Source organism: Marmota flaviventris, chromosome 3 (genome assembly GCF_047511675.1).
Source record: "Marmota flaviventris isolate mMarFla1 chromosome 3, mMarFla1.hap1, whole genome shotgun sequence".
Classification (NCBI taxonomy): Eukaryota; Metazoa; Chordata; class Mammalia; order Rodentia; family Sciuridae; genus Marmota; species Marmota flaviventris.
Window position 1 is genome coordinate 48,990,436 of NC_092500.1, and position 72,089 is coordinate 49,062,524.

Here is a 72,089-nt window from a genome sequence, read left to right on the forward strand (position 1 = left end):
ACAAGGTTAAAGCTGAAGGACATATTGCTCTCTGGAGTTCAGCACCTAGCAACGAGCCTCTGCTTGAAAATAAGCCTCTGTTTTCAGTAAGGAAGGTCATTGCTTAGCACCTCGGGGAGACTCACTGCTGATAGATGAGGATGCTCGATGTTTCTGCCACATGGACTACAGACCCTACTCACCAGCTAGATGGTGAGATCCGGAAATCTCCTCCATGACCAAATTCATTTAGCAATGCATTTTAATAGTTTATCACTGTGGCATGTGGACTGATAGACTGCACAGCTGTTATGATGTGCTTACAAAGGAAACTAGGAGTAATTAATAGATCAATAATGGTACTATACTGAAGTGCACGGTTTAATTTTCTTTCTAAATGAACAGGTAAGGGCAAAGATCTTATATAGTTAAAAGTAGATGGATCAGCATTACAAATATGAGCAAATCACTCAATTTCTTATTTTAGATAAAATTTACAATTTTAGATTCTATTTACTTTTTGAAAGGGTAATGAATGTACATAATAATTCAAACAGTTCAAAATACCAAAACAATGGTTGCTTCCCAGAGGGAAACACTATTATCAGTGTTCAGGGTATTCTTCTAGAGAAGTCCTATGTATCTACGTGTGCGTGTGTGTGCGTGTGTGTGTGTGTGTGTGTGTGTCCCCTAGTCAGAAAACTAGGGGACACACACACACACTAATCTAAAAGAAAACTTTCTATCCATCTGCTTTGTCTATTGGGTTCATCCCTATATCTCTGATGGCCAGCCCAGCCCAGCCCATGTAGTCCAAAATTCAGGGCCAATAGTTGTTTGATTCACTAAGTAGATCTATTTTAGTCAGTGACTGACTAGATCTATTTTAGCAGTTTTGAAATGCTTTGCACGAGGTTGATATATCTTATTATAAATTAACAAAAGACATAAATTTGGCATGTCTAGAGAATAGAACATCTTAATTAATTTTAACATATTGGTACAATAATTTAAAACCATTGATGCAGAAACTATCTGTTTGAACATCCCCACTGACTGGAGGAGCTCTTTGGAAAATATATGCCACCTGAGCTTAAATAAATGTTGGCTGATAAGCAACAAAGATTTAAAACTGTTGTCAGAACATATATGAAAATTAGTGAAATATGTTACTTTTAGGAGGTTATACACTTATTTTTATCTATATTGGGAATTGAACCCAGGGACAATTTACCAATGAGCTACATTACAGTTCTTTTAATTTTTATTTTAAGGCAGGATATCTCTTAGTTGCTTAGGGCTTTTCTAAATTGCTGAGGTTGACTTCAAACTTGTCATCTTCCTGTCTCCATCTCCCTAGTCACTGGAATTATAGGTGTGCCCCACCATACTCAGGAGCTATATGCTTTTTAAAATTGCCTCTTTCTATTCCTAAGTCACATATTACTGAGGCTGTTGTGACTTCTGCTATTATTGCTATTGATGCTACTATCATTATTTTATTTATTTATTTATTTATTTTGGTACCAGGGATTGAACTCAGAGGCACTTGACCACATCCCCAGACCTATTAAAAGCAGATGGATCAGCATTACAAATATGAGCAAATCACTCAATTTCTTATTTTAGATAAAATTTACAATTGTTCTAACTACCTATTTTGTAGTTTACTTAGAGACAGGATCTCACTGAGTTGCTTAGCACTTCACTTTTGCTGAGGCTGAATTTGAACTCGAGATCTTCCTACCTCAGCCTCCCAAACTGCTGGGATTACAGATGTGCATCATTGCACGTGGCACCACTCCTACCACTATTAGTATTTATTTAGCACATAGTATGTTTCAGTCATCATGTACTATTTTACATGCATTATACCATTTAATCTCATAGAAATATTATTGTAGGTACTATTTATCATCTGCATCTTATAGATGAATAAACTGAGGCATAGAATGCTATCATAACTCATTTATGTTCACAAAACTAATAAAATGATGCAATGGCATTGAGGCCCAGCATGACACCAGAGCATAGTCTCCTAATTGAAACTTCAAAGTCCATCTCATTTTTATCAGAAATGGGACATTATTATTGATCATCCTTCCTCTATATTCACTAAATTTAGCTCCAAAATGACTTTTGGTTCTAAGAAGAAATGAAATCTTTCATTTCAAAAAGAATGATGTTTTGTAAGAAGAATGATGTTGTGTCTTTTCAAAAGATATGTGTCAGGTGCTAAAATCAATTTAAAAAAGGGAATTTCCCCATGTAATTTATATTATCAGAATGAATGATCACCTTCCTAAGTTGACTTCTTTGGAAGGGATAATACCCTTTTGTATATACATACATGTGTGATTACTTTAAAATATCTGCCCTTGTATTTATTGTCACATCTCATATAATTAATTTATTTAAATAAAGGAGGATCTGGGGAGTTTCTGATAGACTATTTGTCAGAAATACCAAATTGCCGATATTTCTTCACATTTCATCATTAGGGCTATAGATTCAGATAGTCTGAAACAAATGGGTAAATTATGTAAAATGTGTCTTGCCACATCCCTTTATTTCGGTACTTCCTTTAAATTATTTCTCCATATACTATATCCTCTCTGCATGCAAAAATGTCATGAATTTAGTGAGCCTCAGTGGCAATTCACATATGCAAAGGCCTTAAGTCCAAGGCCACATTCTTTCCTATTCTTTCACGTGCTTCAAAATTATCCCTTTCTTTAGCCATCTGAACAAAAGAACCAATAGTATGTACGTTTTAGAGACAGTGGAGAAAGTGAGACCACATTAAGGTATAAATGACTGACAGCTCTAGCTTAATACTGAGGTCCCAGATCTGGGGTTGTAGCTCAGTGGTAGAGTGCTTGCCTAGCACTTGTGAGGCATTGGGTTCGATCCTCAACACCATATAAAAATAAATAAATAAAATAAAGGTATTGTGTCCATCTACAACTAAAAAAATATTAAAAAATAAAAATATTAATATAGAGGTCCCGTCAGTAGCATTTATACTTAGAAAGAGAAGCTTATTAGGTCAGAAGGAGCATATTCTTTCTGGCCTGGATAGCTTTTCTGTTTTTCTTCAACTCTAATAGATCCTACATGAGGACTCTTCACATCCTGACTCAGCCATAGATATAAGATTAACATTAATTTATGGCTGAGACAGAATGTGAAGGGTCCTCATTAATCTTAATGCTAATCTTATATCTATGGTTGGATGTTACTTTGTCATGAAGCCAAAGACCTACTTGGGCTTTTGGAGCTTTATAGGGGCACATATTTATTTTGGTGGACAAGAGAGGGTGTTGGTTATAAGCACTGATGAGGGTGGGCAAGTCTCCCAAGAGAATGAGGATGTGTCCAAGAGAACCACACTGAATGCATTATTATGGAGAGGAGTGTTGGATGTGGGGATGGTGGTTTTGCTTGATTGACTTGTTCATCTTTAATGGCGAGGAATTGAAACCCTTCAGTGGTCTTCATATTCTTACCTCTAACAATACTTTTTTTTGGCTAACAGTGTTTTTGACTTACAAAGTGTCTGAGGTGCCCTGAAACACCAACTTTTCTGCCAGTTTCAAAGTTGAACAGTATTTGGGGCATGCCACCTAGTGGTGATAGTTTTTGATTTACTGCTTACTGGAAGAGAGTAAATCAAACCCAAGTAAATCAAACTCTTCTAGGCTGGAAAGCCTTTAGGTTTTATGTAAGCAGGCAAGTAAATCACCTTTTCTGTGGATCTGAGACAGAAACGAGAGGGCGGTTCAAAGCTTCCTGTGCTCAGAAGCCCTCTGGCTCCAATGAACTTTGAATGTGTGCAGCCTCCCTGACAGAGGCAAGGCCCTGTATCCCCATGGGGCTTTTTGGTAATCCTGGCAATAAAGGCTTGGAAGAAGACAAGGCTCTTTTTGAGTCTTAGCTTTGGCTTCTCACTCTCGCATCCTCTCTGTCTGCTTCCCTTCCTTCCCCTGAATCTCCACAGTCCCTGCTGTGTGTAGTGTGGCTGCTCCACAGTCAGTCCTATGCACATAAGAATCACCAGATTATCATTCTTATTACCATAGTTGCCTTTCAAAAATTTATATTTACTTCCTTTCCCTAAATAGGAAAAGACTCATGCTCAGTGCAGAACCCAGAAAACACACACACACACACACACACACACACACACACACACACAAGCTCATAAGATCAGAAACCAGAGATAATTATGGTATCATGATTAACATTTTGGCAAAAATCCTTGTAGCCCGTTCCCTTTTGGTATGTGTATAATTTTAAGAAACAAACATGATGCAAATTACTTTTCAATTAGCAATAGATCATGAACATTTTTTTCATGTCAGTAAATGTTCTTGTACTCTTTGATCTTCGTAACTGCATCATTAGCTCTATCAGTAATTTAAATACTGTTAAATTCTAGGAAAGAGAGAATGCTAGGGAATATTTCTAATTCATAGTCACATTCAGTTGATATGTAATTGAGCATCTATTCTGTATGAGGTAATTTCATATCCATAATCAACTTTAACATTTATAAGGTTTCTATGAAGCAAGTATTTATGATGTCATTTTAGAGAAGAGAAAATTGAGGGTCTGTAGCTCGCCCAAGATCCCATGGTTTTTTGTGGGGAAACAATAACTGAACACTTCAGTCTCTGAATCTACAGACCCTCAGCCACCTCTGGAGATCCTAACAGATGTACATGTAGCTTTCCTGAGCATTTTTTCTCTTGTCCTAAGAACAGGAACAGAGAGAAACTCCCCAGGGAGATTACTATCAAAAGGCTTCAAAGCCAGGGTGGGGATTGTCAAGTAGGGTATGAGAAAGTGGGAGACAAGCTGCCTGGGGAGGGACTCTTGGGTTGTTTGTCACAACCCCCGGAATAATTCTTGCTGGATGTTTTATATACATTACCCAATTTTATCCTCACACGAACCCTGGAACCCTGAGAAGTATACACTAATAAAATCTCATATTACAGATGAGAGAACTGAGGGTCTGTAGCTCGGTAGTTGATCCCAGGTTACCCTGCTTGGAGGTGGCGGAGGCAGGACTAAAACCCAGTTTGTCTGATTCCAAAGCCTTCTCCTCTGCAACACAGACTTCCTCTCCATGGTACTTAGTGTCCTACTAAGAAATCCGCAGCAATATATTCACAGTTCCCACCCCGGATTTGGGGGGTGTGTTTGAAGGGGGATTATGGAGCAGATGGATGAAAGAGGGGGAGGGTGAAGAAAACCAACATGAAACCAAGCCTGGAAAACAAAACAACTCTAACAACAAAACCCGGAGAGAATGCCAGTTGCAATACAAGTCACCCATGGGAAGATGGTCCAGCAGTCTTTGATGCAAAAAGTTTGGAAAGCAGAGCTGAGCTCTTGAAAAGTTGGAAACTTTTGTTTTCCTTGTTTCATAAACAAAGAAGAAACACAAGAGACTTGTTAGAAAGTTGTGTGTGTGTGTGTGTGTTTTAAATCCAGTGCTTCAGTGTATGGTGCTATTACATTTTCCCAGAATGATTATCTCAAAGTACTCATCATGAGACTTATTGGGAGCACCAATAAAACAGTCTTTATATTAATTATTCTACGAGTTTATATTGTAGAATGAAATCTATCTTTTCAGGCACTGTGCCCATGTAGACTGTTCCCATTTTTGTTGTGTAATCTCTAAAATAAAATGGATAATACTCCACTTTAATAATACCACTTCTTAGGTAATAGGAAAATTAATGAATAAATACCAAGATCCTGGGAGGGATTTAAAAGGGAAATGTTAAGATATGCTGCCGTTATATCCTCAGTCCTGTTCTCAAGTCATAATGTTCTGATGGTGATGCTCTGATGCTCTACTCATCACCATGGAAACCAATGATATATGCCACCTCTTTCTCCAGGGCCTCTCTCCATCCTGTTGACAGATTCCACAGGCTGGCACAAAATTGATTTGCTCCCTCTACTTACTGTCTTTAAGTTCCTTCACTGGTTTGCAGATGCTCTTCACGGCTAAGCTGTCCTTGAATGTGTCCCTCTACCTCCCCCTACATCTTTCCTCTCTGTACCATCCTCCCCTCATACCCTCAGCTGAGGTTCTGCAAGGTATTGCTTTCCATCTGTCTCTCCTACCTTCTTCTTCCTTCCATCCTTGCACGTGGGAACAATCTTTGTTGTTTCAACAAATTGTTCCTTATCCCCATTGATGTCTGCATGGAGAAGCCAAGAAAACTTGATGCTATCGACAGCAATGCTGCTAACTATTGAAGTCTTAAAATTTGTACAGTGTTTTGCTTCAATTATTAACAAGTCACCACAAATAGGTTTTTGTCACTATCATTCCCAAAGACAGGTGACATCAAATAAATAACACTAAATTCCCTTGTATGGTGTATCACGTGGATATTCTACCGGGTTGTCTCTACTAGTAAACATTTTATAACTGAATTCAATTAGATTTTCAAAAATCTGATACTCTTTGGCCTCTTGAAAGATATTTTGCATGTAAAGATAAGATAGCCATATAATATGGATACTGATTCTCAAATGAGTGTTTTAAGAAGATTTTTCCATGTTATCACATAGTTTTGTTCTATTAACCTACTACAGTGAGACTTGGCCCTATAGTTACAAAACATTCTCTTGCCTTGAAGAGAACATTCTGAATTGATTCTCCGCTAGTTGTTTGTGATTATTTTTTCAGTGTCCAGGTGCCTCCCCTACTCCTTCCCCCTTTTTTGAGTCACTTAACATGAAAAACAGAGGATAAAGTATGCTCCTTTCATGGTTTTCCCATCCTCCAAATAATCCCCTTTAAAGTATTTTCTCTCACTTTAGTTTCTCTTTCCTAGTAGGAGGCTAAGTGTTTAAGCCTTTGATGTTTCTTTGCCATGAAGTGGCTGCCAGCCTGTGAGAAGCACAGTAAATTTGTAGGAGTCCCCGGTAAGCCTCTTTGACAGGGAGAAAGAACTGGGAGCTGGACTGTGAGACAAGCATCTTGTCTTGAGAATCTGTGTCTGATGTGGTTCTAACTGGAATTGGCACCCCAGTGAGAGCATATCTGGATATCTCTTCCAGATCATGTATCTGTGTCAGGCAGTTTTGGGGTACCACCCTTCACCTTTCTGGCTGATCTGGGGCTCAAAGTGAAGGCCCTTGAGTTGACATCTGTCTGTGGGTAAGCTCCTGGTGTCTGTATGCACCCACTCTTCCCCCAACCAAATGATATCCTGCTCACTATTGGTTCTTGCTCCAATGTCCAGCTGGAGAGAGAACAAGTTGTTGTACTCTTCTGTACCCCAGCATTTGCAGGCAGCAGACCACCAATGCCAGGTTGGTTGAAACCTCATTTAGTTTTTGTGGTTTTGTATACACAAAGGAACTAGAATGGGTTGAATCTGAAGTGAAGACCAGAGGACTGTAAGCCATTTGCTTGATAGTCTTTATGGTAATCTGCCCTTTTAAAATAAGAGAGAGGGAAGTGGCCGAGAACCCCAGATTCTATAGTGGCCCTTTCAGCAATTCCTACATTACTCTTCTGCCTCTTTCATTGGCAGAGACCTTGCAACCCTCCAGGCCAGACATTCTGTTCAGTGCTATGCATGTATTACTCAATTGCATGCAAACTATGATACTGTTATTACTGTGTTATCATTATGTTTTTGCAGATAGTTCTACATGGTCCTATGATTTATTTGTAGCTCTGGTGCTGAGCTCAGGGCTTAATATATACTAATGGCTCAATGATATTTATTAAACTGGAACTTACCAGTTCTGAGGAGTAGGCCTCATTAATGGTGGAAACTTTGGCAAGTATTTTTTTTTTTTTTTAAATGTGGAGAAATGCATCATTTGTCTCTAGGATGTCGGTGGAGGCTACTTTTGTCTTTGATCCCATAACAGATCAGTCTTCCTTCTATCTGCTGCTGCTTAATTATAAAGTGGCAAAAAAAAAAAAAAAAAAAAAAATCCATCCTGATTTACTCTGTTATGCTCAGATATTTTAGGCTCTATTTCAGCACACCCTATTGTAGCAACAGATATAGCTTGTAGAGAGGCCATCTGGCCCAATATACTGGCCCAATACATATGGAAGATGGTGTCTTTACTGCAGAGCTTACTTCCACCTTTAATATGCTAATGTGCTTTGGAAATCCTTGAGAGAGGGGAATAAATATTTCATCAATTCTAAGCAGCACTTTCCTTCTTTTTTTTTTTTTTTAATTTTTAATATTTATTTATTTTTTAGTTTTCAGCGGACACAACATCCTTGTTTGTATGTGGTGCTGAGGATCGAACCTGGAGCCGCACGCACGCCAGGCAAGCGCGCTAACAACTTGAGCCACATCCCCAGCCCCTTTCCTTCTTGTTTTATCATATCTGAAGCTAGGATGCCTCTTATGGTCAATGGTGTCTTACTGTGAATCTGGTCGTAGATGTTTCCATTGTCATATTAATTGGGTTAGATGCATTCTGAGCACAACGTATCATGATGCTTATTGCTATTTAAAATGTCTTCATAATGATCACATCATGATTTGGCATTGAAATGGAAAATTACTATATACACTTGTTTTAGTCAGCTTTTTCACCACTGTGATCAAAAGAACTGGCAAGAACAATTAGAGGAGGAAAAACTTATTTGGTGTCCCCACTTTCAGAAATGTCAGTCCATAGACAGCTGTCTCCATTGCTCTGGGCCTGAGGTGACACAGACTATCACGGTGGAAGAGTGTGGTAGAGGAAAGCAGCTCAGGACACGGCCACAAGGAATGAGAGAGAGAGAGAGAGAGAGAGAGAGAGAGAGAGAGAGACTAAATTCTGATTATCAGCAACAAAATATAAACCCAAAGGCATGCCCCCAGTGACCTACCTCCTCCAGCCACACCCTACCTGCCTAATGTTACCATAGTTAATTCATTCAATTGGATAAATGCACTGATTAGGTTAATGCTGTCATAACCCAATCATTTCATCTCCAAACTTTCTTGCATCGTCTCACACTAAGTTTTGGAAGGACACCTAATATCTAAACCATAACAACACTGAAAATTCATCATTGCTGTGTTAGCTACATGCCTCAGTCTGTTTAGGTTGCTATAACAAAATACCATAAACTGAGCACTTTCAAAGAACTGAAATGCATTTCTCACAACTTGAGGAAGGGGAAATCCAAGGTCAAGGCCCTGAACGTTTTGGTGACTGGTAATGGTACAGGTTTTCTGGCTCATAGGTGGTAACTTCTGGCTGTGTCCTCACATGGTGGAAAGGGTGAGGGATTTCAGGGTGAGGATTAGTGCGGGCACTAATATCATTCATGAATGCAGACCCTAATCACCCTCCAAAGACCCCAACTCCTAAGACTATCACCTCCAGGGTTAGAGTTTCAATGTATGAAGTTTAGGTGGACACAAACACTCAGACCATAGCACTGCAACTCCATATATTTTTTTTGCACAACAATAGCCAAGTGCATAATAGAACTTAAAAAAGGAAGATACCCAATAATTGAGGCTGTTTTTTTTTTTGTTGTTGTTACTGAAGGGGCTGCAAAAGGATTGCCTACCGCCTGCCAAGGGAGCAATGAAACTAAAGTCAAGAAAATTGCCAAATCCCCAGGAAAGCATTGTGTCCTAGTTTAACTGCCATTGTTTTTCTTTCTTGGTGGTATATAATTGATAGCTTTGTAGATTTGATAAAATATGCCAGTGTGAAGCATCTTTAATCTTTTGACCACATGCTTGCATTTCCCTAGGAACACCTCCTAGATCTAGTGTTTTGAAGAATATTACAATGCTGATACTTAGCACTTATGATTAGCCAGCCACTATTTAGCTTTCTCACCTATTTTAGCTAAATGAATTCTCACAACATCTCACAAGTTAGGTGTTCTTGTATCCCCATGTTGCAAAGGAGGAAACTGAGATATATGGAAATTAAGGAACTTGCTTGCACTCACACAGCTACTGCAGGAGATTTAGGATTCAAACCCAGGCAGGTGACTAGCTCCAGAGTGTGGTTCTTCACTGCTAAGGCACCTAGTTTGGGAAACGTGGTTCTAGCCACAGATTAGAGGAGGAGAATACTGCAAATCTGACTCATGGTTAAAAAAAAATGATTAAGTGCCATAACACTCACTGCTTCTTGAAATATTCAGCAGAAATTCCCAGGGAAAAATAAAGATTTCCCTGTTCTTTGTTTATGTTGTGGATGCAGTATTACCTTTTGTGTACACCTGAGTGGTTTTTGCTCCCCTAGGTTATGAAGATAAGAAAGGACTTCACTTCCAGTGGAATCTGAAACCTTGTCAGTTTAACCTGAATAAAAATACCATAAACAAGCTGGATCAATGTCATCCCAACCCAGGCAATATCTGAATGCTCCAAAAGGCTCCATTACCTGACAGGTTGCTGGTGAAAGGGAAGCTGTTGCTGTTTTTTTTCTCACAAAGTTGGAGAGGGATACTTATAGAAATGAGATCACTTTGTGTCCTTCTTCCCATTTTTGGACTTGCTGCTCTTTGTAAGATAAATTTCAGGGAACCAGATGGACTTGCTGAGAGAGGTAACAATCTTCTATTAGCTCAGTCCCTGGGGAAGAAGCAGGTGACAGAAGGATTTAGGCAGGAAAATGAACCTGAGAACAAAAGGTGGTGTCACTGTGTGGAGTCACAGTGCTTCAAGTCCCACGGCTCAATTTCTCCAGGCAGGTGACCCATGAGGATGATTCTGCCTACTTTATATCCTTATGAGGTTTTGAACTCTGCAAAAAGGGTTTCTCCATACACCAGCTGCTTTGGGGTATTTTTTTTTTTGGCCTTCCTGAGAGATTTCTGGTCCTATAAAAACTGCAACTAATGCAACTAGCACCTTATCGTAATGTGAGGAAAGCATTTATACTCTTTTTCAGACAAAATGCTGTCAGTTGCTATTTAGCTGTGCCAGTTGGGTTAGAAAGGAAGATGACTCATAATCCAGTCCAGTGGGACCAGCGAAGGTCTTCATTACACCCTGGTTCCATGCCATCTTGTAGAGCAAATGCTTTGACATTTGTAGGTTCTAGGAGGACTATAATGATTACACATAATTCAAGATTTAATTTGGGTATGGACTTTTAAGAGATGGAACATATAGCTGTTAGACCAGTTGTAGACAAGGTCTCTTTTGTTCTTTGCCCAAGATAAATGAAATATATGGATTCCATTTTATTATGTAAATTATAACCCCAAAGAAATCAGATAGCAATGGCTATCTTTATGGTAGCTGGCTAAATAGCAGTTATTGAAATTAAAAAAAAAAGTTGGGCGGGGGGAGAGCTAAATGACAATTCCCAGAGCTAAGAGAAAGGTAACACACAGAAAGTTCCAGTGTGTTAAAATAAGTCACCTTTGTATTCAATAGCCACTCCATACATTCATTATGGTATAAATGGGTTGGCAATAAAATTTTGACAGGGTTCATTATGCTAAGTTTATAAATCAAGCTTCTGGGCTTAAGCATTCTTTTTTTTTTTTTTTCTGGAAAGCTGCAAACTAGACGGTACTTGATAAGAAAGTGCTAGAAAGAGTCCAGCTGTTAGCTATTATCATGTTTCTTTTGAACATACTGTACAAGGCATGTATACATACAGAGAGTATCTGAGGAGATTAAAAACCATGGTTACCTTAGCGTGTACCTATCTCAGGGGAACGGCACAGACTTCTTTCTCAAAATGCATGCTCACTTCCTGTGGCTTCTCTGCTTAATCTGGCAGGCTGCGTTTGGAATCTATAGTGCCTCAATCTCTTTCAGCAGTGTTGGAGGGTAGAAGCCATTAAGGCAGAATAGATGCTAGGGGCAAGACAGCTAATAATCTACTTGAAAGTCAGTCAAGACTGTGTGTGACCCTGAAATATCTCTCACACAAACATTTTGCTGGAGGTAGAATGACATATAGGTAACTGCTGTTTTAAAGTCATGTTAATTATCTTTAATAAAATCAAGCCAGAAGTCTTCCACCCATTTGGAAATCATCTGTGTTTAGGAAAAACATATAGGAATACCAGCAAGGTGGGGCAAATGTTAATTATGTAAAAACATTTCTTAATTCTCATTTCACTTTAAAAAAATCTCTATTGTAAGCAAAGATTATCATTTCAAGGAGTTTTTAATTGGATGGAGGCAAACAGGACAGATACCCTGGAGAGCCGGCCTCTCACTGGGCAGAATTTTCTGAGGTAACAGGCCGCTGTTTTTCTCTCCTTCTAGCAAAAGCCAAGAGGTACAATTCTAAGTTCACACAGGAAAATGAAGGATTTGTTCAACTCTGTGCCTCACCACTTCAGTAATTCGCTGGAGATTGGCTGTCTACTCTCGTTCACACACAGGAGGTGATGAGTGCTGGGCAGGAGCCCGGTGTGGGGATGCTACTGTCCAGGCAGCTCGCAGTCCTGTCTCACTGCCTTCTTAAGCTGAGACCCGGGGAGCTCAGGTAGGTGAGGACAGGCTGCGATTTGTGGGGAACACTTGACTGATTTGAAAAGAAGTACAAATTAAAACAGTGATTCATTATGTGTGCATATCCCAAACTGCTCTTCTGACAACGAATGAAGAGAAGCTCATGACTTTTAGAGCATACGGCAACACACACGTGTCTTTCTCTAGGGCAGGACAGGTGCCAATTTACAGTTGCTTATTTTCTAATACACTGGTTGATGGTTGTAGCCGGGTGAGCTGTCAAATCAATCCTGGTGACCTTTCCTAGGTATTTTCCAGGGTTCTTTTGATTCATTTAGAATTAGAGAAATAAAGAAATGATAAATTGCATCTTAAAAAAAAGTTCATCCTCCTTAATTCTTTCCCTTCACCATCTGGAAATATAGCCATTTCACATTACTGAAGTGAGGGCAAGTCCTTGGACTTTCTGGTCGTTGATGTATTATTTTTTTTTTACAACATAGTCTTCTTAGGCTTTATTTCACATTCTTCTACCTGTCTGTGTATGTGAAGATTACTCCAGGTAGGAAATCAATCACGGGCAATTACTTAACCTCTGTATTTCAGTTTTTTAAAAATAAATTTTTTAAAAATAAAAATAAAATAAATTTTTAAAAATAAAATAAAAATTATTTATTTTAGTTGTAGTTGGACACAATACCTTTATTTTATTTGTTTATTTTTATGTGGTGTTGAGGATCAAACCCAGGGTCTTGCACATGTGAGGCGAGCACTCTTCTACTGAGCCACAACCCCAGCCCCTGTATCTCAGTTTTCTCAGTTATAAATGTGGATGATAATATTTCTGCTGTATAGAATTATTATGAAGATTAGGTAAATTAATATATGTAAAATTCCTTTTAAGAGCACTCAGAATATAGTATGGTGTGTTTTGTTATTACTGTTACACCAAAGTTTTCTGAGTATTTTCCACATATCCCTGACAACATAGGGGACAGTGGATCAGGCCTGAAGTTTAGGAAACATCACAAACTTTTAGGACCTTATAATCAAATACATTTTTTTAAAAATGACTTATAATGAAAAACTACATGGATTGATGTGCTACAGCGTGTAATCAGGATCAAATGTTGGTTTCAGGTGCTGGAGGTCAAGTGGGTTTGTGTACCTTGGGGAGAAAGCTGGACCTGAGGGCGATGGAGATAGGTGGAGAACAGGGAAGAGAGAGGTTCAGATGAGAACAACATCCAAGAAAGCAGAGGCCAGAGTATGGGTGGCCTTGGATCAGTGGGGAGACAGCTGGCCCTGTGGAAGGAAATGAGACCACAGAGTGGAGCCATGCTGTGGGAGTTCTAGAAAGTTTCTCCACCTGGAGGAGCTTTCTCCTGATGGGAATGAAAGTGGGAATATTGAAGGTTACTAAATGAAAAAAAGAATAATAATTGGAATTGGGGGTGAAGGCCTGAGCCCATGGAGACTGACTGACTGATGGACTCACTAACTAACAACTAAGAGGTTATTGCTTTGGCTGCCCTCGTGTAAGGAGTTGGGGGCCTCACCGGGGTATAGCAGAGGGATGACGAGGAAAGAAAAAGATTTAAGTGATAGAAAAATTAGCAGAAAAATTAGCAAGCTCTGCCTGCTGACTGATTGGATAAAAGAATTAGAGCGCAAATCGAGGATTATTACAAATGTTCAGTTGCATGGGTGTCAGAGACACTGTGGAAAGACAGGAAGAGAAGAGGGAGGAGAGGAAATGAGGAGTTTGGTGTATTAATTGTGTCTGTGGTGATAGTGTGATCTCTGATTATGAGAGTCAACCTTCATTGTTTACTGTGTGCCAGGCGCTGGGTGTTTTACACTACAAGCTCATTTCGTGCTCATGGAAACTGATTGCAATAGGTGGTATTATAATTCCCATTTTGCAAAGCTCAACATGACTTCTAAACTGGGGTTTAAACTCAAGCCAAGGATGTTCTCTGTTGGGGCCTTTGCAGTGTTGTTCCCCCATATCATGATTTATTCATTCAACAAATGTTTCTTGAATGCCTACCATGTGCCGGGCACTGTTCTAGGTGGTTGGGATACATCAGTAAAAGGTGGACAAAGAACTTTGGCCTTCCTGGGCTCACATTTATAGCACATCTATATCTCACACTCCCATGGTCAAATGTCACCTTCTCAGAGAGACCTTCTGTGACCACTTTCTGTGATCTAAAAGTGTGATCCTTCTATAGTACCATTATTTCTTTATCCTGGTCTATTTTACTTAATAACACCTATCACCATCTGTCACTTCATGTGAATTTTTCTTTGTTTATGACCTGTCTCCCCCAGATGAAAGCAAGTGCCATAGCAGGGGCTTTGCTTGTATTAGTCTCTGCTATAGTTTTAGAATGGGGCTTTGCAAATTCAAGTTGCTTCCAGATAATCACTGAATGAATTAGTGCATGTGCTGGATAACTAATTTTATTCTGGAAAAAAATGGTATCTTCAATTCTAAGAAGACTTCTTACTTGGTTTCTTTGGTAATTCCCCTCTTGACATTTTTGTTTCATTTTCTTTTTACTTGAACTCCTATTATGATAGCACATTCTGGACCTTCTCAATGACTGTCAACTGTTCCAGTCTTTTAATTTATTTTTTTCCTTTGGTTTCTAATTTCCACCTCTATTTTCTAACTCTTACATGACATTTAAAAATTCTGCTAAAATATTTTTAGTTGATAAGAGTCATGTTTTCCTGCTATTCTTATTATATTAATATCATCACTTATAAGCTAGACTGAATAAACAAATATCGACTTTGTTCTTTCCCTATTAAATTCCATTCCTAGATGCAATCTTAGCTAGGTTGCAGACTTTTTCCGTTACTCTTCAATAGAAAAAACAAAAACAAAACAAAACAAAAAATTCTTGGTCACTCTTAGTGAAAAGAGTGGCCTCTTTTAGTGACTTTGAAAGTTCCCACGTAGCATGAAACTCTGGCCCAGGTCCCTTCTGTCCTGCCTTCTGTCCTCACCTCCTCTTGGACTCCTTAGCTGGGAGAGAGGCACACTTGACTTCTCTTCTTCTTGCGTTCCACATGATCTACTCTTCTCTGCTTTCTCTAGGTGGCTTCTTTCATTTCCAGAGCGAGGCCCAGGAGGAGAGGGGTTAATGAAAGAAGGCCTTTGTGGTTTATGCAGTTTGTAATCTGATGATTTCCTCTGAGGTGGCAGGTGCACAACTGCGGGCTCTTTCCCTAGAGGGATGTTTGGGAAGGTTGTCCACCGAGGACCTCTGGCTGCAGCTCCCTTTGTGTGGGCGGGGCTACACCTCAGGGGCCACCCCCATGCCACTCTCAGCACTTGGACTTCTGGCAACCCACCCTTGGGTCATATTTCCCCACCAGGCAGTCATCTTAGGTAGACTCAAACATGACTCCAGGTTGGCTCCCTCCCACTCTCCAGCAAGAAAACGTACATTCTTGTCCTATGTTGAGCAGAAGTGTAGGCTGTTCCTACTGCCTGCTTCTCTTCATTCTGCCACAATCTTTCCCCCTTGTGTTTCCCCAATGAGAATTAGATAATAGCTGCTCTGTTTTACAAAGTCCAGGGGCATACATTTTGCTTTCCAAACGCTTCTCACTCAACTTGAATGATGAAAGTGTATCCTTCCCTCTCTCCAAAAGAGGTTCAAGGAAGCATCACGTAGGACATAGTACTTGGAAAAGAACAAGAACTGTGGGTACTAATTTCTCCCCAACCAGAGAAAGAAAGGGATTTTCTGATAATGCAGCTCTGTAAGTGATCTAACAGTTCACTTGCTACCAAAGGCAGCAGAAATGTCCCAACGTGGCCCCAAAGGAGGCATATGTCCCTCACACATCACTTTGGTCCTGAGATCTATATTTCTTACAGTGTTCAGAGGAGTCAAAACACATGCCTCGGGTGGTCACAGAGACAGGGGCATAATATGAAAAGAAATATTCTGACAGATCATCAGTATTTATATAGATTTTGAAGTGCCAGCATGAAGAGTTGTTAAAAGTATGATCCTGGATACCAGACAGGCTTGGGTTTGAGTTTCTGGCTCTGCTGGCTACTAATATGTGATTTCAGTCAAGTTACATAATATCTCAGAATTTTATCTACCAAAAAACTGTTAAGAGGGCAAGAATGTGGAGAAAAATCTTCATTCATACATTGTTGGTGGGACTGCTAATTGGTTCAACCACTATGGAAAGCAGTATGGAGATTCCTTAGAAAACTTGGAATGAAATCACCATTTAATCCAGTTATTTCACTCCTCTGTTTATATCCAAAGGACTTCAATCAGCTACTACAGTGATGTAGCCACATAAATGTTTAGGGAAGCTCAATTCACAATAGTTAAAACTATGGAACCAACCTAGGTGCCCTTCAACAGATGAATGGATAAAGAAATTATGGTATGTATACCCAATGGAATATTACTCAGCCTTAAAGAAGAATGATGTAAATGGATAGAACTAGAGAATATCATGCTAAGAGAAATAAGCCGATCCCAAAGAACCAAAGGCTAAATGTTTTCTCTGATATGTGGATGCTAATCACAATAAGGGGGTGTGGCCAGGGTAAAAATAGAGGTTACTTTGGATTAGACAGGGGAGTGAAGGGTGGGGACGTGGTTTGGGGATAGAAAGGCTAATAAAATGAAAGGAACATTATTACCCTATGTGTATATATGATTACAAGCCTGGTGTAACTACCTCATGTACAACCATAAAAATGAGAAGTTATACTCCATCTATGTGTGTGTGTCAAAATGAACCCTACTATCATGTATAATTAATTAGAATGAAATCTTAAAAATTAAAAAAAAATGTAACAAGACCTACCTCCTAGGTCTTATAGTCAGTCATGTGCTGGGTGGCTTGTTATAACTCACATCAGCAGCATCTCTCCTGCCTAGGCTTGGGACTACCTTTCCCAGAATCCCCTTTACATGTGGTTCCCAGTTGGAGTTTGTGAATAAGACTTGTATGCTACACTTAGAAGGCAGAGAAATGAAGGGTGACCACTGTTCTTGGGGTAATGATTGCTGAAGGTGTCACCAGACACAGGAGCTCACAGAAAAGGCTGTGTAGTTATATCAGGATTCTCAGACTTCCCGAGTTTCTCCACCCACACTCCAAGCTTCAGGCTGACATCATCAGGAACTTTTTTCTGTGTCCTCCCTTGTCACCTTCTAGATTTTCACTCCCCTAGCTTCTCTCACATCTCATGTAGCTCTCTCTTCTGTATGAAGCCCCTATTCCTTCGTTTTCCTGACTGAACCATTCTGATACAACATACCCAGTCTTGAGACTTGTAGCAAGGACTCCTTGAATGTTAATAATACTCAGAAAAGGCATTGTTCAAAATAAATTTGAGGCTAATAGATAATAATGTTAAACTAGGTGCAGTGGTACAAAAAGGGACAATTCTTAATCTAATGACAGAACTGCTCACATTTTATAACTCTTCTCAATTACACTCACACCCAGGCTATCCCTAGAGTTGCAGAGTTTAACTTTCTAATTGAGTTGAACAGATGCTTTAAGATATGTATAATTCCATGGCTCAGGAGATTGAGGCAGAGGGATTGCAAGTTCAAAGCCAAACTCAGCAATTTAGCAAGGCCCTAAGCAACTTAACAAGACCCTGTGTCAACTTAAAAAAATATATATCAAAAAGGGCTGGGGATGTGGCTCAGTGGTTAAGCACCCCTGTGTTCAATCCCTGGTACAAAAAAAAAAAAAAAAAAAAAAAAAAGAAAAGAAAAGAAAAAGAAAAAGAAAAAAATATCACCATTGTTATTGTGCTTGTTGTAATTACGCCTAAATGGTAGTATTCCCTGTCTTATTTTTCCTCTTGGTTTACCAGTATTGACAATTTCCCTTCATACTGTGTGTGTGTGTGTGTGTGTGTGTTTCTTATTCCTGTAGGTAAAAAGACAAGTCTTGGGCCAGCTTCTCAGATTCAGTTCCTTTTTTCCTTGCTCTCCTCAAGGGCTGGGATTCTTCTGCTCCTCTTTATCCCCATTCCCATCCTTCCTTTGTTGTGTAAGTTATAAGTAGAATGTCCTGGGCCCATGTATCGAGCTTTCTTAGTTGTTCAAATGGCACCAACACCAGCAGAATCTATGGAAGCACAAGGCTGTGGACGATGGATCCAGGAGCAGAACATCACCGCCCTGCCTCCAGGTAAGCCCAGGGAAGGGAAAGGCTACATTCAGATCTAGTATTTTACCTTTAGGAGTTTTTAATCAGAACAAGGGATAGAAAGATTTAGGGTAAGGGATTCTGTGTAGGATTCTGGTGGTGCTAGGAATCAGTTCTCTCCTAAGGCAGTACCTAGAGAGGGCAGGGCAATATTTAATCCAGGACTCTGTTCTGTGGCCAAAGCTACCAGTACCAACATATATCATGTATCCTCCTCACGCCTAAAGATTTTGGGATCAAACCTCTAACTGCCGTTTGAGACTAGATCCCAACAGGAACAGTTTTTTTTTTTTTTTTTTTTAGGCTTCAACTATATTCTGCTTGTTAAGAAAGCTGACTGCTAGCTGGGCTCAGTGGTGCACACCTGTAATCCCAGTGACTTGGGAGGCTGAGTGAGGCAGGATGATAGGAAGTTTGAGGCTAGCCTCAGAAACTTAGCAAGACCCCTGTCTCAAAATAGAAAATGAAAAAGGCTGGGGATGTAGCTCAATGGTAAAGTACCCCAGGATTCAATCCCCAGTATGACAACAACAACAAAAACAAAAACAAAAAAAAGGAAAAGAAAAAGAAAGAAAAAAGAGAATTGACTTCTTAGTGGGAATGTGCTTTCAATGATACATTATCCAATATCTTACTTCAAACAAAGATATGTTAACTTTTGCTACTTCTGGAAGAATTCTCTGCTGTCGGCCCTCCTAAAAGGTTACCTCTACTTCAGAGGGCAAGGCTCTGGCCTTGCTAAGGGCCTTTTTGGACCAAGGCAGGACAACTTCTGACAGACTCCTCCTTGGGCCTGGCTGAGGCTGTCGTTAGGTCTGCCTTGTAGTTCTGACCTCTCCTTCTATCCAGTTTTGCTCCTGGGCCTTCCTTTCCACTGGTGAGAATGCCAAGAATCCTCACTAACGCACATTACATTTCATCTCAGAGTTTGCATCTTACAGAATTCAGTCTATATCAGACTCTGCTCTCAATATTGCCAATATTTGTTGATATCTCTATTTTGCAGTTGTCTTTTCTGCCATTCTCTCTGACTTCACTTCTTTATACCTGTTTTATTAATTTACTGTCCTTTTTTGAAGTTTAAATAGGGAATAGAGACAAATGCATGTGTTTGACCCAGCATCGTATTGGTCAGAATTAAATTGCAAAGAGTAGAATATATTCTAGCTATTCAAAACAGAAAGGATATTTCCAGGGTATTCAGGGGTGACTTTTAACATGTGACTTTGTAGCTCCTCCCAACAGAATGTGGTAGAAATAAGGGTGTGTCATTTCTAAGCCAAATCCTCAAGAGACATTGCATTCTTTGCTCTTAGAATCCCTTCTTGCCACAAGGACAATCCAGGCTAGGAGAGGCCATGTGGAACATTGATGAGTTGTTCTTGCTGAGGTCACCTGAGACCAGTCAGCCTCCTAGCTAACCATCAGCTGACCACAAATATATGAGCAAGCTTAGTGAGATCAGCCAAGCTCAAGCTGGATCAGCAGATCTGACCAGCAGACCCATAGATTCAAGAGCAAAGGTTATTATTTTAAGTCACCGCATTTGGGGGTGTTTGTTATATAGCATTATTGTGGCAATAGATGATTGATACAATTGCCTTAAAGAATGATTAGGAAGGCTGAAGAGGTAGATTTTAGGGCCAGAACACAGAACAGACTCACGGTTAAGAACTGATAGAACCAGGAAGTTGCCTGCTAATCAGGAAGTCATTGCTACAAGCCCTGGCTTTACCCCTGCCATGATCACAAAGCTGCTGATAGAGCTGCCAGTTCCAGAACTGTGCTGCTGCTGCTGCTGCTGGGACTGCCATGATTTACACCATCACAGTACATACCCATGCTCTGCTTTTTCCATAACTCAGTTTATGGAAGTGTTTCTGATCAGCAGAATGTTATACCTCAACTTCTGCTGCACACAAGTCTGAGATCAAAGGGATATTCAGCTTTCTACCTTCTGCAGTAGGAGAAGGAAGTGGAGTGGGAGTTGGTATGGATTAAGTCTCAGTGTTTGCCATGGCTATGAGGAACAAAAGTGAACTCGAATCCTAAAGTCTGTTCCATAGATGGTGCTCAATGATACTGAAACTGTCTTTAAGTTTATATGTGCAATATTTTACAATTGGGCATATCACTCTCCATTATGTCAAACATCATTAATTCAATTAATAGAAGCTGAGAAACCAAGGATGAACAACATAATACTAAGATTTTTATGAGCTCATTGCTCCAGCAAAATACATGTAAAAATCGCTCAGGGTAACCAATAATTAAAAGCACAAAGAAGAAGAAACTAACTTTATTATGTTCTGAAAAAATTCTTGATTCTTTATTGATACAGGATAAAAGCATTACTACTAGAAGGTACAGTGATTTCAGAAAGAATAACAATAGCAATCAGGTCTGGACCTGCAGAGCAGATTATTTAGTGCATGTACATTAACTGTGTGACAAAGAAATATTTCAAAATTTATTCTGGTATAAAGGTAGAGATTGACAGGTTATTGGGAAGAGGTTGCAGTTGCATAGCGTCCTCTGCTCTGGCCTTGAAACATGACATCTGGTTTTATGTGGTCAGGGAACAAATGCTTCCAAATCTGCAGTTAGCAATTCTAGAAAAATCTGTGTTGCTGCGGGTGCTTTGTAAAGGGATTGTGATTTAAGACTATGAATAATCAGTAAAGAAAGGGAAAGGCAATTCTTAGAAAGCACAATCACGGACAACAGAGGCGTTAAAATGACAGGAATTTTGTGCCCCCCAATTTTGTTCGCTGTGTTGTATTCAGCAGAGGCCCAACATTATTATTATGGTATGTGAGGCTTGCAGTGGTTTATGCCTTACTAAGAATTATTTACTCATAATTGGCCTTGTATGGTGAGGAGTCCCTCAGACTCACTAAAAGAAAAAAAAGTCCTGTTGTCAAGAGAACCTGGAGTCCCTCCAAAGCCCTCGGAAAGGTGTCCCCCCACCTCATTTAAATGCCAGAGACACTCCCTTGTCAACAAAGACATCCTACAGCTAAAATCTGGAGGGCAAATTGCACTTGTTTCCTGTGTAAGTCTTAATCACAGACCCTGTTTATTTAATTCTTACTGACATTAATGTGAAATGTCATCAGTTCTGCTTCTGAGACAGAATGCATTGATTTGTCATTTTTTAATGTTGTACAATTAGAAATCCATTCATATCGGGAAAAATCACTTTATACCAATGGCAAAAGGCAAAAGAAAGTGGTTGTCAGACTGATTGCTTTTTGGCAAAAGCTGAAGTCCAAAATTTACCAAGGAAAGCTCCTAAGTCTCACTGGAGAGAAAGTTACACAGCTCAAGAACTGGAAGCCTGGAAATTGGAATTTCAGTTTCCTTTTATGGTATTTTAGAGAAAATTACATATGTGCAAACACAAGGCAGTTGTTATCATTTTGTTGACAAAATAGTAGTTTCTAGAAAGCTTTACTCTGATTTTTGAAGCAATGGGGCTGAGATTGGGGGAGAGGAATGGAGCAGAGGTGTATGTGTGGGGGCGGGGATAAAAAGCAGCATGATATCACATTTTACCTTTTTGGGAACTGATCTGGAGCAAATGTGAGGTGAATCTTCCCAAGGAAGGTCTGGCTTGGATTCAGCTACCCAGGGCAGAACAAAGAGAAAGTGAAAGGCCCTGGATCAGGTGTTTTCTAGGATGAAATTTAAAAGCAGCTCCTTTATCTTGCCTGCTCTCAGGTCCCTTTTTGGATCCAATTTTCTGGCACTAGATATAAAAGCATCTCTAGAATATCCAGGTGCTCATGTGGAACCCCTGCCTCGCTTCCTCATTTCTTTTCATCTCCTGTGTTCTTTGTGTGTTTCTCCCACCCCTTCCCTCCCAGGCTGAGATTGTCTTTGAAGGCAGGAGTGATGTCTTACTCATTTTTGTATCTCATTTCTCCAAGCCTTGTCTCATGTGTATGGATCATATTTAATTTTTTCTGTTGTTAAATAAAAATAAATATAGTTAGAGGCAAATGCCAATTCTCCACTGTTTCAGCTGCTACCAGGGAGATGACAGGAGATTGTTAGATTCACAAGGTGATCGCAGTCCTTCAGACTGCAAACCAGGAGGCCCGCTCCCTGTGAGGTTTGCCAGGACAGAATATGGGATAGAGACTCGAATGCTCTCTTTGCTTGCTGTTCCTCTCAGGAGTACCTATTTTGAATAGAATGAGTCGTATGTGAGTGTATTTATATTTCAAGCACAAATAAAAATTGTTCCAAAGGATTTTGTTGTTTTTGTCTTTGAAAGGATCAGCATCCTTGTTGTGATGTACACAGATTAAGGTAAATGTAGAAAAGACCACTGGAAGTAAAGGTCCCTTTGAAATTAAAAACTCTGAAGTGTTTTAACTTTCCAACTTCCTTAGGCTGAAAATGGGAGCTAAAAAAAACTATCTCATGGTCTAGGTGGAATCGAAGCAAACTAAAACTGACAGATTCCCTGGCTAGCACAGCATAGCTAAGTCTGTATATGTATATCTCCTGGCTTTTGTTTCTATGAATTATAAATGCTTCTGTAGGACCAGAATAGAAACAATCTAGCTGCTTCTCCCCAGTTTAGTCAACCCACATTAAAGAAACTTTTCCTCTTTATAATGTTCACTTATTTCTTATGTGATGAATGGCTGAGTCCAGGCAGTTCAGATCAAGGCCAATTCCCCGGCTTGGCTGCCCAACAGGGGTTATTTTTGTGGAAGGAGAACAGCTGTAATGGTAACTATCAATACCTTAAAGCTTCCATATCTTTATAAGTAAGTTGAATAAAATGCTCTTCATCTTTATAGCTTCTGCTAATGGAGTTAGATTCACGAGTGAGAGAAAACGTGCCTGTGACTTGTGCCCTTATATGACAGCATATGTCATTTTTTTTTCTTCCTTTAATCTCAACGGATGGTATACTATCGCACACCTCTACAACTTGCTTTTTTTCTTGAGTCTTTCTTGTTAGCTTGAATAGATGCCCCTTCCTCTTCAAGGGCTCTATGGATATGTGCAATTAATATGCTGTTGTCTGTCACTTCCTGTCTCACCCTTCAGACTGCAAACCAGGAGGCCTGCTCCCTGTGAAGTTTGCCAGGACAGGACACGGGATAGAGACTGGAATGCTCTCTTTGCTTCCTGTTCCTCTCAGGAGTACCTGACCTTTTACCCCACCGTGGCAATTGATTGCAGTCTCCAGTTTTCCTATTTTTGACATTCCCAGCCTCATTCTATTTACTCAGAGGCAATCACGCCCCTGGCCAGTGACCCTTCCCCCAGGGCTCTCCTGAAAAACCTCTGGATTCTCCTAACCTCAATGTTTGTTTTCCCAGTCTTGGGGCATGAATTGCTTCCTGGAATTACTGTCCCCTTTTTCTCCTTTTAGCTGTTTGAAGTTCTCAATAACTAAATAACCAATAGCTTATATTAATTTCTTTGTTGAAATGCCTAGGTAGCTTCTGTTTTCCTGGCTGGACCTGAACAGACGTAGTACTTGTTGCCCGAAGGGGGTTCAACCCATCTGATCATGCTGAGTCACAAGGCCCTAGGTAGTAGAGCAGCTTGCACTGCCCTCTGGGACCCACTGCAGAGCATGTTCTTACCTGGACTCTTGGATGAACAAAAAGTATTTAACTAGTATTTACCTAGTCCCCTCTAGATGGACAGGTAGGTTGTTTCCGGGCATTTGTTACTACAAACAATGCATTAAGTAAACTTAAATGAATTTTTTCCCCCATGTGTGAAGAGGAATTACTGGGTCAAAAGAATTGCCCTATATAGAAGCAACAGACAGAAATCTATTTGTATTAGAATCAGAAATCAACAAAGGGAAGAGTGAGCCAGGTATGGTACTCTTGTTCCAGTAAGAAGGACTGCTAATGGGAGAAAGAAGCACAGCATGACTTGAGGAATCACTTTCTGACCTAGGATTCATGGGCTTCACTTTGAGACCTTTGGAGATAAGTAAGGCTACAATAGAAATGAAAAATAAAGTTCTCTAGAACACTTTTTTTTTCTTTTTAATTTCATTAGGACACTTTTGTACTCACTTAAAAGAGGGTAATACAAAAGAGGGAGAAAAGCACTTTGTCACAGATTACCCCTAGGTTTGAACAGTTCAGGGAGTACCTGTGCCCAGTGAAGTCTGAGCACCAAACTAATGTGGCCCTGATGGCTGGGTCACAAGAGTGACACTGAGGGATGTGTGGCTACTGGAATAAGTGTCAGTGCTGCTGTATATTGCAGCTGAAAGCACATGTGAGATAGCTACTAGGGAATCCCAAAAAACACGTGGAAATTTGTTGGTTTCTATTTCCTACAGCAGCAGAAAAGATAAGAGCTGGTAGAACACAGATTACAAAACTTCTTTACTGAGGTTGTCCTTTTTTTTGATTTCTATATCTTTGCCTCATAAACTGGGGATAGGCTTTTGCTTAACAATAAAGATTAAAATATTCTTCTTCCTTGAGTCCTTGTAATACATTTCTAGCAAACCTAGGAAGTGACTAAATTATTTTTACCACTTGCCATTTGGTTTTTCTGTCCTTCTCTGTGAAGCAGAACTCTACTGCAGTCATCACTGGCTTGTTTACGAGACAAACTACATTCTACACATTTGCTTTTGCTTATTTCACCTTAGCATTACATGGTAACAAAGCTGTGTGTGCAATCGGAGTTGTGCTTTCCTACCCTGTAAGATCTGGACTGCCTTCCTGCAGAGGACTTTATTTTATGTTCCACTGTGTCTTGTTTGTGCCATTCTTAATTTGCACAACAGAGATGCTGTCATCACCAATTAACATTAATCAAGGGCCCCCTGGATACATGGCTGCATAGGGACTAATTTAATATTCTCCTTGTTTCAGATATCAGGTGGCTCCTTCAAATGAATTTTTAAGTATCTTAGTGATGAAGAATAAGAGCGGAGACATCAATTAGGAATCAGAAAGACAAGCCTTGGCAGAAAATGCATAAAGGAGAGGTTGGTGCTAATATTTGAACACTTAAGAGAGTTTTTTTTTTTTTTGTCAACAAATGATAAAAGTAGAAGGTGCTATATTCATTGTTCCTGGAAGAAATCTGGGGGCATTGTACCCAGATATCTGCCCTTTGATCATACTATTTCCCTCTTTACTTATTGCAGTTCTTCTAGTCTTCAAGACTGAGTCTGAATATTTCCTCCCAGGCCTTTTCTAATCATTTCTGCCCTCAGGGATGACTGACTCCCTGCTTCAAACTTCTGTCACCCCTTTCATTTACACCTCTCATTTAGAAACTGACCACAAGACGACTATTAAATGCACATCCTTCCCAAGTACACATCATGAAACTGTCTGGGCAATCTCTCTCTTCCTCAATTCTCAGAGTCAGTACTGTTTCTGTCAATAAATATCTCTTGATGATGATGGCCATAAGACTATTAAAATCAAATGGAATTTTATTTTTAAAAAAGGGTAAGGGGAGAAAAAGGATAAAGGTTTGGAAGTTGAGACAAGCATCTTTAATATATATATATATATATATATATATATATATATATATATGTATGTGTATATATATATATATATATATATACATACATATATATATATATATATATTTAAATCTAAGAACTGTACATATATGTAGTTTTGGAGGCAGGCAGAGATTGAGGGAGGAAGAACATCACTGGAGGAAGACAATGATTTACCTTTTGAATTTCAATAAAATTTATTCTAACCTAAGTTTTATTTATTTTTTGACCCTATCCTTTTGATGTGACAATAGTGTAAGGTGGATAATTTTCAGCTGAATAGCCCCAAACATCTTTTCTGAAAACATTCAGTTTTAGAAAACATTTGGTTTCGTTGTGCATTGGAACGAAGCAAACCCCTCCATGTTTTATGATGTCAAGATCCTGGGACCAGCGAAATAGGCTGCATCCGAACCCCACCAGCACGCCCCACCCCATTGTTGCGCAGAGCCAGATCCTGGACCGGTCGAGCCCTTCTAGGATGAAGCTCCCGCGGGGCTCCGCCCATCCCGATCCCGAGAGCCTCATTGGCCAGGCTTCCGCCCGCCATATCTAATCGCCCTCTGGATTTGGCAAGGGAGGTGGGTGGCTCCCTTTCGGGCACTGATTGGTCAAATCGTAAAGGCGGCGAGGGACTCTGCGAGCCTTGATTGCTTTTAAAGATTCAAAATGGGCGGGGAAAGGCAGAGCGACAGGTCTCAGGAGGGAGGCGCGTAGTGCGCCGGCGCGTAGTCGGGGACGCCAGGCCTAGGCTTTTGCTAGGGAACCGACTGTTGTCGTCCCGCCCCCTCGGGGCTTTTTGTCCCGTTAACTGTCGGAGTGGAGGGGCCTCCAGCGCCCGGAGCCATGCCGGTGCGCTTCAAGGTGAGGCCGGGGTCTCGGAGCCTGAGGGCGGCTGGGGGGAGCCGCGGCCCGGCGGGTGCGGGGCGAGGACGCCGCGCTGGTTTCCTGCGCTGCGCATTTTGGCCCCGCGGAGGCGGCCAGCCCCGAGCCTGCCTGCTGCGGCCCTGGTGGATGCTCACTCCTCTTACCTGACTCCCTTCATGGTTCTCACACACTTCCCAGTTACCGTGTGTGGGGATGTTGGATGATATTAGGACAGATTCATCTGAGGGGATTCCGAGGAGCGGAGACAGGAGGAACGAAAAGCGACTTCAGTTTGGGACACCTGTGACCCCATCTCACAGTTTAATCCCTCTTTCCTTTAAAACTTGAAAGTGTAAGAATCTCCTAAATAGTTGAGAAATGGGTCATTAGTAAAAAGAGTTTGGGCAGTACACAGTTTTCATAGTTGTGCATTTGTTTTAGGATTTATTAGAAGGTTCCGGTGTAGCTGTTCAGGGACCAGCACTCTTCAACATAATAGGTGACCACAGTGTTCCATAAATCCTGACCGTAGTTCCTTTAAGGTCTCATATCCAGAATGGGAGGAAGTTTGTCTTTCTTTGGTTGATTTTATTAAAATATAAAATGCCTCTAGGCATGATTCAGAATATTGTGTACTTGGTGGGAGCCTGGTAGTGATGAGGAGTTAGGTTGCCACAGGATATCAGATGCACTCACAGTTTGGAATCACAGAACCAGCCCAGAAGGGAGCCTCTCAGATTCCCACTAGCTGTGCCTCAAGTGGTTGTGAGGATTAAAGGATATAACACATGAACTCTTTAGCACAGGGCTGGGGTGAACATTAGCTATTATTAAGGAGCTTGTCTGTGTTTAATTATCGGTCTTGAGTCTTTCAACTCTTCGGAGTTTTGGAAGTTGTTTTTTATTGATGTGTGCCTTAAATCAACTTTCATTAATTGCACTACACTCAAATTGTACTTTACATTACAGGGACTGAGTGAATACCAGAGAAACTTTCTGTGGAAAAAGTCATATTTGACAGATTCCTATAATGCCTCGGTGGGACGAAGATACCCATGGGCTGGACTTAGATCAGATCAACTAGGTAAGTTGATCAAACTAGTAGCCATTATAACTTTAGTAAACCTTGGACTTAGTTTACAAAATGATTTATTCAAAATCCAGATGGTCTGATTAACTCATTCATTTATTTAACAAATATTCGATGAATATTCATCGAATATTTGTTAAATAAACATTTACGGCTGGCATTGTGGCTCAGTGGCAGAGATCTTGCCTCACACATGTAAGGCCCTGAGTTCCATCCTCAGTACCACATAAAAATAAAACAAAGAAATAAATAAAATAAATATATTTAAAATAAATAAATAAATATACATTTAAATATTTGTTTACCATGGCCCCAGACTATCCCAGTATCTAGGGTTATATCACTGAACCAAAGTTCCTTAATTATAGAGATAATAAGCAGTTCAATAAATAAACAGAAATTTCAGGTTATATATAAAATAGTAGGAATGTGAGATAGATAACATGGGAGACAGGTGGATTGGAAGGAAAACATTTTAGATTTGATAGTTGGGGAAGACTTTTCTAAGGAGGTGACATTTGAACTGGGAAAACTGAGAGGGGATTAGCCTGGGGAAGAACACTCCCAAAATCTTGAGGAATGGAAGTGTAGATTAAGTGGCTTGCCTCAGGTTCACAGTAAATGGCAGAGCCATGATTTGGAATCAAGTCTGTTTTGTTTAGAGCCCATGAACTCAGAAGGTCACATTCTTATTACACACACTGCCTCCCCATATCCTAGGGAATTCTGAGTCCTGACCAATTTTCCCAGGCATGATAGAAAAGAGACAGACTGACTTTACTGTATCTCCCTGTTTAATTTCTCCCTCACTAGAGTGTAATATCTCTGAGAGCAGGGCTCTGTCTTCTTGTTTCTTCTCAATACCTAACTCAGGGCCTTGGAATACTCGACTACTTATTAAAACTGATTTTTGAATGAATGAATAAACTTAAATTTAAATCTGCATTTTGCCAAGTGAGATTTAACCCACAGCATAGGATTGTTGTAAGGTATTAAATGAGATGTTGCTTATTAGGGCATGTGTATATGCACAGATCAGTGCTTGGTACCTCATGGATGACTTGTGAGAACGACTGATGTGCGGTATCTAAGTTCCTTAAATATTAGATTTTAAAACAGGAAAAGGAAAGACCTATGAGCAGAGTAAAAAGGTTGGGAAGTTATTGAAAATGGGGAGTGTTTCCAGGATTAGGTTTGGGGAACAAAGGAAGAGTGGCTACAGTGTGTGGCTATTTTAGGATTCCTTCTGAAGTATCAGGATGCTTATCCCAACATGACTTCAGAGACTTGGGTGTCCCTTGCTTCCCTGGGAGGGTGTTGGGAATACCCTTCTGCTCATAATCTTCTCTTTCCAAGTGACCAGAAATTCCACATTTTCAAGGTGCCATTATATTAAGAATGCAAAATAAATCTTAAAGTGTAGATATCCTGCCGAAGGCCCAGAGGGATATGAAAAGAGCATTAACAATTTTTAGCCAGATAGTTGCTCCCATAATATTTTAACTTAGATCAACTACATTTTAAGGGACAGTGATAAAAGGAGACCCTGGGAACAAAGCCACTTTTGAACAATGTATGTTTAAAAGGAAGGAATGGTCTGGGCGGGGGAATGTCAATGGAAATTTTAAGTAAGGGCAGAGGGTGAAGCCAGAGCTCAGAAATGGAGGTGGGAGGTTAGCAGGGAACAGTGGTAGTTTTGCATAGGACTGAATGTACATTCTTTTAACATTCTGTGTTTATTACCCTGGGATTTGCTGGCTCTGGGAGACAAGGGTCAGTCTACTTGAGAATCTTCCCTTTACATTTGGTGCACCTACCCAAATCCTGACTTTGTATTAAAACAGAAGTCTAAGGCAGTGTTCTTCAAATTTTTTTTGCTTTCATGCTTCCTAAAAGAATTTAGAAAATCTTGCTATCCACTCTCATACATTTTTAAATTGATATTCATTTATTTTTATTTATGTTTTTTATAAATAGTTTATAGGAGAGTACTTTCTGGCATATTGGATATTGAATAGATGCTTTACGTATATTTTGTTAAAACATGGGGCTGCCAACTTAGCTCATTCAATTTATGGAAAATATTCCTTATGTAATTGACAAAGTCATTTCTCACTGGCAAACTGACCAGCCAAACTAGGTATTTCCTGTGAGAAAAAAAAAAATTAACTATCTTTTGGTTCAAAGTTAATGAACCAAAAGTTAATTTCACATGACATCCTTCTCATGTGTCTGAATTTTAATTCTAAGATAGGTGGATGGAAAAGATGTGAAAGTGTATTTAATAAGATGCCATTCCTTTGTTATTTCAAGTCTGCCTGTGCTTTTCCTGTCATCTATTCTCCCCTGGGAATTATGCTTTCTTGATTGTCCCCTTGTCTCCCCACCCTTGAGATTTTGTTATACCGGGGGGTGATGCATCATAGTAAGTTTCAGTGGGTTGTGAGGCATGTCTGTCTTTTGTAAAGTAGGAATAGGGTGATTATCAAAGGGGCAGTGGGAATGGAACTGCAGGTGGCAGATGCAGCTCTTGGCATAGATCAGTGTAAAGCAAGAGCACATATGGATTGGATGAGGATCTGGAAGGTGTTCATTTCTGTTTATTCCCCTGGGAAGTCTTAACCTTATCCATTTGGAGGCCATTGGTCTAGGGAAGCCGGTAAGGACAGGAACTCTGGGTTGACAGCTAACACATTTGTGATAGTGGTGATGGAGCTCTTGGTTTTATCTTGTCACCAATTCTCTGTCTGCCTTCCTTTTTCTTCCATTTCTGATCTTCACCCTCTTCCCCTCTCTGCAGCAGTCTTCTTTCTCTTTAAAGAATGACTCCAAACTAGGCCAGTGTCTCAGTGCTGTGATTTACAGAGCTTCTTTTACCTCAGTAGATGGTGAAGTTTCTGGACATTTGCTTGCCAGACAGAAGTATAGAGAAGTCATATCTTAACTCTCGTTGAAAGGATTCATTATTTCTGCTGCTCAGGAAATCAAGGCAAAAGTAGAACCACGATCCAGCATAATGACATTCCATCCCTTCTCATTTGGGTCTGCTCTGCATAAGAGAAGCTTTGTGCAGAGTTCCAAATTTTGACAGACCAGGGCCCATTGTCCTATTAAGTAGAACAGGAAAGTAATTAGAGACGGAGGCAACATGTCCTCGCTGGCTTGCCAATCTGTTCACCTTTCGATTCTTGTGACTTGTGTAAAGATAACCTGAGCATTGTGACCCCAATTTTTAATTTTTGGTTATGGTTAAGCTTTTAATACTTTGATAAAGCAAAATTAAATATTTTATGTTGAAAAATATACTTAGCTTTATATCCTGATTCTGAAGGAAATTGTGTGTATATGTATATATATCTCTAACTGAATTTTAAATTCCATTTCTTCTTTCATAGGTATTATTAAGAGTTTTCTTTGTAACTTTGTGGTTTGGTAGCTATTTTTGTATACTGTGTTTTGTAGGGATCACCAAAGAGCCAAGTTTTATTTCCAAAAGAAGAGTCCCTTACCATGACACACAGGTTTCAAAATCTCTGGAGTGGAATGGAGCTATCTCAAAGAATGATGTGATTGTATCACCAGAACCTAAAGTCCCAGAAATACCAAAATCACAAGAGATGAAACAAAACAATGTAAACCAAGAAAAAGTTCTCTCACTAGAGGGCTCCAGGGTTCCCAAGAGAACCAGATCTCATTCTGCAGACTCCAGATCTGAAGGAGCTTCATGTGCTGTGGAAAAGAACGAGGATGTAATAGCAAACCATGTACCGGTTAATGAAAATGTGGAACTGGAACATTCTACCAAGCTTCTTTCCGAAAATGTAGATGATGGGGTAGGCATATTCATTGTGCTTTTTTTTTCAGAAGCCTAGAATTCTTTATTGGTTTTAACATCACTTTACTAATATTACATTTTGTGTTTAAAAATTTTCCCTTGTTTTTTGTCTGTGGTATAGTTGATAAAGAGGCTGTTGACTTCAGTTAGTATGAATGGTTCTATTCTTCATACTTGATATTTTGAATTGGTTTTACTAGGATAGGCCTTCATTGGGTGAACAGCCTGCCTCTGGATTTTAGTCATCAAAATTGGCACCTGAGTCCTAAGGGAGAGATCAAGTTGAGACAGAAAGGGGAGTAGGCCATTACTTCTGGCAGAGGTACTGAGCTGACTTCTACCCATCCCCATTTCAGTTTCTTATTGTATACCAGCAAGAAAACAAACAGAATCTCAGTTGACCAAATGCAAAAGGAAGGAGAGTTCTGGCTGGCTGTTAAAGATCTTGCAGTTCTGTTCTCTTTTGTCACAGCTGGCCTGCCACTGTTCCCTGTGAGCACATAAGCAGAAGCTCAGGGGCTCCTTTGTGGGATCTCATTGCCTTCAATCCATGGCTCCTTCCTTGTTTCATGTCCACCACTGACTGGAACTCTGCAGAGGCACTTCAGAGTGCTGGAGAAGAATCTATGGCTTGTTGAGAAAACTAGGGGTGCAGGGGAATCAAGGAAGGTGATGTGTGAGTCTGGTGGGCAGGGGAAGTGGGTGTCCATATAAATAATGTGTGGATTAGAAAAGGTACTTTTTTTTTTTTTTTTTTGTAATAGATTTAATTATGAGTGATTGGTAGGAAGGGACTGAGAGATGCTGCCTTTTTCTGGGGTGCATAATAGTCCATTGACAGTATTAAGAGTGGAATTTGAAATAGTTTAACAGTTTAAAGATCATTTAAAAGTTTTAAAGTTTGCTGCACAATAATGTGCACATAGTTAGTAATGCTGTGACGTAGCCCTAAAAACTTGTTAAAGAGGATAGATTTCTTTTTTGTGTTTCTAAGCACAATTGAAAAGAAAGTTTGAGTACAAATTTTTAACGGCTTTGAGTGATTTTTTTTTTTCTCTTCTAACAGGTGGATAGACTTCTACGTAAGAAAGCTGGATTGACAGTTGTTCCTTCACATAATGCCTTGAGAAATTCTGAATATCAAAGGCAGTTTGTTTGGAAGACCTCTAAAGAAACTGTTCCAGTGTTTGCAGCCAATGAGGTAGTTTAAAGGATATAATACATTTTTAAGTATCATCATCTGATGTAGTGATGTAAATTTACATAGAATTAAAAGCCAAAAGAAATTTGGTACTTATGTAGGCCCTGAGGTAGGTTCTAGAAAACAGAATGAGAGTTTTGCTAAAATCCTCTTACTACTTATGATTTATAGCAGTAATGTTATACTGTCCTAGGCTACTGATGATCATTGTTGCCAGATCCATCACATACACTAATTATGAGACAGGGTAATGAAAACTTGGGGAACTGGAAAGTTTTTGCATGCTAAGAGATATTTTTACTAAAAAATTTCATTACGTTGATTTTATTCTAAAATGCTATGCTTAGTTGACTAATATTTTTGCATTTTTCTGTCTTTTAAGAAAGACATAACTAGTTCGGATATATATTTTAATAAATATAAAATCACTAAAGTAACACAAGATATGTAATTTTGTTTTTGTATCAGGTGAATAATAATAATAATTGACAGTTTATAAAATTCAAAATGTGATATTAGATTTCATTATACTCTTGCACAATTTTAGATATTCTGCTGTTTTATTGCTATCATCTTCTAGATATTTCTTAGGATCTGAACCCTTGTTTATTTTCTTAACCATACTTCCAGGCCTAGGTAGGAAATAGCTCTACTTCCAGGACCCTTGAGAACTTAGCCTTTTCTTTTTCCTGGTCTTTGTGTTTGTCTTGATTAAATACACACACTGTTTCACACCCCCTCACATTCATTTTTTCCTGTACTGCAACATTCACTTGTATACTTTATATACCTCTAAAAATTAAGAGGAGAGGATAGTTGGATTCTGCAGGACAACAGTGTCATTCATCTTACACTAAAATAATAATACCAGTGACTGCATACATTGTGGCAGTTTTGGGCTTATTGAAACTTATAACATTTTAAGAACATATTAACCTAATAAATAGGTTTAGTACTTCTTCTGCTTGTTCACAGATATTCTTGGATTTTAAGTACCTAAGAAAACTACTTTATGATCTGAAAATTGTAATTGTTCAGTTTTCATGGAATATTTGAGGCATAAACTAAAGTTGATTCAAATCAGAACCATATTGACAAGTTTTACATGTTAGCGAACGCATTGTGTAGAAATGTTATTTTTATAGTATCAAAAGTACAACATGAAATAAATCAATAGCAATATCTTCACTAGTAATCTTATTACTTTCGTTAGTGAGGGTTTTAAAGAATTCTTTTGGAAGCAAATGTTCTTTGTAAGTCAAAAGCATATCAGTTTCAGGGTCTGTGACTTGAAGAGCTCTATGATAAGCTTTCATTACTTGTTGATGGAACCTCTAATAGAGCTATTCAGTTCTATTTTATCAGACACCTGTCCTCTGAAAGGATGTCTTATATTAAGTATGTAAAGGAGTCAGAACAGTTTTCGGCTGAAAAGTCCTTGAGGTTGTCTTGTATTAAAAAAGGCGTACTGCTTGGATTAGATCTGAATGAAGATGTGCTGTTCAGCATTTTAAAGTAACAGTACTGTAGAACTTACTTGAACTCCTACTTATTCCATTTGACTTCCTTGTAATCAGTGGTTATATACCATAAGATTGAAACCATATGATAAAACATTAAGGATAAAATGAAACATTTAATGTAATTTCCCGAATTTTTTTCTTGCTTAGCGAAAAAGGTAAAAATAAGTAAGCAATGGAAAAACTCAATCAAACACATCTGGTATTCAAAATATTAAGAATTTTATATTGTTATAAGAAGAGAAAATTTATGTAAAGGAGGGACAAAAACAATTACAATTTTATTTATATAATTCAAATATTTCTATTTTACTTACGGGAGGTTGGAGGTAGGTAAATGGGAAGAAAAGATAAAACACAAGTGTGGTTTATTACTTATTTTGTCTTAAGCATTATTTTGATTACAGTTACTATTATTTAAAATGTAATTAAGAATATGGAAATTTGACCTTTGGATTAGACATATGAAGTGAAATGACAGTCATATATAATTTTGCTTTTTTTAATCCTATAATTCAACTTTATATATGATTTTTTTTTAAAAAACAAAGACCTAAGTTCTGTATTAACTGACAAAAAAATCTAAACTAAACTAATTTTTGTTTTAAGGTTTTCCACAATAAAGCCCAATTTGTTCCACAATTCAAAGGTAATTCAATTGTCCATGAAACTGAATACAAAAGAAATTTCAAAGGTTTATCTCCAGTGAAAGAACCAAAATTAAGAAACGATTTGAAAGAAAACGAAAATCTTGAAACAGTATCTCCTGAAAAGAAGGTATTCATTGATTCTTAACCTTCAAACAAACAAATCCCCATGATTAGATCCCTTCTTTCTTTTCTTTGCAAGTGCATTTATTTATTTGTTCATCATATGTCAGATGCTCATCAAGTACTTACTTGGAGCCAGGCCCTGGGTCAGTGCAGAGACTACAGGGATGACAAACACACCAAGTCCCAAGCAGCTCCTAGGCTAGTGGGACACACATATATATAAGTAATTAAAAATAATATGGCTGGGTTCGGTGGTGCACACTGGTAATCCCAGGGACTAGGGAGACTGAGGCAGGAGTATCTCAAGTTCAAAGTCAGCCTCAGCAAAAGCAAGGCACTAAGTAATTCAGTGAGACCCTGTCTCTAAATAAAATACAAAATCGGGGTGGGGATGTGGCTCAGTGGTCGAGTGTCCCAGAGTTCAGTTGCTAGCACCCCCTACCCCAAAAAATAATGTAGTGTGACAAACTCTTAGCAATACAGCAGGTAAGTATACTATCTGATATCAAATGATTGACCTTACAGTAATGTAAGCTGTAAGTATAACAGGAAAAATAAACACATATTGTAAATTAAGTAATAGAAATTAAACAGAAACACATACACATGTGTTTTAAACCAAAACCTTAGCATGCTGTTATAACTAGTATAATTCACATCACTTATACACAATATAACAGTTATACACAGTATAACATTTGCTTCAGTATGTGAAATTATACCCATTTTAAGTAACAGCATCAGACTAAAATCATAAATGACAGGAAAATGAAATATAAATGTTATTTTTGAGTCTCCTGTAATGTTGATAACCTGATACTTTATGGTTTCTATAATAAGTGTGTGACTAAAAGTAAAATTATATGTGTGTATGTATTTGGATTTTTTTTTTTTTTTAACTGTGACATTCTTTGGGAAAAATGTTAAGTTACTCAGTAAAGCATTGTGGTAACTTATTCATCAGAATTTACATTTAATTACTGTAACAATTAAATGTGAATCTAGAACGTCAAAGAAATCTGCAATCACTCTTCAATATGTAGTAACATTAAGTTCGATTATTTAGATGTGTATTTGTTAATCTTCCCTAGCAAAGGGTCTAAATTGTTTCTCGTTAGAAAATGAAACCATATCCTGTGTTATATTCCCTGAAACTAACTAGATGTATTGGTTTCAAAACTTGTTGATTTGTTATGACTTCTGTTATCTTTAGTGTTTAAAGCCTGCTTCTAAAAACAGAAATGGAATATAATATCCATGCTTAACTTTATCACATCTGTGTTTTTACTTTATAATATATTTGAAGCATAAAATCTTAAATTATTTCCATTTTAGTGTAATAAAACAGATGATCTTTTAAAATTAGAAGCAGAGATGGCATCGAAGGACTCAAACCAGCCTAAAAAGAAGCTTGCTCCTTGGAGACATCAGAGGCTTGGGTATGTATTTTAGAAAAATATCATGGTATTTAGATGGTGAACGTAGTGGAATATTTACCTTCATTTCCTCTCTGTTAGGAAGGTGAATTCTGAGTATAAAGCAAAATTTCTGAGCCCAGCTCAGTATTTATATAAAGGTGGAGCTTGGACATGTGCGAAGGAAAATGTGCCAGATCAGGTGAGTATGTAATTTCTCCTTTGCTTTCTGTCTGTGTACGAATTTAATTTCATAATGAGTTTTAATAACAGAGACTTAAAGATGCACTATAGCATACTTTTAGAGTATAGCACTAAAAATATCAGGAACTTCAAGCTGTATGCATTAGAATATAATTTATCAATGTGTTTACTATTTTTATAACAAAAGTCTTGCTAGAGATTAATATTTATTATTAACCTGTTTAAAGTTAAAAATTTTTTTGCAATAAAACATTTGATTATTTTAATAAATTCAATTTACAGAATTGTAGCACCATAGATTTGATTCTTTTATGACATTCAAACCTCCAGTCAGTGTGTATGTACCATTACTGTCTCTAGGCAAAAGGAAGGTGAAGCCTGAGTTCTTAGAAGTTTGAGTTTTAGTGTTGGGGTACCCTGATATAAGGGAGAAAGAAACTTTGGGGATCTAAAGATAGGTCTGAGGAAAGGGTAATTATTCCTTAAAACTGAGAATTTTTACTTGTCTGGCGTTTCTAATAGGCAAAGGATAAGCAAAGGCACACTTCTAGTTATCATTTAATTAGTATCTGTAAAACCATATCTTGAAAGTTTTTTTTTCCTTCCTTTTCTGTGTGCATAAACTAAATTAAAACATTTTTTGTTAGATATTGGTGAACATGCTTCTTCCCCCAACATTCTAAAGAGAGAGCTTCACTCCTAGTGAAGGTGCTGGCACTTTGAGCTTCTGGTTCTTTAAACTGGCAGCTCCCAGACTCATTTCTTGGCCTCTTCTGGGCTTTGATTAGTTCTAGGAGTTACTTGATTAATCTTCTACCATGGTTGCTCTTGGTGCTTTTCTACCTGATCATGGCTCAGTGGTAGTATAGGCAGAGTAAGACACAAAGCTCCAGCTGTCCCAGATTTTATCTGGGGCAGCATTCATCTGTTCACCCTAGTGAAATCAAATTAAAAAGTTGAGCATCAAAAGTAGCCCTGATGGAAGAAGAATCAAGGCAACTAAATTATTTTTTATTATCTTCTTTTGTTGGTGCATTCTAATTGTATAGAATAGTGGGATTTGTTTTTACATATTTGTATGTGTATACAATATAACAATGCAATTTGGTCAGTTTTGTTTCCCAATTCCTCCCTCTCTCTCCTTTCCTCCCTCTTACTGGTTCCCTTCCTCTATTCTACTGGTCTCCTTTCCATTTTCATGAGATCCCCCTCTCCTGCCCCACCTACCACTCGCTGCTTTTATTTTTTTCCTCTAACTTCCACATGAGATAAAACACATAAAATTATTTTATAAAGTACTTATTGACCTTTGACTTTCAGAGTTTAGCTTATTTCACTTATTATAATACTTCCTTCAGCTAAACTCTTGAGCTGTTTATGAGTGTCCCAGATCTTGGCAAGGAATTCTGTGCTCTGTGATGGGGCCAGGGGAAAAGTCAAGGACACAGGCAGAACACATATGGTCACTGAGGTGGCCACTACAATAGGGTTGGCTGCTGACCTGTCATGCTTGGGCACTTTACTAGAGGGAGATGGTGAGAAGCTCTTGTTTTGGAAAGATTATCTCCTAGTCTCTGAGACATCTTTACACTAAGATGAATTGGTATTTAGGCCTCATGTCTAAACATTTAATGGACTGAGAGGATTGTTATGTTGAAGTCTTGAAAAGATAAAATTCCTGATATTTCCATGATTGAAGGGAACTTTGTTGTAAATTTAATATGTTATTTTCAAAGTTTCCTGTTGTGATATCTTGTAATCAACTGTTTGATTTATTAATTGCTATTGCTATTTGTAAATATTTAAACTAGAAGCATAGTTTGTCTTAAGTTCTTTGAGAAAAATAATTTTTAAAAGTAAATTGGAATTTGAAAGGAATTAAAAATTTTCTCTAATAAGTTAGTGGTCAGTGATATTAGTAAGTTTTTGTTAACCAGGTTATAGACATTTAATGTAGGCCATATTTTATTTAAAATCTTAGATCCCTCCCCACCACCCAAAGATATTTACTGTATGTGGCTGATAATGACGTGCCTAAATATAAGGTTCTCTGTCACTTCCCTTCCTAATATTTAATGCACCATTCATATTCTTTGAATGCACTTTGACATAAGTGACCTTTATCATGAAAATATTGTCACTTTTTGAGTCATGTTACAGTTTTCAAGTCCACATATCATCTTCATTTTCTTTTATATTGTGGAAACGTGGTATTTATCGTCAAGTCACTGGGTGTTTTGTCCTAAGTCCCAAGTACCTCTTCACTTAATACCTTAGTGGTAGGCTTTGTCAGGTGTTTTATGTTTGTCATCTCTGTAATATAATCACTTATACAGTTGTTTTATGAAGTACTTATTTAAAAGATTATTTTTAATAACAGCTAAGAAAAATAATAACAACCAAGAGTTGCAATTGTTAGATCCTTGCCCTCAGAAAAATTACTGAATTGTGTTAAATTTATTTTTTGCTCGATTGTTCGGTGATCTTTTGGTTAGCAAACATTGGTTGAGGTAATGTGAGGACACATTAGAATAGGACAAGAAGGACTTTGAAGATAAAGTCCCACATTCAAGAGTCATAATTTGACAGATATAAGGACTAGATATAAAGTGACTCCTCTTTTTGGAGGCATGATTTATTTTTATTTTTATTTTTTTATTTTGAGATAGGGTCTTGTTAAGTTGTTCAGGTCAGCTTTTTGAGCTGCTGGGATTACAGGTGTGCGCCACTGCACCCAACTGAGGCATGATTTTTGAGAAAAAAGATTTTTTCCCTCCAGTTTTCTGAATTTGATTTTTCTGAATATAAACTTCAAATGACTTAATTTAATGCTTAGTTTGGAAAAAGTAATTAAATAATGAAAACATCCTACTTATAGCATTTATATCATATAATCTGATGGCATTACTTAACCCAGAAAGATCTTTGTATATTGTTTTAGGTTGGGAATGGTTTATATCTTTTCTTTTTTTTTTTTTTTTTTAATTTTTTAATACTTATTTATTAGTTTTCGGCAGACACAACATCTTTGTTTGTATGTGGTGCTGAGGATCGAACCCGGGCCGCATGCATGCCAGGAGAGCGTGATACGCGCTTGAGCCACATCCCAGCCCCTATATCTTTTCTTTTTAGTGGTTCTGGTTGTGGTTGTAGGGGTCATTCTTAATCTACATTATTGATTTTGTTTTCTCTTTCTAGTAGAACACTTTACTTTGGGAGATGTCAACCTCCTAACTTCTCAGTTTTAGAATTCTAGAAGTTTAAAGGATTGTATTTGTGAAAACAGCATCAGCACTGAGATTATTCATAAAGATTGCTAATAAAGAAAATTTAATGCATCAAATTTTAAATGTCAGTAAAAATGGGAAACTAAAACTTTACAGAATTTCTATAAACTATCTCCTCTCCTTCCTTTCTAAATATGATTGGTATCAAAACTGGATCACTGTGTACATAGAGGGGCTCTTCATCCATTATCTCATTGAACAAGCAATAAGCTGCTTCCACATGGAGAGAATGCAGCCTCCTCTACTGCTCCTTCCACTCTTTCACACGTGGTGGTACTGATTGGACCCCCTCTTGAACCTCTTCTTAAGTTTATAGCTCACTGGTTTATTATGACATAGACTTGCCAATATTAGAATATTTAGGTACAGGTTGGCCTCCTTTATTGGACTAGAAACCCATTGAGTACAAGGGAGTTTCTTGCTTATCTCTGACTGTTAGCTCTGCAGCTCAGGCCTACTTCTCATCCATACTCGAACAGGTTATGTCTGAAATCAGTGCTTAAATGCTACTTTCCCCCTCACTCAAGGAGTTCATAGGTTAATGGAAGAGGTCTTTGAGAACACTAGAGCAGGAAGTGATACTAAAGCATGCAGACTTTGTGTAGGTAATAGAGAGGCCATGAAGCATGTGGAATGTATTTCTTAGACATAACAATCAGGAGTATGTCAAGGCACTGTATAACACGGTTGCTGTGCATTCAGATACACTGGTTAGACATTCAACAGACAACCCATGTGTTTCAGTTCTGTCTATTAATTACAAACCCCCTACAAGATATTTTCTTTAAAGTGCAAGAGTTGAAAGAAATGAAAAATGAGCATACTTGGATTTTTGGGGGGCAGTGAAGAAAACAATTTTTAAAATTCTCCTTTAGGATTCTTTTTCAGGTTCAGCTCAGAGCATTAGGGCTTTGCAGGGATCATGTGGCTTCTTATGCCATAGGTGCTGTTTTTTGCTTTGTCTATTTCCTTAGAAATGTAACACTTTCAATCTCTTTGCTTTCAAAAGAGTGTCTTGTTAAGAAACTGAGGCTATGTTTCTTCAGTGCTTTTGCATTGCCAAGTTTCATTCTTTTTTTTTTTTTTGCCTCTAAGTGAAATGAAAACATTTCTATCACAATATCCTGACAGCCTTTTAATGCTAATGGTCTACTTTTATGATTAAAAAAATGTTGTAGTTTTTTCAAGAATAAATAAAGATTTTAAGTAAAATTTTGAGGGTAAAGCTTCTATGTATTTATTTTTTTACATTGTGCAATTGTATTTAGTGAAGCCAGCAGGTGGCAGTATAATGTATAAAATAAAAGGATTTCCAATGTTTATAAGGCTTCTTTTCATATGAAAATGTTATTTTGCGTATTAGGGAATTCAAATTACATTAACATTCTTTTTATATCTTGTCATCTTGTTGAATATATTATAATTATTATTTTGTTGGAATTTCTTTTTTTTTTAATTCTTTTTAGGTATATATGACAGTAGAGTATATTTTGACATATTATCCATACATGGAGTATAACTTATTCAAATTAATCCCATTCCCATTCTCATGGTGGTACATCATGTGGTGGAATTTCTTTTTAATTGTATACTTAGTACCTTTTTAAAAAAGTTGAGATTGCTGATTTTAAGGGAATTGAGGGATTTGGAGAGGGAAACTCACAACTCTCTCAGTGGGGTCTTCTATAGTAGTAGCATATAAAGATGTAAATAAAGCCAGGATGGGAATTTCTGGCATTTAAGTACTTTTCTAGAGGTGGGGAGATGGGAATAGGCATCAGATTACTTGCCACCAATAATATCCCAGCCATGCAAGAATGTGACTGGTTTTCAAGGTAATACTAAGTAACTGAATTAATTATTACTAAAAATATTAATAAACACTGTTTGACAAGTTTGGTGTATATTTATAAGGAGGAATAATGAGTACAGTGTTTCATTATTATTCATTATTTCATTAATATTCAGTTATGGCACTAACCTATCATTAAGTATGTTTCTGTATTCCTCCCCTAGGGTTCTCTAAATGCCATGTGGTATGCAGAGGTTGGTTGCTTTTGAGTTTTTTAAAACTGTAATAATGCATCAAATCCTTGTCTAATTTGTTGGAATAAAAAGTAGTTGTCAATATTTTTCTTAGCTCCTAAAAATTTCTCCTTGCCTGCTGGTCTGAAATAAAATACCTGCATCATGCTTTAGCTTGATCATTTTAATTTTTGCTTAAGTGCAATAGTCTGATGACTGTATGTGGCTATTTTCACCTTCTTTTCTCCTTGGTCCCTGACTGTATTTGTGCAGTGTTTTGCTACTTTGTGATATTTATAAAGCAGCATTTACTATAATGGATGTTGTCTGAATCTCCTGCATAGGTTAAAGAACTCCGAGAGAAGGCTGAGTTTTATAGGAAACGAATTCAGGGAACACATTTTTCTCGGGACCACCTGAATCAGATTCTGTCTGATAAAAACTGCTGTTGGGATGTCTCCTCAACCACAAGCTCGGAGGGAACCATTAGTAGCAATATCAAAGCCTTAGATCTTGCAGGGTGAGATTTCTTTGTGGTTGTTGAAAAAGTATGTTGTAGCTTATATGAATCATGGAGTGATATAGGAAGATGACATGCCTACTCAAAATTTATCTTTTGGTCAAATGAAAAAATGTCCCACTTATTTCATTATTTTAAACTTATTTTCTGTGTAAAAACAAAGATCTATACACATACATATCTATACACACACATACACACATATATACACATACATATATATATATATATATATATATACACACATACTTGATTTAAGTATTTGCATATAAATAATACATAATGTAATTCTGGAAGGCTGGATTATATAATATTCTTTGTCATAATTTATAGCAGAATTAGAATGATTATATGTCAGATGTAAAAGGACTTTAGAAATTATAAAAAAGAAAGAGGCAACAACAATAAAAACTCAAGACAATATAAATCTATTAGTACATGTTCATTATCATTCTTTAATGGATTTTGTGGCTACTATGGAAATTGGCCCCTGATATCATGGAAGAATTCTTTGTTTTAGGTTTTAAAATGAACATGATTTAATTGTTTGCCAGAGAAACTACATTTTGATTTATAGTAAATAAAATAGTTTTTAGTTATTACAGTATATCAATATAATCATGTACACCAAATTAATCTATAATTTTGAATTGTACTATATTTGACTTAAAAATGTATCACAAAATCTAGTCTTTAATAATGTATTGAAAAGATAAATTTAAAATATAAAATTTGGATTGGTGTATTTGGTCCCAAGTATACTTGAATTTGTGTATAACATCAATTTATTAACTGAGCAAGTCAACTTGAGATATAGTAACTTTCATTTATATTCTATGAAATGAACTTTTAATTAGAAATTTTTGTTCAATACCTAGACAAGGCAATATTTGTGGAAAACATATAGCTGTAAACAGTGGAAGGAAATGATGAGCTCAATATAATTAGTATTAACTGGAAAGCTCAAGTTACTCGAATTTAAAACAAAGCTTATTTTGTTATACAGAGATCCTACAAGTCATAAGACTTTGCAGAAGTGTCCTGGTACAAAACCAGAAGAAAAAAGAGACATCTTGGAAGAACAGCCCCAGAAAAATACCATGGAGGAAATGGGCATGTCAGATGCTCCCACCATGCCTGTTAGAAGGCGGCTGGCTTGGGACGCAGAGAATACTCGTGAAGACATAGAGAAACAGCCCAGCGGGGAGAAAGAACAGGAAGAGGAAAGGGGAAGAGACAAACAGGTATATATGGGAGAGCCAGAGAAGATGGAAGTGCACGAGGCATCTAAGGCAGACAAGATAAAAGAAGGGTGAGAGTTTTAAATTTATCAATGTATAGAATATTATACATGACTAATATGTATTTGATTTGTTACTAAGTATAATAAATATAAAAATATACTTTATGTATAGTATAAAATAAATATAAATATACTATAAATTTAAAATATATTTTAAATTTGTGACTAATAAAAAGCAGATTTTACTTTAATGTCACCAAGTATTCACTGCTATGTTGTTTATAATTTGATTCACTCAGATATTTTAGTCACCACTAATTGGTAATTGAACACTTAAAACTCTGGACTCCTTGTGGAAAAAGTAGGATTATTTTTATTTGTGTCCTGGAGTTATGATTTGTAATATTAGCAAATGTGCCTGGAAGAACGACTTTTTTGTTTTAGGTAAAAAGTGCATGTTAACTAATATCTGATGGTACTACCAAAAAAAAAAAAAAGAAAGGATAATGTTTTATAGAATTTTTAAAAAAGTGATTTCTGAAATGTAATAATTCCTGTTGTTTTACATGAAAATTGTTTAGGGGATTGGTTCTGCACCATTGGTAGTGGTGCTTTTTGTCTTTAGTCCAAAGCCCTTGTTCCTTTGTGGTTGTTGCAGCTAGTGTGGGGCCTGGAGCCTGATTTAATTGAAGAGTTCTCAGCTGTGTTGTTGCTGACTTGCAGTGATTCCCCCACCCTTTTCTAGTATTCAGTCCTTTTAACTGCATATGGACTTGTTATTTTTTCAGAAACAAAATGGCCTTCTCTTACGTTTTGTATTTTATTGTTGCACAATGCTGGTATAGTATTTTTAAAATCATATTTTCCAGAGAAAATGCTTCCTAATAGATTGTTCCAATTTGTAGGTCGGGTTCTTCTGTATGCTCAGGAAATGGAGGTAGGCTTCCTACTCCAAAGCTGAGAGAACTTGGTGGAATCCAACGGACTCATCATGATCTTACTACTCCAGCTGTTGGTAATAGGCAAACACTATGCAGTTCTCATTTCCCTACATTTTCTAAATGATAAGATAGTTTAATTGAAACCTGTCTTCTGCATTTTTCCAGGTGGAGCTGTTTTAGTGTCCCCATCTAAAGTGAAGTCTCTAGTCCCAGAGCAGAGGAGAAAAATGTCCTCTCAGGATTGTTTAGAAACTTTGAAGAATGATTTTACTAAGGTAAATATTTATATTTAATTTATATTTAAGAACATCTCTTGTATCTTGTAGCAGATTATTTTTGTCACATATAATAAGTGAATATAGGCATTGAGTGTTTTTTTTTTTTTTTTGGTTGCTGCATTGTTGCTGATATGCTTTCAAATCTTAGTAGTGACTCAACAGGAAGAAAGATAAGAAAAACAAAACTATTTATTGAGCACCAAATGTGTGGCAGTTATATTCCCACTATGTTCTAGGCACTGTTTTAGTATTGGAGATATATCAGTGAAAAACAGCAAAAATCCTGCCCTCATTGAATTTATGTGCTAGTGGAAGAGAGAGACAATAAACAAGATAGCTAGGTAAAATACATAAGTAGTGATAAAGGCTAAGGAGAAAAATAAAGCAGGGGAAGTGAATGGGAAGTGGCCAGGGAGGTCTTCCCTGAGAAGGTAGCATTGGAGCAAAATATGAAGAAGGTCAGGGGTTGACTTGTAAATATCTAGAGAGGAATTCTAGGCAATGAGAACAACAAGTGCAAAGTCTAGAGGTAAAAAGATGCCCGATTCCTAAGGCCAGCCAGGAGGTCATGTGACTGAACAGAGTAGTTCAGAGACACAATGGCATGCTAAAATGTGTAGGACCTTATAGCTCATAGGAAAGACCTTGAGTTTTATTCTCGTGAGATGAAAAACTATTGAAAGGTTTAAGAGTGATATGATTTACCTTAATTTTTCCAAAGTCACTCTAGCCACTGTGTGGAAAATAGATAGTAGGGGTGCAAGGGCAGATGTGTGAAACCTATTAGTACTTAATTACCATGTCCAGGCAAGAGGTGATGGTTGTTTGGATCACGGTGTAGCAATGAAGGTCATATGATGACGTTCAATTCTGGATATAGATTGAAGGTACAGCTGACAAGAATTGCTGACAGATCACATGTGCAGTGGGAGAAAGAGAAGAATCAAGGAAGAGCCAGGATTTCTGGTCTAGAAATAGGATGGAATTGCCAATTAATTGAGGTAGGGAAGACTATGAGGAAAAGATTTGTCAGGAAAGCGTAAGAGTTGGAACATGATGGAACATGTGAAATTTGAGAGTTTATTAGTTACACAAGTAGGCATGTATCTGCAAGTTGGACTGCAGATACAGATTTGAGGCTCTTTATCATATAGGTGGTATAGGTATTTAAAATCCGAGACTGGAGATCATCAAGGGAGTGGTCATAGACAGAAAAAAGCAGGCGATATTGGGAGGTTAAGAAATAACCAGCAGAGGAACAGCCAGTGAGGTGATGAAAGAGAGGAGCCTGGTATCCTGAAGATATCAAGGAGGCAGTGTCAGTGCCACTGATAAGTCAATAAAGTGTAAAAATTGATTATTGGCTTTTGCAACTTGGAGGTCATTAATGACCTTGATAAAGGGCAGATTTGGGCAGAGGAGGGACAAAAACTTAAATGTAAATTGGTTGAAGAGAAAGATGAGGAGAGGGATTGGAGATAGCTATCACAGACAGTCCTTTCAAGAGGTTTTTTCCAAAAAGGAAGCAGGATAATAGAATGTAGATTTAAGAAGTGAGGTGGAGATTGGAAAGGTAGCAGCATGTTTGTATGTTGATGACTATAATTCTGAAGACAGAGAAGATTAGCAAAGCAGGAGTATGGGGAAAATTGTTCAAAGATGCTGAGTAGGAGAAAAGGCTTGGGATCTGGTGGGGACTTTGAAGGGTTGGTCTTGGGCAGTCTGACATTCCTTCATTGTTAGAAGAAGGGAAGCAGAATTCCTGTGCACTGCTAACGAACATAGGAAGATGTGAAGGAGCTTTTGGAGAGAGTCTTCTGATTGTTTCTTGATGATGTATAAAGGAATATCCTTGCTGCGAATGAGGCTGGGGAGGAAAATGTTGGAGATTTGAAAAGGAAGGAGTCATAAAATAGACTTATCAGAGAATAGGAAAGCAATGGGAAATGTGGAACATGGAAGGCAGTGGTAAAGTCTGTTGTAGATTAGTGGTCACAAATTTGATATAAAACAAATGGGACAGGTTGTGTGTTTTTCTCCAGGCATATTTTTGGTTGCAGAGATGAAGGATAGGTAGAGTTGGATTTAATTACTACTTGTAAACATGTTTTGTTAAGGGAAAAAAGTGAGAAACAGGCTAAGGGAATTATAGTGTGTGTAGGGAAGTGATTTATGATAATTGACTGTGGAAGTCATTAGGCAGGACAGCAGAAGGTAATGCGACAATGCAAACATTGCAGGATCAATGGGAGGAAGGTCTTCATAGCCTTAAACACTTGTTAGAATTGGGGTACTTGTGGAGATTAGTTTTAAAGTTAGGAGGTGTGTTGGTTAGGAGTTAAGATTATGAAGAGGTTGCAGTTACCAGTAATGACAAGGTTTCACATATATTCATGGGTTAAAGTAGAATAGAAAACATTCAGAGAAAGGATTGAAAATCTGTGTGTGGTTTTGTTAATGGCTTTTCATGAGTTCCAGAGTACACAGTAGGACTTTTTAGGGGTTTCAGGGAGAGGTGGGGGAGTGTATCAGAGGTCCTCTTAACCCCACTGCTCAGAATAGAGGCCAGCTCATAGCCGCTACTTATTATATACATGGTGAATGAATATCATTTGGGTGATAGAATATCTGAACTATTTCTTGTTGCTTATGCATGTATTGGTTTCTTAAATGAAATGTGACAATAGGAGGATAGTCAGAGGATTGATCAGAATAAAATGCTGACGATCACTTGCCCCCATGGACTGTTCTGCCCGCTCCTCAGAAGTCCAGGCTGCCACCTGGAAGGTGTAAGCTTTAGGCAGCTGGGCACACAAGACTTAGCCACAGTGGGTGGACATAATTTGTTGTTTGCAGTGGATTTGTATGTATTATTTTCACTTTTTGTGGAATTAAGTTTTTGAATAATATAAATAGACTAATAATGTCCTTTGACATTTTAATGCCAATCTCTACCTCAGAGGGTACACTATGCAATTATAACATTTGAATTCAAACTTTTCTGAAACAAGCATATTTTTTACTCATAACTTGATTAGAAATCTCTGCCACCAGAATTTTCTGTCACAAGTAGCATCAGGGCTGGACTAGGAACTAGATGTGGTTATTTCTTATTTTCTATCCCTTGGTTGCTGTTGGTAGAATTGTTAAACTTGAGTCATTAAACTTGATATGCCAAATCAGTTTTTTTCTTTATTTTCTTATAAAAACTATTGTTATGTATGAAATTAAACCCATAGTCTTTTAGTTTCTAATGAATTATTCCCATTACTTAATTACATTTGATTAATAGCACCTTATATCTCTTTTTGCTATAGGAATTAGACTAAATCATAATATTCAGGAACTTTTTCACCATTAACTTTTAATCACATACCTTAAATTGTGTAGAAATTATATGGTAGCAACAATTAGGGTGACTTTCACCTTACATGTATAAACTTGGGGAGGTGAGTGTTTTAATGCTCAATTAGACAATAAAACTGAGGTCACATGGTTGTCATGTGGAGGAATAGAATTGGATTTTGGTTGGTCTATCCTCAGAGCTCGTGATTTTAATCCTTAAACATAACTGTCTCACAAAATTTTATAGAGTTCTCATGATATTGGTTTGGTCCTCAGGTAGCATTTTCATATTTTATAAATGATACTAAAAACCCAGATGTGTGTTACTTTCTTTATTCAGCAGGAGTTGCTTCTCCATTTATACACATGCTAGACAGCATGGCTGTAACGCCAATAAGGACAGATATGATACAAGACCTTGTGGAACCTATGGTTTTGTGAGGAGACAAATAATCAGTCATACCCCCCAAAAATTAGAAATTAAAACTAATTTGGGCTTCAAACTCTGAAATATATAGTGCTGTTCTGGAAGGAATTGACCTGATCATGGAAGTCAGGAAGCATCTTCAAAGTCAAGGATGCCTCTTAGAAGAAATCATAATTCACCTGAGATAAAGAGGCAGTGGAAGCCCTAACTGCATACAAAGGGTGGGGAGGAAGAGCATAGCATGTACCAAAATCTGTAGAGAAAAAGAACATAGGGTTTTAAGAAATAAGGACCAGTGCATTGTGTGGTGGGGAGCATGGTAGATCATGAGGCTAGAAAAGATAGCAGCATTAAAAATTTCTCTTATTATCTCAAGAGCAATGGGAAGCCATCAAAATATTTTAAATAATGGAGTACTGTGATTGATTATATTTTGCAAGTTCTTGGTGGTTATCCTAGGAAGCAAGAGTAGACTGGAGTTCTTTTAAAGTCCATTGTGGTAGTCCAAGTAGGGGATATTGTTGGGATGTCTTGGGCTAATGAGAACAGGCCTGGATAGAAGTGGATGAAACTGAAGAAGTGGAAGAAACTGTGTGAGGGGAACAGTGCCAAGCCTTGATGCTGGGTTAGGTGATGGGGAATGAAAGACCGTGGAGGACTTCTAAGTCTCTGGCTTTCCGACAGGATTGATGGGGGCTTTGCACTAAGAGAACTCTGGACAAGGACTCTATTTGGAGGGGAATATCAGGAGTTACATTTTTATTCACTCAATTCCATATTCATTGGCTCTAACTTAGGTGCTAGGCACTGTTCTGAGGGCTGGAGCTCCTTGATTATCAAGACAGAATCTCTGTCTTCATGCAGCTTCCATTTTCACTGGGAGAAATATATATAATTTCTTTAGGAAGATAAGTTTGCATAGTAGGAAGTGCTGTGAATTAAACAATAACTTCAGATGACCTCCAATGGATGGGTGAGGCCATCAGGATAGGCACGCCCAAGAGGTAACTAGCTAAGAAGGACTAATGAGGAAGGTTGTCCCTACAGGGATCTGAGGCAGAGATTGTTTTCCAAGTAGGAAGACTAGCAAGTGCAAGTGTCCTTACCTGGGGCTGAGTTTTCTTTTTTCTTTTTTAAAGAAAAAAAATGATATTTTTAGTGTTTCTGTATGATTAAAAATGTAGGAGACAAAATCCAAAACTTTTTACAATGAAAACAAAATCACTTGCTGTTGAAAAGCAATTTCATCCCATAAAGTGAATTGCATTCACAAAGTTGGAGGAGGGGGGTCAGAATGCATCATTAAATAAATGACACTACTTTAGCAGGTTCCAAACTCAAAAGATTTCTTAAACATTCTGAACAATCATAACATTAATTATATGATATGCTAGCAATATGAAAAATAACCTAAGTTGCCTTTGCCTTTTGTCTTAGTACCAAATTTTATTTGAGGAAAGAATGTTGAAAACTATAACTTTGTGAGTTGAGGATAATTGATATTTATTACAATATTTTGAGATAAAGAGAATAGAATTGATTAGACCTTGTACATCTGTGTTACTTGTAGAAATTAAAAAGTTTACCACCTATAAAAATTTCAGTTTTGTCATATGCTCATTGGAAAGTAAGTATACATTTTAAGGTTATTTTAATTCCCAAGAGGTAAAATTCAGGCTGCTCATGTACTCTACAAGGCATGATTTTTGTTTTCTTAAAGCAGTTGTACTTAGAAGTCATGTTAATTTTTTGTTCATTTATACAGAAAGGAAATGAAGCAAAGAGCAGTAAAATTATGACCTTGTTAATTTATAATATTGCTTACTTTTTAGCTAGAAGAGTGAGGCACACATTTTTAAACAGTGAAATGGCCCTGTGGCTGGAGCCCAAACAGGGAAGAGGAGAGGGTAGGAAATGAAGCTGGAAAGGGAAGTGGAGTAAGGAATTTGAATGTTTCTCTGATAACACTGGGGAGCCCTTGGAGATCTGTAGCAGCAAAGCAAATAGGACCTGATTTACAGGGTAAATCAACTCACCCTGGCTACTCACTGGAGAACTATTGTACACAGGGCAGAGTGGAAGCACTGAGACCAGTAAGGAACTGTAGACTCAAAAACAGATCATTTCATTACTCACATTTAACTCAAGAACCCTAAGCATTCAAATTATTTTCAGATTTTCTTTAATAATATAAAACTGATTTGATAAATAATCTAAACTTTGCTGATATGTAATAAATGAAAAAAAGAACAATTTCCCTTTAGAGTTATTTTTATTATGTTAAGTGATATAGTTAAAAAGATAAGCAAGTGGGAGATTGTGGTTTTATCCTAGGTCTTGATTTAAATATGTTTGTTGGTTGATACTTCGTGCTATCTCCACTTTGAATCTCCAATTGCAGCATATGATACCTGAGGTTAAAAAGCAGTGTTTTGAATGTTGCATTTATAGATTCAAAGCTAATAATGAAGGCAACATTTAAGGAATGATCAGGAAAGTTTGGAACTGTATTTAATTTTGTTAGCTTATATTCTCTTAAAAAGTAAAATCATCAGGATTTTAGGATAATGATACATTGTCATTGTGGAACAGAAAATACTAGACCAAATCATAAAAGAAAATAAATAGTCTCACCCTTGTTCTCTGGGGATATTCACTATTAAATTTTTGAGGTATACAGCTGTATGTGTATATGTTAATCTAGTTTTTCTTACTTAGCCCTGTATTGTGAACATATTTTCATACCATTCAAAGTCACTAATATCTTATTTTTAATGGCAATATAGTATACAATATATAGTTTACTATAATTTTTAAACTAGGTTTTGTTGAAAATTAATTTTTATTTAGATTTCTATTTCTTAATTTTTCTATTTTGAAAAAATGCTATAAAGAAGCCCATCCTGGGCTGGGGTCCTAGCTAAGTGGAAGAGCGCTTGCCTGCCATGTGTGAGGTACTGGGTTTGATTCTCAGCATCGAATATAAATAAAGGTCCATTGACAACTAAAAAAAATTTATAAAAAAGAAAGAAATCCATCCTTTGGCTACCTTTTTGTTCATATTGTTCTCTTTGTTTTTGTAAATATTTACTCCCCAAGTATTACTGCACATGAAAGGACACAAGATTTTAAGGCTTTTGCTGTGCTTTACAAAAACATCCCAGAAAGATTATGCTCAGTCTGTCTATGGAAAATGCCAATTTTCCCATATCATTGCCTACTCTGGGTATTATTGCTTTTTTTTTTTTTTTAATGAATTTTTACTGTTTGGTAAGCAAATAATTGGTATCTCACCAGAAAATTTATCTTATTTTATTTTTGCTGTGAATAGGTATTGGAAAAGATAGAAATTTTAAATAAAATACCAACTGAATCCAAGAACTTGTTAAAAACAATACAATATCTTTAAGTAGGTAGGGCTTATTCCATAAATGAAAAGATTTTTCAACATCAGAAAAATCTTTTGATTAAATTCATTATGTTAATAGACTAACTTTGAGGGAAGAAATTGATAAATTTCAAAACCTAATTTTATGTTTAAAACACTTATAAGGAAAATGGAAATAACAAGGTAAGTTACTTATAGCAACCATTACCTTTAAAACAAAAAGTTTAGATCATTCTCATTAAATTCAGCATATTGAGTAAACATTAGCATGGTATTTGAATTTTTCATATCTTGTTTTATACAAGAAAATGCCAGGTTTATGGGTTTTGAGGGAGAAATAAAAAAATTAGTATCTCAATGCATTCATTTTATAATGTTTTGAACATTAACAAAGTAGAATATGTTTGCTATATTTTTGTATATGAATTGCTTATTCATGTTCTTTTTGTACTTTTTATTTAGGCTTATCTTTTTCGTAGTACTTTACATATTATATAGCAGTAATAACTCATTGTCAATCATACAAGTTATATATTTTCCTCAAGTTTGACATTTTTTCTTTTGATTTTTAATGTATATATTTTTTTTGTTTTTATACAACCAAATCGTTGATTGATATTGGATGTTATACTTATAGAATTTTCTTTCCATGGAGATGACATAGAATGTCCCCTGTTTTCTACTGTTAGTTTTATGGTCATTCAGTTTAACTTTGAGTTCCTGGTTTCTTTAGCTGTATATGAATATATGTGTATGTATCTTTTCTTTTTTTGGTGTTTAGAAAGGAAGTCATGCTCTATCCCTACTGACTTCTCCTGCTGCTGGTATAAAAACAATTGATCCTCTGCCTTTGCGGGAAGATTCTGAAACTAATCTCCCTAAATTTGCTGAGACAGCACTTCCGGTTTCAAAAACTCCAGAATATCCCACAAACACTCCCAGACAGTTGCCTTCTCCAATGGGTGTTCCCTCCTACTGGCATCCTGCTCGTCGAATTCAGGGCTCCCTGAGAGATCCAGAATTTCAGCATAATGGTAATTATTTTGGTTTAATTTTTTGCCTTTTAAAATGAAAGTGGCACAGAGAGATAAAATGCTATAAGTGTGTACTATATATATATATATATATATATATCATATATCATGATATTTAGCTAACATGATATCATATATCACGATATTTAGCTTTTTTTTTTTTTTTAAATAGGAAAACTCTCTTTAGGACACTGAGTTATGATGCACTTAAGTTCAGTTTTTACTTTTATATGTAAGTGTGAGTTGTGTCTTAAGTTCTTACTCATACATATGTGGGTAACCTTCCAGATACTAGTAGCCCCTCTCCTCCAGGCTTGATGGCCTAGATGTAGAATTTAAGACCAGAGATTGTTTTTCTTTAGTATTGTTAGGGATTGCTCTGCTGTTTTCTGGCCTCCACTGTCACTCTTGAGAAGTCTCATGCTGTTTTCATTCTTCGTCTTTTGCATGTGCCATTTTCTTTTCTGGTAGCGTTTGGAATCTTCTCTTTACACCCAAATGCCCTGTGAGTCCACAATGCTGTGTGTTGAAGGGGCCTCTTTATTCATTTTACTGGTATTTTGTAGGTCTTTCAATCTAGAAAATTCTTAATATGAGGAAATTTTCTTAGATAGTAATTTCCTTCCCTTCATTTTCTCTTTCTGGCACCTGTTATTCAGATATTGGACATGATTTTTTCTTTTCTTTTCTCTCTTCTTTCTCCTCCTATTTTCTGTCTTTTTGTTTTAACTTGGTTTTTATCATTTACTTCCCTCTGTTTTTTAAAAAAATCGCTATAATATTTTTAATTTCTAAGAACTTTTTTTTTAATGCTGTAAACTCATTTTATATGGTATCCCATTCTTACTTCATGGAGGGAATGTTTTATCTATTTGAAGAGACAGTTTTTAAAATATAAATATTTATGTGGTTATATGTGTATAAAATCCTGTTTTGACTATGGCACCCTTGGTCTCAGGGTATCTGATGAGCCTTTGGAGACAAAACCTCCATTTATTCTTTTAGGAGAGAAATATTTATGTCACTATGTAAGTTTTAAGAAGAACCTAAGGGGGTCCAGCTGTTTTGCAAAAGACTTTTAACCTGTTTCCTGGTTCATCTGGCCTTCACTACAGCTTGTTGTGAGACTCAGTACTCCCAAACCCCACACCATGAGGGGCAGAAAATGGTTGCTTCTTGTTTCACTCCTCTGCTGGCTTAAGAATTCAACTTGCTTGAACTACACACCTCATTCCCCTTTGATTTGCCTTCCACTTTCCAAAATTTTGTTGCTGTTTTCTTGTCTTACATGTCTTTGTCCTCTGGGTTTATGTCATTTTTATAAATGTGTATATCCAGTCATCTCTAAACAGGAGCCTACTATGTTTATTTAATGTTAGATCAGTATTACTGAAAAGAATTCTAGGAAGTTATTCATAGTTTGTTTTTATACTTGCAGTGTACAATATATATTAATGAGGGCTCTTTGATAGTAATTTCTACTGAAATATAAAACTTAATAAAATTTCTGATCATCTACTTTCTTTAAGGGTTTACTGTAATGTCTTAGTTTGTTTTGTGCTGCTCTGTTAGAAAACATGACACTGAGTAATTTATCATGAACAGAAATTTATTGACTCATGGTTCTGGAGGCTGGGAAATGCAAGCTAGAGGAACCGTCATTTGGTAAGGGCCTTCTTGCTGCATCATCCTGTGGCAAAGGGCAAAGAGGAGGCAGGAGAAAAAGGAAAAGGGAGCAAACACTCCACTTCTGGGCCAATGGCATCAGTCTGTTCTTGAAGGTGGATCCTAAACAGCTCTGGAAGGTCCCACCTCCTCATGGCATCTCAATGGCAATTCACTCCTGATATGAATTTTGGAAGAGACAGACATGATGTTTGGTGATTTTGAAGGATAAATTCTTGTGCTTTTCTTTTTCTTTCTCTCTCTCTCTCTCTTTTTTTTTTTTTTTTTAAGCGGGGAAAGCAAGGATGAATGATTTCCAGTTACCTCAACATGAAGGCTTTCATGATGAAGGTATTTCAATCTCATAACATATAAGATAAAAATACAGGTTCTTTTATATGATAGTTTATATATTCGATTAGCACTTTACTGCCTACAAAGTATTTCCACAGATGTTTCTTTCATTAGATTCTTGAAACAGTGTTGAGGATGAAATTATCCCCTTTTTACAAATAAGTAACAGGGGTCAAGTGGTGAATAGTATTCTTTATGGCAAACAGGTGATAAGAGGTTGCACCTTACACACAGCAGGTGCTCTTTCTGTTCTTCTACTCTGTCTAGCTCTGGACTTTGGAATTTGGCCTAGTATTACATCCATATTTTTTCAAATGCCTGCATATTGTCAATTTTCAGTTCTTGAAAAATATTTATATCACTAGGGAAAATGGACTTTTTTCTCCTGTGCAGTTTCCATTCTGACAGATTCATTGGCAGGAAGAATTTTGAATCCTTAGGTGAATAATTGAAATCATTGTATTGATTCATCCTAAGAAGTGTGGAATAACTGAATTTGTAAATTTTGAATTGGGAAATAAATTTGAACTTAATACATTATATTTTAGATTACATATGTTAAAGTTTTTTCTTCCTTTAGTAATTTTGAAACTTTTTTTTTTTTAGTTATTTATGAGCTAGAAATCAAATAGTTATGTTTTAAAATGCAAAATATTTGGCAACTTTGAATCACATTATCTTTTCTTTTTAATAGAGAACAGTGCTTATAAATAAACATTATAGATTTGCTTACTCAGAAATGAGGAATTTCAGCAATGAGGAAGAATATTCAAACATTATTTCTGTACTTAGTGAGATTGTTTTAGAAATACGATATAAGAATGATGTTAATATATGGCTTTTGATTTTAAAAAAGTTAATTTTTTTTTTTTTTTTGCCCCAAATAGCTGTGCTTTTGAAAGTAGGACAAAACGGTGTCATGATGAATTGTTTCCAAGTAATACTGAAATCATTGGCTGTGTTTAATTAATGACATTATGGGATTTCAGGAAAGGGAAAAAAATGCTCATTTCAGATTAAAATGTTTGATATCTATGTAACATAAATTTGGAGAATTACCATGAAAATGTTAAAATCTTACATTTAATAGATTACTATTTTTTTTCTGATAGACCCAACATTGATATAATTATAAGGCTCGATGTTTTTAATTTTCTGTTAATGTTATATAAAACATCATATTTATTCAGGAGGTATTTTTGTACAGAACATAATCATGGGATTTTTTTTTTTCATTACAGATGAGGACAGATTGTCTGAGATTTCTGCTCGCTCTGCTGCGTCTAGCCTTCGGGCTTTTCAAACTCTGGCACGAGCTCAGAAAAGGAAGGAGAATTTCTGGGGCAAAGCATAAACCTTGTTTTTATCTAGGGAACCACTGGCATAATTTTTCTTTATTGCTCACTGTGTTTAGATTTTTTGAGTATCTGAATTTTCTTCTGACATTTCCAGCTTAAGTGAGTTGATTTGTCAATATTCATTTTACTTGGAAAATTTTAACACGTGCTTATACAAATTTAGCTCTTAAAAATTCTTTTACATCAATCCCAAAATTCGAAGACATAGATTATATAGTTCTTCACATGTTCTGTCATTTGTGTTAGATGTCAAGGATTGCTGGTGAATTATGACTTTCACCCATCCAGAGAATAAGCTAAAGAAATAAAGTGAAAATTAAGATTCCAGTATGGAGTACACATTCCCCTAAGATTGGTTTTATGTGTCTTTATAATTGTAGATGTTGTAAAATGAATTTGTTGTCCTTTTAACTTTTGTTTTAGTGTTTCTATATGTGGTTGCAGTGTTATTTAAGGTAATTGTACTTTGAAAATACCAGCTGTATATATTTTTCTTATTTATATGACAAAGTTTGCTGAGAGAATATGTATATTTTTGATCTTTGTGTGTATTCTATTTGTATAACAACTTTGGCTTACATTTAATAATGTCTGGGTTTTGAAAAATTATTTGTATAATGGAGAATTATAACTTTGTAGACATTTTGAAATAAAAATTGATCAAGTGTGTTTGGCTTCTTCAGAAAGTTAATACGTGGAATGAACAACTATCTTTTAGAAATATTCTACTTGTCACAGGTTAATCAAAAGTTTTACTTCTTTCTCAGCTGTCTAAATGTAATGAAGCTGAATCTGTAATACATTTTCACAAATGTAGGAAAATTTAGAATTTTCAAAGCAGACTCATTTTTTAAACATTTAACACAGCTTTTTGAATCTATTACTCCACTTACTGGACATGTTCAGTTGTCTTATTTATCTTATAAATCATGATAAATTTAAGTTTCTAAAAATGTGGATTTTATAAAATCTTTACAATATTACATAAAAAGTATGAAAGACAAAATATACAGAATATTAATGTCCATTGGATAGGAAACAGTCTGTTCTAAAGTGCTTAATTTGGTCAAAAGTGCTTTTACAATCGCTGGTTCACAGTAACTTAGTCTTATATTGTGAAGTTGTAAAGAATTGTAGATATACAGATTGCCATCATTACACTAACCTTTTAAAATAATTTGTTTATAAATAAGTTTATAGAGGCATTAAACATGGAATTAAAGCTTGGGCTTGGGGAATAGCTGGCTTTGAGAACAAAAATTAGCTTTATACAAATGTTTTCTGAGGGCATAATAGTTGTAATATAAGTTTGGAACTTACTGTCCCTCTAGAAGCTTAAAGGCATCAATCATTTTCTTCCTCCTTAAATGTTGGTTGGTTGGTTATTTGGGACAATTTTTAATGGCTGACCACTAATACATAGTAAAGAAAGAGATTATAGCTAGATTTCCGTGAACTGCATAATTTATAGTCTGTGTTACAAAAAGTACAGACTGTAATATCTGAGTTTACCCATTACAGTGAATCATGGCACATGAACTTGATCTACCAGATGTCAATTAGAATAGGAGGCTATAATTCTTCTGGAGCCAATGTTGTGACCTTACTCTGTGTGATGATTTAGTTCTGCAGCAACCTACTGGCCACCTCTTGTCTTAAAACTACCCAGAGGACCAGGGGAGAGAATAGTGTTGAGGGATCATTACTGTTCATCTCTTATACTAGAAGAGCAATATGAATGATAGGAATTTGAGTTGGTGGGTAAATAGTCTAAGTTAAATGAGACCTGTCCCATGAGTTGTGCTAGTATTTAGGAGCTGAGATCACTAATTCAACTTTTATCAGTTATTAAGGCAAGTGTTGATGTATTACAAACTGAAATTATTAAGAAAAATTATAGCTTAATAAGTGTGCACAGCTGTATATATTTGTGAAGCCAACACCACAGTGAAGATATATTTCTATCACCCTTACAGGATCCTCATTTTCCTTAGCAGTCAAATTTGTTCCATCCCTTGTCCCCAAGGCAGTCACTAATCTGTTTTCTGTTGATAATTTTAGTTTGGGAAAAAATTTATATCAATGAAATCGTCTTTTATATCTGTCTTTTACTTAACAGTATTTTTGAAAGTCATTCATGTTTTGGTGTACATGTTCCCTTTTAATTTATTCTTCCCAGTGGTGGACTTTTAGATTGTTTGCAATTTGGAACTCTAATGAATAAAGCTGTTAATTCCTATTTGCATGCAATCCTTTGTGTTGACATAAGATTTCATTTCTCTTTGGGAAATGCCTAGGAAATTCAATCTCTATTCTCTTTTAATATAACTTCTGCTTGAGTATATGTATACAGGTACAGTATACTCACATCAATATTATGAACTCATAGCTTGGTCTTTTTGTCTAAATATCTCAAAAGTCAGACTGAGGATGAACATCAAAATCACAATGGGAGGGTTTTCCCGCCGCCATCTTTACCCCAGATGCTGATATTCTCAGTTTCCTGATTGAGAACCCAGATTAAAATGCACAGATGTACATACATACATGAGAGATTTTGCATGTAAATTTTTTGTCTCATCTATGGATTCCTATAGGAGTCTGAATTCCAAGCTAAGAATTCTGGAAGGATGATGCTGAGAATTAAGGATAAAGAACATGATAATACATGGTAGGAAAAGTTATAATACGAATTAAGCATAAATATTTTATATGTGGAAAAACAGACTAAATGATGGGACCAATGTTCTTACTTGAAATTCACCCACACCACCTCTTCTGGTGTGTTTATGCTAAAATTTAAGACCCACCGTGACTCATTTCTCTTGGTTGATTTATCTGGGAATTAAATTCCCACTTTGCCTTCGTGGAAGATAAATATCTTTTCTAGTCAGGAAAGCAGAGAATGTGATCATTGAATTGTTGCACAAATGGATTCAACCAGTGAAAGTAAATTAACATGAAATAAGTTTATCCTTACATAGAGCAGTGCTGAGGTTGGCTACTTAAGGAGCTCAAGGATAAATTGTTTCTTTGTTGCAGTTTTATATTGATAGACATTCAAAAATATTCTGACTCCTGGAAGTTTATCAAAAGAATAAATATTCTAAAATGGTAGTTATCCTAGAAACATTTACATTTGGTTCTGGAATATGCTTTTGGTACTAGTACATGTGGTGGGTAGTTGTCATGTTAATGCGCTTTTAGGTGTTTGTCAAACTGCCATAATCACTCCATTTCCCAAGGTGATTTTGTTGTACAAAGGCTACTCTAGGCAAAAGAACAGTCTCTGCCATTGGACAGTAAGGGTCATGCCCCACTGGTCATAGCTTGTGCCTCCAGTTTACCTCATGGATTAAAAGTAGGTCAGTGTCTCTTCAGCTCTGTTTAGTGGATTTTTGGGCTAGTGTTGACCTTGATGTCTAAATGTGTCTTTTTCTTATAATGACTGGAAGCACAGAGACACAGCCCTTGGTTCTTAGGCATAGAGCTAAGCTTCCATAAGTCTCATTTTATGCTTCATTCCCATAAATGTGTTTCAAACATGGGGCAGCTTGCACATGGCAGGTGGAGTGCAAGAGCCATCCTTGAAAGATGGTACCCATTTCTCTTCCACCAAGGACTCTATTCATCATCATGGCTTTGTTGTGCCCCAGACCTCTATCAGAGCATTTCCTTGGAAATTGAGTGAGAAATGAGGACCTGGGGGAACTGAGCCACTTTTGGAAGTCATAGTCTAAAGCCAATCTGTAGGTAAAATGATATTTGATGAGTTCACATAAATTCAAACCACATATTGGATGATTTAGGTAATGCTGGGAATTATTCGATTCCCCCCTGTATATTCTATACCCAATAGCTTGCTGGAGCTGGCTCATGGGCCCACTGTTAAATATTCAGGGGTTTTGTGAGCTGGTTGTTGAATCATCAATAGTTTGGCCATAGTGGGAGTATTTACATCACTGAAATCAGCAAGCACTATAATTCAGGGCTGCTCCTGGTTATGCACCACAGACAATTGATAAGCCCATTTCTATAGCCATGGAATCAGTCTCTCTTAATCTTTTGTCTGACAGAGAAAACAATCTACTTCAGAAAGGAAACAAGAGGCAGCTCAAGATAAGTTACCAAAAGAGTTATACCATTTACATCTTTCTTGGCTTATACAAAATATAGTTTGGTTTAGTTTCCTTTCTTGACTGAAATTAATCTAGATTTTTTTTTTTAAGTCACAAATAGCAGGTAATGAATATATAGAGGGAGACTATCCATGATAGATTTGTGGAACAGCCCTGAGATGGGGCCTAAGAATCGATGTATAATATTCCAGGTAATTCCCAGGTGATTCTGATAGTCAAGTAGTTTAGAAAACATTGACTTTGGGGTTATAATAACCTATGGTTTAATTCCAACTCCTCCTTGAGCAAGTCTGTTGAGCTTCTTGAGCTCGTGTTTCTCATTTTACAGATAAGGAGAATAGCTTACCAATTTAGTTCTAGGATTAAAGAGCATTAAAGTTCTTCAGGCATGCCATTCAAATGTTTACTTAATCCAAAATATTAGTTTTATTATGTTGGGAAATTTTTATTAAAACAACAGTGAACTAAGACTTGTTCTAGTGAGGGTAAGGTTAAATCAAGAAAGCAGAAGCAAAGTGTGGGGAAATCGTGGCTTCTCTCATCACAGACCTCTTTTATGACCTACATTTAGCTCACAGAAGCAGTTTTGGGTAAGGGTGCAGAAATTATCTATTTCCTTTATGTGGTGAAGCAAAAAAGATTCTGGCTGCTCTGTTGTGACTCAGCGATTCTAGAAGGTGGAATCAATTACCTGATATATGCTAACCATATTAGTGTAACCATGAATTGGAAATGTTATCAGGTTTGAGTCAGGAAATGCAGAGATAAAGGACCCACGATAATTACTGATGAAAGATAGACAAGGTTGGTCCCTGAATAAATATATATCCAATATCAAAGATTTCCTATATTTGCTGCAAGTTATTTCTCTTCCAAGGTGAATTAAATAAAACAATTTTATAATTTCAAGAAAACGAAAAATCACCTAAAAGTATACATTATAGGAAAATGTAGACGCTTTATACTCGTAACTTCAATTATAATCAGTCTGGACATCTCAGGAAAATTTTGCCTACAATGAATACTTTAGAATTCAATGTTCCCGTTAAAAAATTATTCAGGTCAAATGGTGAACTGGGGAAACCAATAACAAAATTGAAAATAGGTTGTGTAAAAATACTAACACTCTAGTTCCACAAAGAACTGATAGTGCTACAAAGTTTACCCCGTAATTTTGCAAAGATGAAACATCCAAAGAGCTTTAGAGAACAAATACCTGGCCTAACAAATGCCCTAGCAAGCTCATTTGAATTAATTTCTGTGAATCATGACTGCCAAGTCTTTAAGAATATTATGAATCAATGTTCTAAGAACACACCAGTTTCTTTTATCGGAATCAAAATTATGGGAACTCGCAAAATTCTGTTCACATTTATTTTATAATTCAAGTATAAAAATATGTAATTGTAAAGACTAATATATCAACATGTGAATTCTTCAATAAACTTAATGATATAAGAAGAGTAAAACAGCAATGTGAATATTTTTTGATTGGAGAAGTTTCTAGAAAGACTGATAATCCTCATTATGCAGGTTTAGTAGTTGTTTTAATTAATTAATTTGAATAGATGCAAAGATTCCACAGATATTTTCTGATACATATAACACATTAATCTCAGTGTCTCTTGGTAGTCATTTGTTTAAACAAGTCACAATTGCAAGTTACAAACTAATTCGCTAGACATTTAGCTATTATTATTTATTAATTCCATATAAGGAGAAAGATCATTTTCCACTCGTGCTTTATGGATTTTCAGATTTTCTGTGACAAGTAATTTCCATTTCCTCCCTTTCTCTGAAGGACAGCAGAGCCAGCAAGTCTTAATTTTCCTGCGTCAGGTTCCCTTCGTTAAATTCTCTTTCCTAATTGCTAATAACAAAAAGTCCACTTAGGCCACAGTAATATGCATGTGTGGTTTGTGTGTGTGTGAGTATGTATTTGCAGATGTGTTAGTGACAGCACCAACACACTGTCATTTTGTCATTTACTACGGTTCCTTTATGTGCATTAAGAATAAGAAAAAATATGACAAACCCTGTAGTCTTTCCCCTCTGCCAAGCCAGCATCCTCTAAAGAACCATGTTTGCCCTTCTGGTTTCCCATGGTAATCCTGGAGCTTGTTCCCTTCCGGATCCAAAGGTGTGAGTTGCTCTAGGACTCAGAATCACCTTTTCCTTGGCCTCCCAGGGCACACTGAATTTAGATTTTGCAATGACAAAAAGACAAATGTGTTTAGAATATATTCACTTGCCACATTTTTCTCTGGGTAAATGATCCAATCTCTGCAAGTCTTCCTTTAGATTTTTTTTTTTAACAATCTTTACGCAATACAAGCAGCAACCAATATTCATTAATTGAAACAGAGTTTTACATTCTTGGGTCAGAGAAGAGGATGTTTGAATCTTGATTCTACTACTTGCTGGTAATGTGATCCTGGGTGATTTACCTAGAGCTCCAGTAGCTGAGTATGTTGAATGGGGTTATAAGCATAAGTTATTTCAAAAAATGTAATAATTAAATAGTTTCATGCATTTGAAGCATTTAATGATGCATGTAGTTAGAATTCAATAATTGTAATATCATTATTATTATTATTTATGTTATTTCCTACAAATAGCTTTATTTTACAGGAGGCGAAGGATGTTGGGAGAAATAAAAATTAGTACTTAAAAAATGTAATTAGCAAATGAGGCAGTTGAGGAAATGGCCTAAGGAATAGGAAGGTCACCCTTTGGTGGTGCACTGTGGCTCTCTGGCATCCTTTGGTCTGGCATCTCTATAGCACACACATACCCCTACTGCTGGGAACTGGGAAGGACTGGGAACGTTGGTATCGTCCTTGGCAGGCAGTGTTGGTGGGGGCTGTGGGAGATGGAGACGGAGTGGGTCGTCCTTGATGTGGTGAGATATTATTTTGATATAGTAAATTCTTCCTACCTTATCCCTCAATCCTGTATTTTCTGTTAGATTGTTTCTATCTCCCAATTCAGCACGAGGCCATGAGCCATTATTACCTACTACATTACATAATCCATCAAATCACAGGGTTTTGGTTGCATAATTAAAGAAATTCAGAGTCATGTTTTTAGATTTTGTTTTCAACAGAATAAAATTTAAAAAAAACTAAAAATTGGATGCCTATGTAATCAGGAAAATCAATGTTTCTAAGTCCCTGGGAGACTAAAACTGACCAGTCTGCGGAATGAAAAGGGAAGGAGAAGGAGCAGATATTGGTGGGTTCCAAGGAGGGGTTATCCCAAGTCTCCTAACTGTAAATGGAGGCCTGGGTTCACTGAATGAGGAATATACATCTTAGCTTGGAGTAATGGTGTGCTGGAGCCCTCTGAAACCAATTGTGTGATCTCTTCCCAACTGTACGTTCTGTGCTCTTAGGTTGGTAGCTTGAAATTGCCCTGAGTGGGAGCATTTATACTGTAGAAATTGGCAACTGTTAGAAATCAGGGCTTTTCCCCCTGGAGAGCTAAGCTGTTAAGTATTTACAACACACCACTGGTTTGGGAGTTACTGAGAAAAAAGGGAACTTCTGCCCCATCTTCCCAGTGAAGTCCAGAAAGATGGTAAACCTCTGGACCTCTGCCACCTGTTTATCCTATGACTGGCAAAAAGTAGCAATGTGGCCCGTGACATATCTCAGAGGGAGGGTATAAGACAGCATCCCAGCATTTCCCATGCATGGGAGGGAGTACACCTTTGCCCTGTACTTTTGGGAGTGGCTCAGTCATTGAAATGGAGCTGTGCCTGTGGACATTAATGACCAAAGATCAGTCAGAAAGATGAGTACCTCAGCAGATAAGAGTGGACAGGTGACAACGCAGGACCAGGTTCCTGCTTCCTCTGACTGGTAAGAGTACAAGTGGAGGCAACCACAGAGATGATGAAGAAGTGAGAAGAATTACACTTTGTGTATTCATATATGAACACAGGAAAGTTATATCCAATTCATTCTACTGTCTGATTTAAAAAAAAATTATTTGTTCTGATTAGATATACATGACAGTAGAATGCATTTTGACACATCCTACATAAATGGAGTATAATTGCTCATTCTTTTGGCTATACATGATGTAGCATCACATCGGTTCTGTAGTCATATATGTACATAGGATAATAATGTCAGATTCATTCTACCATCCTTCCTACCCCCATACCCCTCCTATGTTCATATATGAATATACAACGAGTGTAATTCCAAATCATGCACAACCACAAAAATGGGAAGTTATATTCCACGTATGTATGTCAAAATATATTCTACTGTTATGTATAACTAAAAAAAGAACAAAAAAAATTTAAAAAAGAAAATAGAAGCCAAGAAGTCACAAGGCCAAAAACATTATATTAGCTTCTCTCCTTCTCTATAGTAAATTCCCATATTCACAAAGTTAAAGATGAAATAGGAAACACAGTTGGCTTCATTTATGTATGTGTATATTTCTTAAGATAACAAGTATCTAACTGATCTTAACAGCCAGGGAACAATCCATTCTGGCTACTTTTTTTCTCATAGGCTTTATTTGGTATCTTGTTCAGATCCAGGCTTCTCTGGATGACCTTGTGATTCCATTGTCTGATCAGGGAACATAACTCATTAAAAATAAGTGACAAAATAATTTTTAAAAAGAAGTGAGCAGATTCTTAGTTGATTGTGATTACATGCCGTGGACTCCATGCTAACACCCACCTGAATGGAACTTCAAAGAGAAATTAGGCACCGTTATAGAGAAAATAACAGAATTGTGTTTCTTGTGCAATGAGCTTTGAGCCCAAGCCTCATACCCATAATACCATCTGGTGTCTCTGATAAACAAGTTGAGAACCATTCTTCAAGCCCTTTAGTTGTAAAATTTCCAAATGTTTGATAAGTGAAAGCAACAAAGTATTAATGAACTTCTGATTTCTTTCAGAAAATCATCTCCATGGGTGCTGCAGTTGTTGAATAGTGTGGACTTAGACTGATGGTGCAAATCTCTACTTTAACATGTACCATGTCATCTTAGGCAAGTTACTGAGCCTGTGTTTAGTTTCTCCCAAAAGGATTAAATAAACAGATCCATTAGGATTCTTACAGAATCACCTGGACACAGCAAACACTCAATAACCATTAGCTATTATTAGAAATGAGGTAATAGGGATCAATGTGTATTGGACAGGTTGTCCTTTGCCTACATTATTTTACTGAGTTTTCTGAATGATTTTCTGGGTACTGTCTCCCTTCTGCTGAGTAAGAACATTGAGGCTGAGATAGGTCGTCATTAAAATCCAGGTCTTTTAACTTCAAAGTCCAATATGTTCCTCTCTATATACACAGAGAGGGATGAGGGGCATCTCCTGGCTTCCCTCAATCAGTGACACACTGAGAGTTAGATGACAGAATTCAACTCAGAGTAAAAGATTCTGACTAAATTTTTGAGAAACTACATTTTTTTGACACTTTAGGTAGAAGTGAAAAAAAAAATGCAAAGGTTTTCACTAAAGAAAAAGCAAGAAAACCAAGTTTAAAGAGGTGTTATGGTTTGATGTGAAATGTCCCCTAAAGCATATATATACGTTGAGGGTTTGGTCCCTGAGGGAGTAGCGTTCAGAGGTTGGGCCTTTGGAAGGTGACTAGATCATGAGGGCTCTGTCCTTATCAATGGATTAATCTGTTGATAAGTCAAAATTTCAGGGGCTACTGGAAGGGGGTAGAAACTTGGGAGGTGAGGCCTAGTTGGAGGGATTGATCTTTGGAGCTGTGCCCTTTGGGGGCTATATTTGTCTCGGGCCTCTTCCTCATTTTCTCTGCTTCCTGGCCACCAGGAGGTGACCAGCTTTATTCCCCTCACAAACACCCTAATTCAATGTTCCGCCTCACCATGGTTTGGAAACTGTGGAGCCAAATGACCATAGCCCGAAACCTCTGAAACTGCGAAACATAAATAAATCTTTCCTTTAAGTCGATTTTTAGGTAAATTTTTTTAGGTAATTTGACATAATGACAGAAAGTTGACCAACACAAGAGGCAAACATAGCCATTCAACTATTTCAGTATGAGAATGATATTACAATGGACTGATCTGTTTATTTTTACTTAAAATAACTACTCTAACTTGCACACTATACTATTTTTTAAATTAAGCAATTAGAACTTGGTAAAATAATTATGCTATTTATTTAATGAAACTTAATTTTAGGTACTGTGTGTTAGCTTTCTATTGTCATGACAAACTACATGAGAAAATCAACTTAAAGGGAGAAAGGTTTATTTGGGTTCATGGTTTCAGAGGTTTCAATTCATGGCTGCTTGGCCTTGTTACTTTGAGCTTGTTGGTAGCACAGTGCATCATGGTGGGAGATGCACTGTGGCTGGCAGAAAGCAAAAAGAGAAAGAAGAAAGGGCCAGGGTCCCAATTTCCTTCAAGGTTACACCCCCAATGATGTAACTTCTCCTGCTAGGCCCCACCTCCATAATGTTCCACCACCTTCCAACAGCACCACAGGCTGGGACCATGCTCCCCACACATGGGTCTTTAGGGGGACACTCCAGATCCTAACTATAGCAGCTAAACCTGGGGAGAGTCCAGCTGTTTGCTCCTTGGAGTCTGAGGCTGATCTGCCACTTGTCATTGTGTACAACCAGAGAAATGAAAAGTTCATTGTGTACAATGAATCAAAATGCATTCTGCTGTCATATATACCTAATTAAAATAAATAAATTAATTAATAAAAGAATATATGCTTGACAACATTCTAACATAAAAAAATAAAGTGGTGATCTAGAGGGTCATACCCAGTCTGAGGGGCTTGTCCTTTAAGTACAACTTTATCACATCACACACAAGATGGGGTTGTACCAGGAAGAGTGGCTTCTCTGAACAGGTATAAATAAAGTGGTCTAAAATGATTAGATGGAACCATAAGAAACTGCCATTTTTGCAGGTACATAAACTGTCAAATATTAGCAATCGGTGTGCTTCAAACTACAAGTATTAATTTCTTCTTCCACAACATAGGGCTGGATAATGATCAACTATTTGATCCATGCTAACTTAGTACCACAGTAACTGGATGCAGTGAGTACTCTTGTTGTTTACACTGGACAGGTGAATCAGTTCACATATAGTGGCTTTATTGAATAATAAGATCTTTGGTTTCGGGTGTCTGTTATTTACTACTAAATGCTCTACATAAATGAGCTCATTACTTATGCTGCTGTTTTCCTCAATCTTCAGAGGAGCACCCTGAGGTAAGAGAGGTTCAGCTATTTTCTGAGCATCACACACCTATTAGGGCCAGAGAAGGAAATCAAAATGAGATTGGTCCAGTTCTGAGCCTCAGTGGGTAATTATGATGCTGCTCTATTTCGTTCTCATTGCCCTCTGCACCCAGCTTTTCCATCTAAAAGCAGGCTCCCCACCTTCTGTAAGGTAACCTGACTCACTAAGCACTTTGTAAGTATCCTTGCACACACATCAATTGCAAATGCTGTTGATTTTTGAGAGTACAGCATTGACAAAGTGCTTGTGAAACTAGGCCAGTCCAGTATATGGCTTCCAATAAATGTCTTACTAAATTTGATTCCTCCTTGTAAAACTGTGAATTGGCCATAGCTCCATTTCCCTAAATTGGATTCTCAGACAAGCACCAGCCTCATAGGGCTTGTGATATCTCAAGAGATACCAGACAAACGCCCCTGCACTGATGTGGTAATGAAATGTTTTTTCTAGGTAGTGGCTCAATTCTTTGTCACCAAGTACTGTATTCACTGAATCTTCTCCAAGGGTACAGATATTACTGTTATTGTGAACAAGGGGATGAGAAAACAGAGGCACCATTGTGATTATAAAACAGCTACAGTGAACTGGCTATTTGGTACCCGTATTGAGAAGATTTTCTGAAGCCAAATGATTTAACTGGTTTTAAAGGTTTTGCTGAACTCAATCAAAGGTGTCCAACCTCAGTTTAGATATTCTCCCACTTGTGTTAAATTATTGCAATAAGTGAGGAGCAACCTTCCAGCCTGCATGTGGAGAGCAGGTTCGTTAGGAAGACTTGTCTCTAATAGGTGCTGTGCAAATGAGAGCTTTACTCTTTTCAATTTGAAATATGAGTTGAAATAAAAAACAAGGGAGATAGTAAAGACATTCCATAGTTCTCATTCGAAACTACAGTGCCCATGCATGATATTTACCCAGTGAGATACAAAACAACAGGCTCTCTTTAGATGGACTGAGTAATAATGTCAATGGCTACTATTTATTAAGCACTTGCTATGTGCCAGCCAACTGTGTTAAGTGCCTGTATGTGGATATTCTTATGTAATCTTTGTAATCGTTACCTGTATTTTACAGATGAGGAAACATGTTTACAGAAACTGAGTTACCTTCCATGTAAATGGTACATTTGGGGCTGAGGCTCATGCCTTACTGACTTTGGAGACCTCAGTCTTGAGTACCCTGGCAGACTGTCTCTTTAGAAGAGCCAATGAACACCACATGGAATCCACACACTGCCATCCCTTGCCTGAAGAGTCTTGCTGTGCTCAGCTCCTGCACAGCACATACCAGGTTTGCTGTCTCAAGAAATAAACAGTGCTGGTTTATTCCCAAGAACTCACCTAATACTCTCACGTCCTGCCTTCCCTTCAAACATGAAGTCTGCCTTTGAACCAACTAAGGAAAACGGAATCCTCAAGGCTTGGGCAGATCTTTACCTGAGAGTTTGATTTACATGTTACAGAAAGGGGAGGAGAGAGAAGCATGGGATGCTTTGCCATTATTATGTCTTGTTTTATGCCATTATATTCCTATAAAACTTCAGTTTATTTGTCTGAATAAATAATATATTCAGATGGCTCAAAATCAAAACAAAAGGTAAGAGAGGTTCAGCTATAATGACATAAAGTGATTTTATGCATATATAGGTATATATGTACATCTCTCTCTCTATATACAGATGTATATATATAAAGATTATCCTTGTTCCCATCTACTCTGTTCCTCCCTCCAAATTAGTAAGCATATTTATTATTTTATGGTGTAATAATTCTCATGTTTTAAAAATGCAAATATAGGCAAATGCAAATATACTTGTATTCTCTTTTCTTACATGAAAGCTGTACCATCCAACCAATCCCCCTGTTACTTAATGATATGTCCTGGTGATCTTTCCATATCAGTACATAGATACCATTCACTTTTTACTTTACTTCTGCACAGTATTTCATCCTGTAGCTATACTTCAATTAGTTCCCATTAATGGAAATTTAGGTTATTTGCAATCTTGTAATTACAGACAACATTGCAATGAATAAACCTGTACAAATAACATTTTTCCTTATGCAGTAAGATTCCCAGAGTGGGATTGCTGGGTCGCAGGGTTAAAGCACTTTTGGTGGTTATTGTCGTTGTCCTGCATAGGACTCTCCCACCAGCATTAGATAAGACAGCCACCTTCTCCACTGTCTGGCCAACAGAGTGTGTTGCCACGCTCTTGAATTTTTGCCAATCTGATAGGCGAGAAATGGTTTCCTAGTGCAGTTTTGACTTACATAATTAAAAAAAAAATGACTGAGGTTGAGAATCTTTTTGTATGTTTAAGGGCATTCCCTTTCTGTGGAAAATATATACTGGGGAGATTACATTACCTGAGATGGGTTACAATAATTTTGCCAGTTTGCCATTTTTTTTTCTTTTTCTTTCTTTCTTTTTTTGGTACTGGGGATTGAACCCAGGTTTGCTTAACCACTGAGCCACATCCCCAGCCCTTTTTTGTTTTTGAATTTTGAGACAGAGTCTCCCTAAGTTGTGTAGGGCCTCACTAAATTGCTGAGGCTAGCTTTGAACTTGCAGTCCTCCTGCCTCAGTCTCCTGAGTTGCCAGTTTGCCATTTTTGACTTTGCTCTTGGTGTATTATTTTAACAATTAGTTTGCCATTCAGAGGGCTTTCATTTGTTTACATACTTAGTGCATCATTATTCTCTCATGACTTCTGGGTTTTGAGCCATAATTAGAATAGCTCTTATTAGCTGCTCCTACTTGATGTTACAACAGGATGTACCTGTGTTTTATCATATTTTCCTACTTTCTCCCTCCCTCCACCACTTTTACATTTTTGATGTATTTGGCATCAATTCTGATGAGTATTATATTAGTTATGGATCCGAGTTTGTCTTTTTGGCTGCTGACTACCTAATTGCCCCCCACTATTTTATTAAAAAGGCCATTTCTACTACACTGGCCAGAGAGGCCATGTTCATTATATACCAAATCTCTGTAGACATTTGGTTCTAGTTCTGACTTTCTATTCTTTCAACTCTCTAAGACTTCCATTGAAAAGGAAAGTTGTCCTTGTCAATTATTTGAGTATAAAGGTCTAAACTGCCTTACACATTTATATATGTTAATAACAGACTGTCTTAGTCACAGGTCACCTTGCGAGGGCAGCAGCAACAGCCACTCAGGTATCTGGGGCTGGCTGTGATGGATGATGCTTTTTCTCACATCCTAATTTGCCAAAAGGCATGAGGAGTTTTTGGGATGGGGGGTGAGAGAAGAGGTGGTTTTCTAATTTACTTGGATGTTCAAAACAATTCCAGCAAAGAAAGATCATTAGAGGAACACTGAGAAACCAATACTGGAAATATCTGATTACTACTAAATGATATCCAATGCTTGATGCCTATCTCTTGGATTTCTAAACCTTTCTGCTCACTGCTTTTTTAAAAAAGATACTATTAATTTAGAACCTGGAAAAGAAAAGCCTGCACTTTGGCCAGTGAACCTCCCATACCATCTCTTGTCTACTGTGTTCTCAAAAAACAGCCACTGTGTGGGAGGTTCTCTAGCATGAGCATCAGCAGGACATGCACACACTTAATGATTCCTATTCCATGCAAGGCTATGGAAGGGTGTTTGATTAAGAGAAAATGTACATGTAGCATAAAACAGATCTGTGAACTTCCCCAAGGCATATGCAACCCTAGGTTGCCTTTTCATTCAGCCC

General features: G+C 37.2%; 1 protein-coding gene across 2 annotated transcripts; it reads left to right on the forward strand.

Moving 5' to 3' along the window:
• Positions 1-26,909: 26,909 nt before the first annotated feature.
• Positions 26,910-59,198, forward strand: Mdm1 (Mdm1 nuclear protein). 2 transcript variants are annotated; one of them, XM_027928395.3, is made up of 15 exons: positions 26,910-27,042; positions 28,015-28,129; positions 31,598-31,968; positions 33,037-33,171; positions 35,301-35,468; positions 36,800-36,903; positions 36,982-37,081; positions 42,387-42,416; positions 42,740-42,915; positions 43,922-44,227; positions 45,064-45,173; positions 45,265-45,374; positions 53,319-53,571; positions 55,528-55,587; positions 56,832-59,198. In XM_027928395.3, the coding sequence occupies exons 1-15, from the start codon at positions 27,025-27,027 to the stop codon at positions 56,942-56,944; spliced, it is 2,169 nt and encodes a 722-aa protein (XP_027784196.2). In that variant the 5' UTR covers positions 26,910-27,024; the 3' UTR covers positions 56,945-59,198. The 2 variants fall into 2 exon arrangements, with proteins under 2 accessions (XP_027784196.2, XP_027784210.2); XM_027928409.3 differs by lacking the exons at positions 26,910-27,042; positions 28,015-28,129; positions 31,598-31,968 and adding an exon at positions 32,573-32,639.
• The last annotated feature ends 12,891 nt before the right edge of the window (positions 59,199-72,089 follow it).

Excerpts from the sequence above, each read along its gene's own strand:
- Mdm1 (XM_027928395.3), top strand. Across the intron at positions 42,417-42,739 it reads ATGCCATGTGGTATGCAGAG|GTTAAAGAACTCCGAGAGAA; the intron begins GTTGGTTGCTTT and ends TCTCCTGCATAG. Across the intron at positions 53,572-55,527 it reads TCCAGAATTTCAGCATAATG|CGGGGAAAGCAAGGATGAAT; the intron begins GTAATTATTTTG and ends TTTTTTTTTAAG.